Genomic DNA, 56,504 nt, shown 5'->3' on the forward strand with positions numbered 1-56,504 from the left:
CTTCCCACAACCAGGAGACTACAAAAATAACATCCAACTTCGAGCATCACCAACTGCTCTACTGCAACTCTTCAACCTATCCCTACTCTGCTCCCATACATAGTATGATCATAGCCGTCCAAACCACATGAAAACATACAAGGGTAAGCTAGTGAAAAGAATCAACATATATTTTAAATAAGCAACTTTCAACATAACAACAATATCATCATTCTCAACAGGGTCAACATACAACACATGGCAACACACAACTCAATCACAGCTTCACAACACAACAACATATATACAACTCATATCAACATCAATTCAACTCATCAACAACTTATGCGTTGTCACACGTTTACAACTCGGAGATCTCCTACAACATGGGTGAGCAGTCTAAGTGGCTAGGTCTTACCGAACCGACAACACAAAACCTTTTTGGGCTTGCTAGGTAAACAAAAAATTTGGATATCAATCCACAACACGATAATGATTTCTCTGACTTTGCTACTTAAACAATGAAGTATAGTACTCTGTCAGGATAGGACAACTGAGTTTAAGCCTACCACGACATTAGCTAGTTTAACTAAGCCACCCATGGGATTAGCCTACTAACTATCCTTCAAATACTACAACCCTCCTATACTCGGATAGGAACTAAGTTCCCAACTTCGTACTTTACTCAAATTGGTCGCTTGTAATCAATATAACTCGACTTGGCCCATATACCGTGGTCGCTTCATACACATGTGCCTCGACTTTGCCCACACACGGGATCAACTAAGTCCTAGAGGATAACAACACAACGTCCACTCCAAGGGATAACTTCCCAAGGAGGGTTTTTTAACAAATTGGGCTCTCAGAACACCACAACTATCTTAATCCACACAATGGGATGAGCAACTTCAAAAACATCTCCTCTAGTCCTAGTGATCAACAACTCATCATCACAACTCAATCAACTTACAACTCAACAGCACAACTCAACTTGACAACTTAAACAACACACAACTTTTCAACTCATCATCTAAATCAACTTTCAACTTAAACAACGTAGTCAACTTACAACTTTTAACAGCACAACGACTCCTCAACAATGTTTAACAACATGTTTTAGCAACAAAGCAACTCATTCAAATCATGCGTACGACATTTCTACACAAATACACAACTATATCTTCTCATCATACCACAACATTCAACATTTCTTAATCATAGAACCAACACATTCACTCTCGACGCAAGTAAAATCACGCCCAGCCTGAACCCAACCCGAGAGCTCTAAAGCTCTTTCACGCTCGACGCACTTGAAGGCAAAGACTCTCAGGAGTCTCTCATGCCTGGCGCACTCGACTCGCGCCCGACGTAAAATCAGGCAGAGACCTCATAAGGGTCTCACGTCCGGCGCACATTCCCTGCGCCTGGCATCATCCCAGGTAGAGACCCTGAAGGAGTCTCCACGCCCGGCGCACTCAGATCGCGCTCGGCCATATCAATAACCAAAAACCTAAGGCTAACATCTGATATCGCGCCCGACGTGAATTCATCCAGAAACTCTTAGTCTCAATCACGCCCAGCGCAACTACCCTCACGCCTGGCGTGAGTTGAAACTGAGTGCTTTTTGATGAATGCGCGCCTGACGCTAAAAACATGTGCCTGACGCAACTTCAAATAGCCAACCCCAAAACCTTAAAATTTCTTCAAAAAGCTGAAAATCAGAAGATTTCCTCCACATGCAATCCAAGCAATGCAACACATAAACTCCATACAACTCAAAATCAACATGCAACCACACCGTGCATCAAAATCACCAATTTCCCAATTTTTCCGAAACCCCGAAAATGAGAAGTTCTTTAAATCAATCAATGATTTTCAACATTCTTACTCCAAATGAGTTACTAAACTCACATACAACCAATAAGTTTACAACCTAGCTTCCAAAACAAGCTTCTTCGCCTGAATTCAAGAAGAGAAAAAGGAATTAGTGACCTAGGGGAGAAGAAGATTCACATTGAGAAGTTTGAGAGAGAAATGAGCTCACGGACCAAAGTCCTTCTCTCTAAAATCTCACTCTAGGTTTATTTGAGAATGAGCTTATGAAGCTATGTTCTCAGAGAAAGTTTTAAATACTCTTCCCTCTAGCATTCACTAACATTGAACCAACCTATTACGTCATAATATCAAAGTATATTTTAATGTCACTAATTAAGTAATATTTATTTAACAAAAAATTATTTAATATTTTTATATTTTTAATAAATAACTTTTATTTTCTTTATCAATAATTTTAAGATATTCATTAACATTAATTTTTAAAATATATTATTTTTTGAAAACAAATAATTTTCTATCTTTTTTTTATTTAAATGTCAATATATTAAGATATTAATTCATTTTAAATTAAACTACTACTATAATTTTTATTTATATATATATAAAAAAGATGCTCACTTTAAAATAACATTATGTTAACTTAATATTGAATCGATTTACGAGGCTTTTTTTTAAAAGGTGAAATATTTTTTAAGAGGTTTTATGAAAATAAAAAAATTAACTGTAATTATAGAAAAAAAAAAGTTTTTGAAAGTTAGTTAGTTTATTCAATTTTTTTTTAAAAAAATTAAACAAACACATCAAAAGTAATTTATTAAAATAAAATTGATTTTGCATTAAGAAAGATAACTGAACCAAATCATGTATGTATGGTCACATCTGAAAGTCACATATCATCAGACTTGTTTACTTTTCTTGTCTGGGACAGTGGACTTTTCTTGGCCTTGATGTTATAATTAAAACTGATTGAGAATTGTTATAACTATAACCTCGAAGATTTCGAATCATCCTCCGAATAATTAATATATTAATATTTTTAATAAATTTATTATAAAATAATTATTTAATTTAATATTTTATTATTTAAATTATTTTTTTAATAATTTAGAATACGATTCGGTGGATTCAGTCGGAACCTCTAGAATTTTTCAAACTGATTATCCAGATTCCAAAAGAGTGCAAATTTTTTATCGTACAACTATCCATGTGTTTGATATTATAAAGTAAGAAAGAAATAGGTGAAATAAACGTGAAGTGAGATAATTTTTAAGAGTTTTGTAAAGGAAAAATTGTAGAAGAGGTGTGCTGATTTTTTGCGAGTTTCTGATTCCATTTCATTATAAATTAAGGTTTTATAAAATATAAATAAATTATTTTCTCAGAAATATAATATTAGAAATGCTACTTTTTATATTTAGCTTTTATATTTTAAAAAATAACATGATAGAAAATATCATTTTTTGAGGATATGTTTTTAGAATTTTTTATGAAATTATTTTCATTGGGTGAAAAAATAGCATTTCTAAGTTAAAATAAATGTCTTAATGCAACAAAGATATAACATTATTTTTATTTTTTATTTTTTATAGAAAAATGTTGGGTAATATTTATTAATATTCTAAAAAATATTTATAGCTAACTAAGAATCATGAGTAAGGATTTATGACTCTGAATCATTATTTCTGATTGTGAAATTTTTTTTTTCCATACAACAAATATCCCTAAGAGAAAATGAGAAGAAGTGTACAAATAATTATCATAACTCATTATTTTCTCACTTAAAATGTGAGACCCCTTTCTCCTTTTCCTTTTCTACCCCTGACTCTCTTTGCTTACTCACTCTCAATTTTCCCTTCACTCATACTCTCCTTACTCTCTTCTTCTCACTTCACTGATTTTCACTTCCGCTGTTTGGATTCAAGGTGGTGTGGTTGAGTAGGTGAATCGGAGCTCTTCTTCTTCTAATCAGTTGCACAAGTTGACCTTTCTCGTTCAAGCTCCATTCCTTCTCTTTTTCTTCTCCGTTCAAGTTCCCGGAAGCTCGGAAATCTTTGCCCGAGGTAAGGGAAGCTAGGTCTTGCTGATTTTGGTTGTGAACGAGTTCTAGGAACTCAAAAATTGTTGGCTGATGTTACTGATTTTTGGTTGAAGTGCTGAAAATGAACTTTGGGGTTTTTAGGGTTTTTGATGAATTTTGGGTCTCTCACTTGTTTCATGGTTGCATGTGTAAAAAGGAAGTGTTTTTGAACTGTTGGATGAAAATGTGGAGTTTTGAACCGATTGCATGTGTTTGAATGACTTGATTTGTGCAGGTTTGATGAAATTTTTGAACTTGGGGAAGCTGCTGTTGAGCTTCGCGCTAGGCGCTATTCTTCGCGCCGGGCGCGAGACCACCAGGAGACTCCATTTGAGCAATCTCGCCGGGCGCAATGATGTATGCGTCGGGCGTGCTTGGAAATGAGAGTCTCTGGCTGGCCCTCGCTGGGCGTGACTTGAACTGCGCCGGGCGCGATGACAGTTGTGGCATATTTTGGGTTATCTGGTGCTGCGCTGGGCGCGAGTTTTGTCGCACTGGGCGCGGAGACCCCTTGGGGGTCTCTGCCAGAGGGGGCGCCGGGCGTAATTTGAAATTGCGCTGGGCGCGAGACCTTGGTAGGTCTTTGCCTTTCCCATGCTGGGCGCGGGTTAGGCCACGCCGGGCGCATGAGGCCCCTTGAGTCTTTGTCTGGCATGCGCTGGGCGCAATTGGGTATTGCGCCAGGCGCGTGAGAGCCTTGGGCTCTCTGGCTGAGGTATGCCGGGCGCGAGCACGCTTGCACCGGGCGCGCTTGCCCCCTGGTGCCTCTAGATGTGCCACGCCGGGCGCAACCATGGGTGCGCCGGGCGCGCACGAGGATGTTGACTTGATGTGCTTTTAGCTGTTAAACTTTGCTGAAAATTGCTGAGAAAGGTTGTTTTATGCTGAACTAAGCTGAATTTGATGATATGCTGTGCTGATTAGTTGTTGATGCTGAAAATATGATGTTAAGCTGTGATAAATGTTTAATGTTGTGCTGAGCTGGGCTGTTACTGATGATTTTCAATGATGTCTTATATGATATTGTTGTGCTCTAGAATGATGAGCTGAGTTGTGAGTAGTAAGCTGTGTTGAATACTACTTAGCTGTGTTAAATACTACTTAGATGTGTTGTATGCTGATTTGCTGTGCTGTGCTGTATACTGATGTGCTGTGCTATGCTATGAAATGCTAAGTTGTATGCTGTTATAGCCGCTATGTCGATGTTGTTATAGCCACTATTGTGGTGTTGTTATAGCCGCTATGTCGATGTTGTTAGCCACTATTGTGGTGCTGTTATAGACGCTATGTCGGTGCTGTTAGCCACTATTGTGGTGCTGTTATAACCGCTATGTCGGTGCTGTTAGCCACTATTGTGGTGCTGTTATAGCCGCTAAGCGATGCTGATATTGCTGAATTGCTGTGGTGTAGTATAAGTTGTGCGGGTGTGCTGATAGCTGTAGATGTTTCCATTCATATATTTATATGTGTATGTTGATTTCTTTACACTAGCTTACCATTTGTTGTCTCCATGATGTTTGGACTGCAATGATCATACTATGTATGGGAGCAGAGCAGGGATAGGTTGGTGGCTGGTGTAGGGTCTGTAGCTGGCAGACGGAGCTGATCTATTTAGATGTTTTGTTGTTTAGCTACTGGGTGTAGTAGCTTTGATGTATTTTTGTTGTACACTCTAACTCTAGTCGGATTTGGAACCTTGTACATACGTATATTCTAGATCCTATATTATATACTTGTTCTATCTGTTTAGTGTTTCCAGTATGCTGTGCCGTGTGTAGTGACCAGTTAGGTCGTTACATAAAATATTTTTTATTATAAAATAATAGATAAAAGATGATACTCTTATATAAGATTATTAGCATATAAGGTCATTAAAACAAGTGTCTTAGGTCTCCAATTTTCGAAATTCCTGCATTCCAAAAAATAAAATAAAATTAAATGCCTCAACGTAAAATGGTAAAATGCCTCAATTCATTAAAAAAATCCAAAACATCAATAAATTAAATCTAGTCATTCTATTGGTTATTTTGCATTTAACAATTAACATTGAATTGTTACATTTTTTTTTAATTAAGTGGGACTATGTAACATTAATTTTTCAACACTCTGCCTTTTATTGAATGGTGAGAAAATATAGATAAAAAAAAAGTAATTGGTAATAGATTATAGAAACATTACACTACACTACATTAAAAAAAATGCTAAATGAATGTATAATGTATTGTTTATAAAACATTATCAATAATTGCTCTTGTCAAAAAAAGTTTTCTAAAATTAAGATTGTTTAAATTCAATCTAAGATCCACGATTTTATAAGATATATTAAATATATTAACCATCTGAAATGTTAAAATTATTTAATTAACATTGATAATAATTTTACAACTCAAAGAGTTAGAAAGTAATATAAAATTAATAATTAATAAGTTTGTCTAAAATATTTGTTTTAGACCTCAAATTTTTAAATTACCACCCTATTTTCACACCTATTAGATAGAGATTTAATAAGGTATTGGAGATCTTCAAATTAAGCTCCAATATCTATGTGGTGTCTAATTTGACCCATAATTTTCTTGTTAAATTGAGAGTTAGCAAAGATTCATCAAAGAGATTTCATTTCTATCGTCAAAAAATTTTCTCAAATAAATATGTATAATTAACTATTGTTATAATTAAGTATAATCAAAATTAGTTTTTATTTGAATAAGTTTACTAAAAAAATATTTTAAGAATTTTCAATGAATATGACTTTTAAAATTATATTTCTATAGAAATTGTGATAGTTGTTTTAAATGAAAATATTTGTAAAAATTATTTTTCAATGAGAGCATTGTGGACTAATTTTTTTTCTTGACATCTTATCACTTTTAGTTTATTTTTATTTTAAATTTTATATTAAATTATATTTTTAAATATCAAGATTTAAAATAATTTATTATAAGACAAATGGTTTACTATAAATTTAAAATATAATTTATATATTTTAAATATTTTCATTATAAATTTAATATTTAAAAATATATTTTATTATAAAGTATAACTATTTAATTTATCGGCTAAAATAATATTATTAATTCAATTCAACAAATTTATCATACATATTACTTTGTGATTAAATGATAAAATATTTTTTTTTATATTATTAATGTATATACCATCTTATTTTATGGACATAATTTATTTTTTTATACACTATCAATATAAAAAAAAATTATATTGTGAATCAATTAAAAAATATACTTTACTTGTCTCGCAATAATAAACTTTATACATGTAAATTAAAAATCACAATAAATATATATATATTTTATATAATTTTATTAAAGTTGCTTACTTTCTTTATAGATACATTACTTTTAATTATGACGGTCAAATAATTTATAAAGAGATAAATTAAAGAAAAAATTCATATTACATTAAAAAATAAAAACATCATTTGTCTTTAAACATCTTCTAAATATTAAAATTCTAAATGCTAAAATTAAGATTATTGACTTCTAAATATTAAAATTCTAAATGCTAAAATTAAGATTATTGAAGGATGAGGAGTAATAGATATAGTTTTTTTATAATTAATTATTCAAATTTATTGAATTATAATTGGATAACAATATAAACAAAATTACATTATCATGCATAAAGTATTATTTCTTAAGAATGTATTTATTTATATAGTTAATCACCTATACTTTGTAAGTGTAAAATTTTTTTATACTGATAATTAATTATATTTTTTAATTGTGTCATGTCACTGTTAAAAGTAAATGTATTTACATTAACATAATATAATTAAAAGATATAATTAGTTATTAGTATAAAAAAATTTATATATAGATGAATAACTCTTATTTATAAATGAAAATGAACAGAAATGTTATTAAGTGAGGAGAATTGGAGTGGCAACCACTGACCACACATAGGCAACAGAAGAGTGTTAGCATTTAGCAATATAGCAAGGATGGAGGAAGGTAGAAAAGAATGGTTGGGCGGTGCTGGCACATGGGTCCCCACCCCATATACCCACATTCAATGCTGTCCCTTCTCCCTTCACATTCACCTTAACCTTCTGAATCATCCTTTTTCCCTCTTATTCTTCATCGTTTTACTCCCCCATCAATATTCAACTTCAAACCCAATGTTGTAACTTCTCTTCTCTTCTCTTCTCTTCTTTTCTCTTCTCTCTTCACTTATTTTCCCTCACTCTACTAATGGACGCCTCCGCCGCTACTTCTCCGCCGTCCCGTGTTCTCCTCATCTCCGCCGGTGCCAGCCACTCCGTTGCGCTTCTCTGTAAGCACTCTCTCTCTCTCTCTCTCTCACCTTGTTTCAAATTTACAATCTTTTTTCAATTGGGTTTCTGTTTTTTGATCCTCTGCAGCTGGAAATGTTGTGTGCTCGTGGGGTCGCGGAGAGGATGGGCAATTAGGTCACGGTGATACCGATGATAGGCTCTTACCTACGCAGCTCAGTGCATTGGATGCTCAACATATCGATTCCATCGCTTGTGGGGCTGATCATACACTTGCATATTCGGAGTCGCGCAATGAACTCTATAGTTGGGGATGGTCTGCAATTCATCCTTTTTACTAAAAATTGCACTCTTTTGGCACTTGGGTTAGATTAGACAGGGATCAAGCAAGTTTATGGATCCTTTTTTCATACTTATATACCTACCTCTGTCTTTGATGATTTTAAGAATAGGAATGTTTTTAATCTTTTGAAAGAGATGGGTTTTATTTTTAAATTAAATTAAATGTCCATTTTCTTTTTTTAATTATATTTCTGTACTTGTGAGTTGAGTTGGTCTCTCAGTACAAGGGCTGGCACCTGTTTTTACCTTTTTGGTAAGTGGATTATTGAAAGACAATTTTGCTGAAGTTTAAGAAGTATCCTTGTACTCAATAATTTTCCATATGGAAGAGATGGAGATGTATTCAAGTTTGGTTTTGGTTTGGGTGATTGGACATTGTATGAACACTGATCATGCTGGATGGGTTACCAACTCTTGCCGTATGATACTTTGTGTTGTTAATCACCCTTCTATTTCCGAAATTTTTTTGTTCTCATACATGGTAGTGTTTTGGTATATGGTTACCTTTGATATACTTTAATTCTCAAGCGGATCATATTCTGATTTTTCCAGGGGTGATTTTGGAAGGTTGGGTCATGGTAATTCTAGTGATTTGCTCATTCCTCAGCCTATTATAGCATTACAAGGTCTAAGGATAAAGCAAATTGCCTGTGGGGATACCCACTGTTTATCAGTTACCATGGAAGGCGAGGTTCAGAGGTTTGTATTTCTCAACCAAATTTTATCATTCTCTGTTCTGACATTTTTTTAATCCATATACTAAGTACTATTCCTATTCTATACTATTAATAAAGGAGATTGTCCCATTCCTATTCTATACTATTAATATAGGGGATTGTCCCATTTGGTGTCCACATTTTTGGACATTTTACCCTACTCTTTTATAAATTACCAAATTTTTATTTTATTTTTTATTTTTTGTAAATTTCACTCTATAACCTCCAGTATTTTTAATAACTACCTGCTATTATATAATTTTTTAAAAAATAATTCATGGAGGCACGGAGTGTCTTTTGTATGCTAGTGTCAACAATGATCGAGTATATAGAGAGCATTTTTTTAATGCATGCTGATTCTTATGTCTGATATTTTTAACTCCATTCCTTTGTCTTCCCAATTTACTGAAGAAAAGTCGAATAGAATATTTGACACCGAAACAGATAGAATAGAAGTTGATTTTGCATTGGCCCATTTGATTTTGGGAACAATTTCTTATTATATTCTTGTTACTTGAGTAACTGTTAGATGTACACTTCCTATGCAAACACTCCCTGTATCGATTTGGGGCTTGTTTGGTTAAACAACATAATTAAGGAATTATTATATTTGTATTTATATATAAGCTGTTTTTATAACTGAAGAGGGAAGAGGAGAGAGTGTTAAGCTGTTGTCATATAAGTTGTAAGTTGTTTTCATAAATTATCTTGGAAAGCTTACTAACATAAGCTGAAAATAACTTATGGACATATCATAAGCTCTTCCTAATGGATCCTAGATCTGCTACCTTGGACATGGTACACGTATCTGGTCTAGTACTTGTTTGAATTCTCACTTGTTACTACCAATTACACGACACTCACTATTTAATTAACATCCCATTTTAAATGGTATAAATTCATATAGAAATCCTTGTTTTTTTCTGTGAGGCTGAAGGACAGTTATTTGTTTGTTGTTTAGAAACTAAACCCTTGATGGAGGTGCAACCCATCGATTGTCTGATTCATCATAAAATTGGTTGTTTTATTATCACTTCTTCTGACCGTTGTGTTTTTTTCCCTCTTTATCTCTACTTGTTGAAGTTGGGGGAGGAATCAAAATGGTCAACTTGGACTTGGCACCACAGAGGATTCTCTAGTGCCACAAAAGGTTCAAACATTTCAGGTACCCTTTTAAAGGCATCCATCAAGGTTATCTGTGATAAATAAAGCCCTGTGAACCAGTTATCAAGAATAAATACACAATGATAAGTTGCTTTTACCATGTATATAATTGCTTCTCATCTGCCCTCTTTTTGAATCAATTTCAACAAAAGGATGCATAGTCTCTTTGCATTTGATGGGACACAGGACAACAGAAGAAAGAAAAGCCAACGGAAGTGAGGCAACGCAGTTGGATGGAATAATAGAATTAAAAACTGTTAGGTGGTTAGACGGTTGAGAGTGCTGGGAGCAGGGGCATAACTTTTTTGTTTATTTATTTTGTGGGGGGGGGGGGGGGGGTCAAGAATTGTTACTATTTGGGAAACCCTTTGTTGAAGGGGAAACACTTGGAAGGAGAATTCTCTCCTGTTTGTCATTCAACTACCTTCACTACACTATTATTTCTTTCTGTCTATCTCTCAGTTCTCTTTCTTGTTGGTCTGTAACCAACCACCTCTGTTTATTCTATATATTCTCATCATGCCCCCTTTTAAAAACTGGATTTGAAAATACTGGTTCTTGTCATGTTTATTGTTAACATGTGATGGATTCTCTAGTTTCCTTTAATACGTAGGGTTAATAAAAACTGAAGAAAATAGTAATATTTATTTAACAACATATTCCAATCCCCCAGCATTGGCAGAATATGCCTGGAATTACAACTTTGAAGGAGAATTATAAATAAAACTCAAGGACCAAACCACAAAAATAGGTACTGCAGAATGTATATATCAACCCTGTCCAGGCCTTAGGCTGCCCAAAGCATCCTCACAATTCTTCCTTGCTCTTCTCTCCATCACCCCCTCTGTATAACATTTTCTCTCTCTCCCTCAATCGTGTCAGATCATACCCTCAATTCATCATTTGCCAGGTATCCTTCCTGTCATGATCCCTGTTCTCTTCACTAATCAATTCCCAACCGTATCATTTAATGCAAATCCATAATTTTCTTCATCACCCTTTGTGCTTTCTTTGTTGCCATTAAGCCCAACTTTTCTTTGGTCCAAACCCCATCCATTTTTTTTTTCTCTCATCCGAATTCCTTCCATGTGACATGTGTATTTGCCTCAAATAGCTCTGTACATTCAGATTACTTTATTGTTGTTGTCCACATTCCTCCACTGCACTGTAATTCTATAAATGCCCCTTTTCCCCACTCTTTAATGAATACTTTCACATTCAGTAGAAATCCTATTAGCAACATTAGTCTTTGCACAAGATTCCTGACTTTCTGTTGCATTCACCATTTTCCTTATGCCAAGAGTCAAGCACTTGATTTGACTTTTTTACCCAAGAACTCTCCTATTTATGTTGGGTGCCCTCTCACAAGGCTCATTCAGTATAGCCTTCATTACCTTCCAAATCAATGTTGCCTGAGTTGCTTGTCTTTCCTTCCTTCCTGACTGTCTGGGTTCACTAATTATTTCTACATGTGCTAGATCCCTCAAAGAAATCACATTCATAACATCTTAGGGTGAATTGTAGCAGTTTTGATGTTTGCATCTCCCACTTCACTAGCATTGCTTTTGTTCTTTTTCTTTTGGTTATGAATCTTGAAACTGAATGGTAGAGAATTTAACCAATCAATCTTCTGGAAAAGCATCAGGAACAGTTTATCATTTCATAAGCATCCACTACTTAAACAAATGGAAGAGAAAAGTGGCTGAGAACACACACAAAAAAACAGAATTACTATTGTTATGAAATTATTGTAATATTTTATTATTTATTTATTGAACATTGATAAACATAATGCATCAAAGAATTATTTAATTAACTATTGGGCACATGTAATTTTTTATACTGTAGGGAATACCTATCAAAATGGTAGCTGCAGGTGCAGAACACAGTGTAGCTATTACTGAAAATGGAGAACTGTATGGATGGGGTTGGGGCCGATATGGAAATTTGGGGTTGGGAGATAGAAATGATCGTTGGATTCCTGAGAAAGTTTCTTCTGTTGATGTATGTCCTCAAACTGGTATCATCTTACCTTCCTCGTTCTACTCTGATTATATATGGAACATATGTGATTTGATATTGTTTGATTTCTGAAAAAGTTCATCTTGCCGTTTAATAGGAGCAGCATTTCCAATTCCAGGTGTTAAACTTTTGTGATGACTGTCAATTTGTCTAGAAAATATTGTTAAGATTCACGAGTCATTGGTGTACATGCATACTAATGGATGGAAAACTTTTGTTTTACTCCCCTTGCCTAATTCTTGCTTGATTCATGTTGCAGTGTGACAAGATGGTCATGGTTGCTTGTGGTTGGCGGCATACAATTTCTGTTTCATCTTCTGGTGGCTTATACACATATGGATGGAGCAAATATGGCCAACTAGGACATGGAAATTTTGAGGATTCTCTTGTGCCTCGCAAGCTTCAAGCCTTGAGTGATAAGTTAATTTGTGAGGTAGTCCTTTAATTTTAAGCTGAGTTGGTGTCTAGGCAGCAATTTCTCGTATTATTTTTCTTTGCTCTGCTTGTTTAGTAGGTTGTATCTTCCTCCAGTCCCATTTTTTGAATGTTGGATTTTTTCTGATAAGGGAAGAATTGGAAATACTTCTCATGTAATGTAAGGATTCCATCATGTGTTTGTGTGTTGTTAAAGACAAGCAAAAATTGGTCCCAAAAAATCTTGTCCTACCCTATACCCTCGCTCACTGGATGCAATTTATTTGGTGTTGTTTTGTCTGTCTCTCAACTTGACTTGGACTTCTTTCAGGTATCAGGTGGATGGAGGCATAGTATGGCACTCACATCTAGTGGGCTACTATATGGATGGGGTTGGAATAAGGTTAGCAGTCATTTTTTATTCTCCCCATGTTGATGACATTTTGTATCATAACAAGAAATACTGGTAAAAGAATGCACATTCATCTGTGCAGAGAACTAAACATATTACACTTTATAAAAAAACTGGTATAAGACACAAGTCTTTTATTATTGACATGTGTTCGGAAAATTGTCACTTAATTCTCCTTCAATTGCAGTTTGGACAGGTTGGAGTTGGTGACAATGTTGATCGCTTCTCTCCTGTGCAAGTGAAGTTCCCCCATGATCAGGTACTTGAAACTGTAATACTCTTCTTCTCTTTCTATCGTTCATTTGAAGCATTTCAACTTTGTATCTTTAAAGTCAATGTCTATTTTCAAACAATCTAACAACTATTCTATTTTTGTATTTCTGCACAATTTTTGTGTGACTTGGCAGAAAGTAGTTCAGATCTCATGTGGGTGGAGACACACAATTGCTGTAACTGAAAAAGAAAATGTATATTCTTGGGGAAGAGGCACAAATGGGCAACTTGGGCATGGGGATACTATTGACCGGTAATTGCACTTACCACCTTAATAAGTGTGTTTGGACTTTTAGGCATGCTTCTGTCTTTCACTTAATTGTTTTCTCTCCCATTTGTTTGCTGAAGGCACAGATTTTTAAACTCTCTAAATCAATTGGGAGTAGAATCTAATATCATCATGTTGGTAATGACTGCCGTTGATCAATGATCTTGGTCATGAAGTTCTTATGATTGGCATATTGGATGTGTTACGACGTCCATGAAGTGGATGGTTAAATTCTGACTGAGGTTTAGAAAGCAAAATGCTAAAAGCTAGCTTGTATAATGTAGCTGTAAACTAATAGAGTAGATCTTAGTCTTATTACATTCGTTGCACCATCTTGCATCCTATTCATTTATAACAAATTATCTTCAATCATGGGTGTCTAAATATATATTTATGTGTCTTTTATTCACCCTGGAAAGATAAGTTATTTATTTGTGGCAATTATGACCATATTCATTTAAGAATTAAAAAGTTATATCCCAAATCTAATTTATTAACTGGAAACGTAGTTTTGAGTAATGGGTGCATTTCATTACATGTCTTATGTTCATGGTGTGAGTCTGTTATTTGTAGGAATACTCCAAAGATTATCGAGGCATTGAGTGTCGATGGATCTTCTGGGCAGCACATAGAATCCTCAAACACTGAATTAGTGTCAGGTGCTTTGTTCTGCTCATCAGTAATATTGTTCCTTCGTTTCTCAGCCATTACTGATAATACCATTTGCTAGTGTAATTTACATTCATATATTTTATTTTTCATTTAATATTTTATACAATTTGGCATGATGCTAGCTCTTTTGTTTTTCCTTAAACAGGGAAAAGTGGTACCTCCTTATCCGAGAGATATGCAGTGGTTCCGGATGAAACCGTAAGTGTCTCATCTTAGCATACATTATTTGTTAACTCTGGGTTGAGGTGAAAGGTAAATCATATACGTTACAATTATTATGGATCTTAATCATGGTTTAGGAAACCTAGAAAGAAAATTGTAATTTCAACCTGTGAGGACTATGAGAAATATGGGAGCAAACATGGTCCCTTTGACTTGGTATGAGGAGCAATTCTTGCATGAGCATGCGTACATCTAATCAAATGTTGAAATATGTGCAAGATTTATTTTTTTTGTCTTAAGCTTTCTGATTGGTTGTGTCTTTTAGCATTGTGTTCATGTAGGAATTGATTTCGATTTCGAATGAGAGCTTATGCATTTCACGTGAAGATTAGAAAAAGCTTATTATGTCACTAACATGTATGATTTAGCAGGTCTCAGGACAAACTACTAGTTCAAGCAGTGGAGATAGGCTTGATATTAGTGTCCCTGAAAGTGATGTCAAACGTATCCGAGTTTGATATGCCAAATTTCCTTTAGATGAGACTGTTGCATTCTATTCATATCTCTGCCTCATCAGTTCATTGGAAGCTACTCAAATGCCGCTGGTATTTTGGGGCTTTCAACATAGTAATTGTAAATTGTAGTTATATGATAAATATCAGCGACACATTCTTTAGTACACTTTTAACATAATAGGTATCATAAAAAGTATATTAAAAAAATGTGTTGCTAGGATTCCCGGTAGTGAAAGAGATATTATGAGAAACATTGCATATGATCTCCCTATTTTATGTATTATCAATCAACATGGATACATTTAGCATATCCCATTTTTATATTTTTATTTCAAGCTGATTTATGATGCTGTGTTTCTAGATGTTTTGCTTGTTCATTGTAATAAAAACCTGAAAGGAAGGAAATCGTGCATAGTGGAGAAAGTAGCTATCTAAGATGTAACATACTAAGCAGTTGGTGTGTAGTTTGTGGGAGAGACTTCTTGAGATCTTCGACTCAAAATTGACAAGTGAACGGATATGTATAATATAAAGTAGTTTTAGTTACATTTTCTTTCTCTCATTTGTCCTTTTGGATTCCTTTAAGATATTAATTTATTTAGTAATTTTATTGAACTTTCTTTTATAAATTTTGACTAAGACGTTTTATCATTTCAGATTTTTTTTGTTCGATAGTTATCTTTTCTAAAACTTTTAAATAAATTATAATTTAACTGTATTATTTTTAATAAATTGAAAATACAATATGTTATATACAATAATTTAATATTTAAAATACTGTTTTTTTTTTACTTATTTATGAATTTTAAGGTCTTCTGATCTTATTATTACAAGCTTTAAGTAGAAAAATAATATTTAAATATTGATTTAACGTAATGGGTGTATGCTTTGTTGATTATTATTTTTCTTTAATTTCATTTATATTAATAATATTCGTGAGATGTTAATTTTTTTATGTATAAATATAGAATAAAACCAACGAAATTAAATCAAATTGTAAGAACTATAAACTGGAATAGTTAAAAACCAAGTACTTTAGCATCCTATTTAAAAATTCATCGGAACTAATAAATGGACTCTTCTTTGCCCTTAGCTACTGTTTGTGCTACGCGAATAAAAGAAACAGCTTTAGTACATGTTTTTTTACTACTCCAAATTCTATATTTTTTTTGATATTTTAAATGATTAAGTGTAAAACCTAATTTAATCAGAATATATCGATAACGTAAGTACTTTGTAGTTTGTACAGTTATTCAACACAAATTAATAATTTTATGATAATTGTTTAAAAAATCATAATTAACATGGTTTTTATCAATTAATATCATAATTTTGTAGACTGAAAAAAAGTAAATGATTAAATTAGTCCCTAAAATTATACATGATTTTAATGAAATTTTTAAAAATATAATGTGTCACTTATTTAAGGTCTTTCATTTAAAGTTTATATTTTTCTTCTTCTTAAAAGTGGAAATAGGGATGACAAGTAAATCGATATCCGTGAATAATATCTGAAGTCATCCCAACTTTGACGGAAAAAATATTCAATTTGATTTGATATAGATACGGATGATACTTGATTCAATAAATCGAGTACAGGAACAAATATAATACTTGTCCATTATCAGTATCCATATCACTTTAAATATTTAGAAACTTAATTTTTTTTAATAATTTACTTGATATTTACATAATTTTATTTTATTTTAAATTTATTTCAAATGAAACATAATTAATGTAATTTTGTAATTGTTACTCTAAATTAATTTTTCCAATATTTTCTTAAAAAAATATTTAATTAATTTTTAATTAGGTATAGGTTGGGTGCAAATATACCTAATACCTATCGGGAGACAGGAATAGAGATGAAAATTATATAATCGCTAGATATGAGAATGAAGATTGGTATAAGATACGAGAACAAGAATAGGTACGAGGATACCAAAGCTTGTACCCACCTTGTTGCCATCTCTAAATGAAAGTGTCTAAGTACCACGATAATGTTGTGTGGCATGCATGTGATACACATGTTACATGACATATGACTATAAAATACAATATCATTTTAATTTATGAAATCGTGACACTGTCACTTTAGTCCTTAAAATTTTAACTTAATGTTATTTTAATCACCTAATATTATTACAATTCTATTATAATCAAGTAATTATAATTTTAATATTTACACAATAAAATAAATAATTAAGTGTTATAAATACCATGATAAATATATGCATCTTTCAATTGTCAATTTTTATTCAATTTATTTTATAATATATAAATAAAAAAAATTTCTAGTCTATATATAGTAAAATAGAAAAGAATATCAAAGACATAAAAATGTAATTTTGGGAAATGAAAGTAAAGGATAATTTTCGCAATAAAAAATAAAAAATAATTTATGAGAGAATTAATTATGAAGATAAAATATAAATATAAAAAATTAGAAATTATTTTTATTTATGTATTTTAGAAAATAAATGGATAAAAGAGGGAGGAAATTGACAATTAGAAGAAGATATATAGCATATTTAAGATAAAAATACTAGTATTCAGTATTTATAATGCATACGCTAAATGTTTATTATATATAACTAAAATTTAAAAATAAATTATTGATTATGTATATAAATAAATATTGTATTTGAATATATAAATTATATATAAAATTTGTATAAATAATTATTTTTAATTTATAAATTATATTTTAGATTTATGATAAATAATTTATATTGTAGCAAAAAATTATTTTTATTTAACAATAATTTATTTTAAAAGTATTAATATTTAACTAATAAATGTTTAATTAACTCAAATTAAATTAATTAATTTATATTATTTTTATTTTTATTTAACTAATAAATTTCCTTATTTTATAGAATAATTTTGATACTTTTTATTATATTATTTTTAATTTTTATTTCATAATAAATATGTATTAATTATCATATATAAATTAATTAAAAATTAGATTAAAAGTAAATGTATCAGTATAATTGATAATATGATAATTAATGTTCTCTTGAAATTTAAAAACATAAATAAATAAATAATTATTAAAAATACGACCTAGAAAAAGGAATAAATAAAATATGTATATATCATTTTAATTATTTCAAAGATTTTTTTTGTTTTATAACATGTAGATTTCTTTCCTTCATTTTATCAAATACTTAAAAAAATCAATATGAATTATATTGCAATATATTGATTGTAATTTTTATACATTGTATTGCACTTTAAATCCTTAAATAAATTAAGAAAAAAAACAAAAATAACCTATATTGCACATCCATCAATTTAATTATTGTTGATTTTTTTTTACTTTATAAAAAAATATTATTTTTATTTAAATTTATTGGGTATTCAATGACCCAAACGAAATCAATTCAGCCAACATCAAAATAGTTTGGTTTGAGTTAAGTAAAAAAGTTATGAAATTTAAATCAATTAAATTTAATTACTTTAAATTGAATTTTTATTCAAACCTGAACCAACCTAGTTCATGAATAATCATAGTTTCTGCACACCAAAATCAAATCTATGCAAGCCAAAAAATGTCACTTTAACATATTTATTTTATTACTTGGATGTGCATTCCATAAATAAATTCTTACTATTTTATTTTATTTTCTTCCATTTAATATAATTTTAGAAAAATAAATGAATTTTGAAGATAATAAACAATATTTATATTTTTAAAAGTTTAATATTAAAAAAATAAAATAAAAAAATAGAAAAGGATCGTTGTTTATTGTAGTCATCATCTACATGAATGATCATGCTTTGTATTATACCACAATAAATGTAATATAGGTAAAGTACGTGCTAGTGTACAATACTATTTTCTTACACTAATTTAGAGTTTAATTTTTATATGTTGTCGGTGGAATTTTTTTTACATTATCAATTATTTAAAATATATGATAAATATAATTTTTTTTTAAAATAATTACTATAAAAATAAATAAAAAATAATGTATAGACTATCTACTATAAATAGAAATCAAATTCATTAAAATTTGCACTCTTCTCTCATTGTCATACGATATTTTACGATATATATATATATATATATATATATATATATATATATATATATATATATATTAATTTTTTTTTACCAAATTTTAGTCTTAAAAATATTATCAAAATTTCATTTACATTATTATTTTGATATGGATGCAAATGTTACCACATTTTTTTTAAATACACATTTTCCTCTCGTAATAAATTATAAGTATAAAAAATGAATTATATTAATTAAAAAAACTAATCACTATCATTTATTCTACTAATGTTATTTAAAAACATATATTTTTTTTCTTTAAATACCTTTCATTGAAACTTAGTACCAATAATAAAAGCTCTCATATAGAAATTATTTTATTTTAACTTTTCTTCCTATTTTATTTTTCTTTAAGTGATTTTGAAATAATTTAACTAAACAAAATTTATATTAAAAGTGTGTTTAACAATACATTGGACGAACTTATAAGTTAGTATAAACAAAATAAATTTGTTTAATATGTGAAATTTTTCTGATACATTTCAACTTAGTTTCATGGTTACTTCAAAAAATAAATTAACTTACAAGGTACTAATATTTTTTTAGTTCATTAATTATTTGAAATTCTATTTTACTACTAAATATGCCATTTTATGTTATTATTTATTAATTATTTTTATTAAACATTTTCAATTCAATCAATTATATCTTATAAAATTTTAACTTTTAACTTCTTACTTATAGTTTTTGAGCTTCAACTAGCTTATTAGCTTTTATCAACCTATACATTAGTTTTACCAAACACAAGTTTTGAATCTTAATGAGAATTTTTTAGATTTGCCATTTGTTTGGGTTACAGTTTAAATGTACAAACAAATGTTTCAACATTTCCCCCCTAAGTTCTTCGCGGGGAGCTATTCTGTTTCAAATAATATTAAACATTAAAAGTAAAAGTTTCTTCTAATAGAAACTTGAATCGTGATTTTTCTACTATATAGATTAACAGCCTCCACTAAATTCCTTCTTCATTAGCCAATGAAAATCTTGCTACATTCTCTAAGAAAAATAAATTATAAGTAACTAAAACGTAACTAACATATGGTTAATAGTTAGAAGAAAATAATGAGTTTCTTTTTGTATATATAATAATGTATGAGCTTGTTATTACATAGATAATACTAATAAATAATACAGAACAGAATAAACTATAAAGCATAAAAAAGTAGTATATTTTCTTTCAATTAAAAAGATAAAACTTAAAAAAAAAAATAATAAGACAGAGTTTTCTTCCTTTTCTTTATTTATTTTTTTTCAAACATGCAAACCCTACCAACATGCCATTCTAAGATCAACCTAGAAGAGTTAAAATTCTAAAAAATTGACACAAGCAATATAAAAATTGAAATCCGAAGAGAAAGTGCAATTTTTTCCCCACTGACAACCAAATCCTGGAATTTAAAATCCTGGACACGAATCCATAACATGATTCGACCTCAAAATAGGAAGAAACAGAATTTGAAGGCTCTTGACTCAAATTCTTAAACAAGGGACACAGAACAAGAGAATAAGAGAAGAGACGAAGCAACAACGAAGCCTAACCAAACCAAACCAGTACTAACCAATGAGTAGAAGAAAAAAATAAAAAAATAAAAAATAAAAAACCGGTAAAAGAAAGAGTCATAGTGAAGCACAGGTCAGATTGTTCTATTCCTTGTATCCTCTGACGCTCGCGCCTCACCGCACTCTCCCGCGGATCCACCGTACGCGGAGGATACCACCGCACCAGATCTCTCTCTCTCTTTCTCTCGACGCTTCTCAGTTCTCACCATGAACGATTTCGATGGTCTTTTAACCACCGATTTCGGGTTCAAACCCCAAGGCAAATCGGCGCCAATGGCCGCATCAAAAGCCTCATCCAAAACTTCCTCTCTCAACTTCGATTTAGGTTCCCGATCCACTCGCGCCTCCAATTCCTTCGCCGCCGCGGATTCCTTCGACGATCTCTTCGCCGCCCGCGCCAAACCGGACGCCTCCGTCAACTTGGACTCCGTCTTCCGCGACTCCAACGATTTCCGGTCCAAGTCCGTCAGCTCGGCGGCGTACGACAAACCTGTCTACGACGACGACATTTTCGACGGCGTTCCCGGCCTCAAGAGCTCCTCCAGTGTCTCCTACGACAACGTTTTCGCTCCGGGAGGGAGCGCCGCCTCGTTCGACGATCTTCTCGGCGGGTTAGGTAAATCGAAGAAGCCGGAGAAGGAGGAGAAAGGTGTCGCGGATTTTGACGACTTGATCCCTGGATTCGGGAGCCGTAAGGCCTCCACTGATAGGTACGGTTACGTGCGTGCAATCGATGAATTGCGTTTTAGTGTGTGTATCCTTTTATCGTGACATGCATACGAGCTAGTGAATGTTGTGTTTGTGTAGTGAGAGCTGAGGTTTATTGATCTGTGGGAGAAGCTATTTGTGTGTTTAAAGAGTGTGGGGAACTGCGAGATTCTGAGTATGAAATTAGTGAGGAGTGCTAAAAGTTTGTTATGCTCATGTTTGGATTAAGCTTCTATATAAGCATTTAGAAGAGAAGAAAGTAAAAAGGTAAAATGAATTGAACTTCTCTGGTAAGTTAAACTCAACTTATCTGCCTAAGATAGATTAGAGAACTTCTGTAAAGGATAGGTGTATAAATTGATTTTAACTTATGAGAGAAGTTCAATTCATTCTATAAGTGCTTGTGGAAAATTTCTGCCAAACAGAATCTACCTATAAAATAGATGGACCACTCAAATAAAATACCGGAAAAACTACAGGGAGTTTCAATTCTACCTTGTGTGTTCGAGTGTAAATTGCACAAAGTTATATCAGTATGTTCCATTGAAGGGTTTAATAACCTTTTGCAAAATATTGGTTATTAGTTCCATTAGTGTGAATCAAGTCATTGTTGAATAATAGTAATGGTCTGAGGATTGTGTTTAAACTTGCGTGATGAAACCAGATCACTGGCACTGATCTCTCTGAAACTTTGGATTGTCTTTGATGTATCTATGGAATATCATCTATTGTGACTTTTCATCCGCCCTTGTTTAGAATTCTTCTATAATATATGCTCCTTGCCCTTGACTATAGAAGTTCACTGCCCACGATATACTAAATAAATATACTAGGAAGAATTATTTGCTTGCTGGTCATCAACTCATCATCGTAAATAAACAAAGAATCATAATTCACAAGGCTATCAGTATCGTGCATGTTGCTGTCTGGGTGGTTTTTGTGAATGCCTGAAATTGATCTTAGTTGTCAAAACTTGAGGTAGCTATTCTGGAGTATGCCTATATTAGAGGATTGATTTGGAGGGGAACGGGAATTTTTTTGTGAATGTCTGTTTGACAATGAATATTCAAGTGCATTGTTGCTAGGAGCTCACTATTATAGGTTTTGCATTAATTCTCTTTCAGTAACTTATCGTCTTGTGATTATATTTGTTAAAGTAGAGACTTGAATGAAGCTCAAATGAGTTTGGAAAAGGTAGAAGATGCAGCAACGCTTTTATTTACTTTTTTTGATTATTGTACCCAGGTTACTTGGGTTTTGCTACCTACACAAATTTGAAGTAAGCAATGTCTTTAAGAATTTCTTCTTGATTATTAAAGTCAATTTGGTGTGTCCATGAAAAAACTTAAGTTATAAAATGGTAAGAAATATTTTAATCAAGTCATTACTTTTTCTTTTTTTTTTTTTTGCCAAAAAGAGGGCAAAATTCACGAGTCTTCCTGTGTCCAAATACTGCAACAGAATGAAATTGTTGAAAGAAAAATAGCCATCCTCCTTCCAAGATATTCTTTGGATCTCAGGAAGTCACCTTTTATATGGAACAAAATTATTTCACTCAATCTTATCTTTGGGAGGAAAGTCTTGGGGACAACAAGGAAATTCATTTTAAAACACTTGTCCTTCCCATTCTTGAGTTAAATTTGCATCATCTTAAACATAAACCTGAACAAGAAGCATTGAGTCAATGAATTTGACAAGGATGCATCAACCAAAATTGAAAACGATACAAAGTTTGGAATAATTTGGTTTACACCACATGATTAAAGGTCATTCCTGCATTGACATATGTTCAAGAGGCAATCCAACTCCTTTAGATCAGCTAACAAACACCGATTTTCTAATTTTACAATGTAATCTCTCTGATTTCCCAAATGAGATCAAAACTTGGTGATAACCTTTATCTTCCAATTGCATTTAGTAGATGAACCAGAAATTGCACTGAAAAACCACTATCTTCTCTCAAATTATCTCTTGTTTCACAAATTTTCTCCAACCCATAAAACCTTTCTTGCAAAGTGTAACTCTATCTTTATTCCCACTAATATTTTTGATGTATTATCTAATAAAAAATGGAAGCGTGGATAAATAAATGGAGGCATTGGAAAATAACAAAACATGGGAGTTGATTTCTTTGTCAAAAGGAAAGAAGTTAATTGATTGTAAATGGGTATATATAGTAAAATATAAAGCCAATGGATCGATTGAGAGGTACAGTGTTTAGGTGGGTTGTGAAGGGTTTTCATTTAAACCTATGGGATGAATTACTTAGAGACTTTTACTCCAGTTGTAAAGATGAATACAATTCTTGTAATATTATCTCCTGTTGCAAATTATGATTGGGAATTACAAAAAATTAATGTGAAGATGCTTTCTTACATGGGGAGCTTTAGGAGGAAATCTAGATGGAGTTCCTGTTGAGATATGAAGCTGTTGTCAGTTTTGTTGGTAGTTTGAAAAAAGTTGATATGGGTTGAAACAATCTTCCTGAGGATGAGTTGAGAGATTTATCACGGTCATGATAGCCTTAGGATACAAACAAAGCCAAGGAGACAAGACTTATTCATCAGGCACTCGACAACAGTAGATGGACTGTATTGTTAGTGTATTTAGATGAAAATTTTGCTACTGTTGATGATTTGAAGGAACAGATCTTGAGTCAACATCTAGCAAAGGAGTTTGAGGTAAAAACTCTTGGGATGTTGAAATACTTTCTGGGAATTGGAGTGTCCCACTTAAAGAAAAGTATTTCATATCTTCACAAGAATATGTCAAAATTTGCTCAAGGAGGCAGGGCAGGTAAGACAACTTGTAAACTTGAATGTACCCTATGGATTCAACCCTTAAATTGGGTAGCGAAGATGATAGAGCAACAGTGGATAAGGAGATATATCAATATTTGGTTGGAAAACTAATTAACCTATATTACACAAGGCTATATATTGCATTCAATGCAAGTTTGGTTGGACAATTTTGATGCATTGTCCTAGAGAAGTCTTTGCAATAACTTAGAAATATGAATACAATTCTTGTAGCTTACATTGGTGTTGACTAGGGGTGGGTAGACGGACCCGGGTCCGCGGACCGGTCCGTAAGTCTGCGGATTTCGCGGATAACGGACCCGTTTTTTTTCAAATCCGTATGACTATGTCTAATTTTTGAGCCCGGCCCGTGAAGTCCGCGGACTTAGCGGATTTAATCCGCGGGCTCGCGGGCTAGTCTGCGGACTTCACTAATTAATATTTTTAAATATTATGATTTTAATATTAAGTTGTGTATTTAATTTTTTAAATTATTATGACATTAAAATTATGTTTAGTTGGTAGGTATTTGTCATTTGAATTACTTTTATGACATTTTGATGCTTTTATTATTGAAAGTTTGGTACTATTATTTAAGTATTTGTAATTATTTTTATTTTAATATTTAGTATTTTAAACCATTTTAACTATTGATAAATTTTAGTATGATAAAATTTAGCTTATAAATAAAAAATATTTTTTTCTTCTAATTTTATGTATTTTTATTTTTTAAAAATTTATTTTTTTGAACCATTATTTAGGCCCGCGGACCGGTCCGTTATCCGCGGATTTTGGCGGGCCGGATCCAGACTTAAAAAATAAGTCCATTTATTTTACGGACCGGACTTATCCGACCCGTATAAAACGCGGGTTTTACGGACCGGGCCTTAAACGGGCCGGACCGGTCCGTATACCCACCCCTAGTGTTGACTATGCAGGGTCAGTAATTGATAGGAGATCTACTATTATATATTGTTGGAGAAATCTTGATAACTTGGAGAAGTAAAGATCAGAATGTTGTAACCTGATCTAGTGTTGGACTTGAGATTCAAGCTATAGCACAAGGTAGTTTTGGATTACTTGGTTGAAAATTATCTTAGAAGACATGGAGATTAAATGGGATGGACCTATGAAGCCCTACTGTGATAAAAAATCATCAATCAACTTAACTCATGATTTTGTTCTGCATGATTGTACGGAACACATTGAACTGGGTAGGCATTTTGTCAAGAAAATGCTTGATTGTGGTTTTATTTGTACTTCATATGTACCTTCACAAGGTCAACTTGCATATTCTTATAAAAGGATTATGCAGTCCAATTTTTTTAAGGAATTATATGCAAGCTGGGAATGGAAAACATCTATTCTCCAACTTAAGGGGAAGTTTGGAAATAGAAGTGTATAATGATTATTACTCTGCCAAAGTAGCTTAGTTATTGTGTTTAGGTGTGTTCAATGTTTCTCATGAAATACTGATATTTTAATTTTTCTCTTGAAAATAGTAGTTATTTATTATATTTTTAATAATAATAATAATTATTATTATTATTACTATTATTATTATTATAAATAGATCATTAATAAGTTTCCTTTGCTGTGCATTTTTATCTTGGAAGTGAATCCATCATTTTTATCTTGGTTGATGATGGGAGGACCGAGTCTATGCAAGAGTGAAGATAGGTTTTATGACTTTGTTGTTGCCTAACATCTCATTTGGTGAAATAGAACCGAAGAGAATGAAATAATAGAATGGACAATCCAATCCCTTATTTTCACATATACTTGATGCATAGTAATTGTTTTTGCATATTGTTTTATTCACAGGACCATTCCTGATATTGATTTGTCATCAGAACCTACTGTCAATGCTTCTAAAAATGCCTCCAGTGCAGAAGATCCTTTCAAAGTCTTTGAATCAACTTCAGTCCCAATGGATTCATCCTCGAGCTACTTTACAGATCCATTGGAAGAAATGAGTAATTTTACAAGTTCTAGAAGCACAAAAAAAGATAGCATTTCAAATTCTAATGGTGTAGTATATGATGATATTGATCCTTTTGGTGGACTTGGAAATTCAGTTCCTGCATTCTCAGCAGAGAGAAATAGCATGAAGGATAGCAGCTCCCCAACACCAACGTCAAATACAAGGTCAAGCTGGACAAGAGATGAAGAATCAAATGAAAAATCATCTGTGAGGAGTCCTGAGAGACGAACACAAAGCAAGATTCCTGTCGATCATGATCAGGAATTTCAGCAGGCTGCATTTGACATGCCTATATATTCATCTGATTCTTACAAACCAGTTGGCCAAAGGTCTACTTCCCCTTCATATGACAATGATGGTTTTAAACAGGCTAATATTCAGGCAGATATGTCTCCTAAATATGAAGAAAAGTTTGAATCAAATGATGATATATGGCTGATGGTATCGGAGATTCCTCTTTTCACTCAACCAACTGCTGCCCCACCACCTTCAAGACCACCTCCTCCTCGACCAGTACATATCCCAAAGTCGGGAGCGGGTTCATCCGCTTCTGCCAATGTCAGAAAGAAGGATAATGAATTTTCTTCTTTTCCAAGTTCCACTCAATTTTCTCAGGGCCCTAAATCTGCTCCTGCTGCAGCCAAGTTATCTTCTGCATCTCAGTTTGATGAACTTGAAGATTTTGCCACGGGCAGGAATCGTGGTAATGACGATGAACATGGAAATGGTCTTTCTGACGAAGAATTAGAGATGAACTCGGCTGCTGCAGCTATGAAAGAGGCTATGGATAGAGCTGAAGCTAAATTTAGGCATGCAAAGGAAGTTAGGGGGAGAGAGAATACAAAAGCTGCTAAAAGCAAGGAATCTGTGCAGTTGGAAAAGGATGGCAGATCTGTGTCAGAGGATAGAGAAAAACAAGAAAGGTTAGACCATGAACAACAGCAAAAGGAGAGAGAGGAAAAGGAACAAAGAAGACGTGAGAGGGAAAGGGAGGAGAAGGTAAGAGAGCAACAAAGACTTGAGAGAGAAATGGCAAGACATGCTGTAGAAAGAGCTACTAGAGAAGCACGTGAAAGAGCAGCTGCTGAAGCTCGCCAAAGAGCTGAGAGGGCTGCTGTTGAGAAAGCTAATGCAGAAGCTAGAAAGCGTGCTGAAAGGGCTGCAGTTCAGAGGGCACAAGCTGAAGCTCGTGAAAGGGCTGCTGCTGAGGCAAAGGAAAGGGCTGAAAAAGCTGCTGCAGAGGCAAAAGAGAGAGAAGTGCGGGAAAGAGCTGCAGCTGCAAGAGCGGAACCTGAAGCAAGAGTCAAAGCAGAACGTGCTGCAGTAGAAAGGGCTGCTGCAGAGGCCCGAGAAAGAGCTGCAGCACAGGCCCGAGAAAGAGCTGCAGCTGCTGCAAGGATGAACCAGCCACAGAATGACAATGATCTTGAATCATTCTTCAGCACGGGAGCACGAGCTAACAGTGCTCCAAGGCCTCCTAGACCCAGCACTTCAGTGAGTTCCTGTTTGTGTTAAACATTATTTGTACTAATGTATAGTGGCTGACTCTTGGCTTTGGTATTCTGTCTTTTCCCATAACAGGAAATTTATTCTAAAAGTAGGAACTCATATTTAGTAGGTTGCTATTTTGGTCCTTTTCCTTTCTATTGTTAATAAATAAGAAATATAAAAAATTGATGAGTTTTAAAATTATTTTCATGTTGTGAATAAAAACCAAACATCGACTGACATGCATGGTAATGCCAGCATCATACCGTTGTTTTGATTTTTTTTTAATTAATGTACTGGACCTCTCTGCTTTCAGGATTCTCCAAATGTGTCTTCAAGCATGAAGAAAGCATCTTCATCCACTAATATTGTTGATGATCTTTCCTCAATTTTTGGAGGTAGGTTTACGTGTGCAATATAATTTTATTGATGCAAATTTTATTGAAATTTTTGGGTCTCAGAATTTACGAAAGCTCTCTAAACCTTTGTTTCTATGGTTTGAAGCTGCTCCATCATCATCTGGAGATTTTCAGGATGTTGAAGGGGAAAGTGAAGAAAGACGAAGAGCAAGGTTGGAACGCCACCAGAGGGCTCAAGAGCGTGCGGTATGTATTACTGTATTTTCCTCCGTGATTTGATTCCTTCATTTATTATGCTGAAAAAAATAGGTGAATAATGTACTCTTTTCAAACCAACTTGACATTGAATTTATGTGGAAGTATAATAGTATGGTATACTATATACATTCTTAAGAAGAAAAAATTAAATTTTTTGTCTTTGTTACCAATGATCATCATCATTTCACACCAGGCTAAAGCATTGGCTGAGAAGAATCAACGGGACCTACAAAGTCAAAGAGAGCAAGCTGAGAGACATGTAAGTAGTTTTTTTTTCTTTCTTTTTTGTTTCTGGCTGGGAGTTTTCTGTCACAAACTTGCATTGCACTCAGTCACTCACCACATATACACAATATAACCCTTCAACCTTATTGGCTTCTTTATCTCAGTGATGCACAGGACAAGGGTCAATTTATTGTCCAACTTTCTGATTTCCTATTAAGTTGTGTTATCTAGTTTGTCTGTTTCTATTTTATATTAAAACCAGCAGCTTGTTTGGCCTTTTTTTTTTTTTTTTAATCTTCTTTAACAATTAACATATACATATACATCTGTTACTTTTAATTGAAATAGTGCCCTGTTTTCCCCTCTTTACGCACAATAAAGGGGTTCTTTTTATGTTGGATGATGGTGGGTGGTCGGATTTTACTTCTTTGTTAATTTGCCTTGTTTTAATATTTATTATTATCTAATCTTGTCTCTACATTGATTTCAGAGGGTTGCTGAAACATTGGATTTTGAAATTAAACGCTGGGCTGCAGGAAAAGAGGGGAATTTGCGTGCTTTGCTTTCCACCTTACAATATGTATATACTTTGTACATGCACTTCAGATAATCTTGAATTTTTTCTATTCCAGATCTATTTGAACGCCTAGAAGTTTGTTAGCTCATGCTATCCCTTTATTTATTTTAATAATGCTTGAGCCCAAGATTTTATGACATGGCATGCTGGGTCTCGTCTGATCATACCTCCTAGCTTAGTGCATGGGTCTCATCTGACCAAGTTTTTGGTAACAGATTATTTTCAGAAAATATTTTTTTTAAAAACTTAGTCAAAAATTGGAAAAAAAAAGCAATTATTTTTCCACAATAACACGCACTAATTCTATTCTATAGTCTATACTGCAAAACTTATTTTATTGGTTTCATACGAATTGCTCATTTGTCATTACAGGATCACCCACTATTTCAAATTCCTCGTTGAGTATTTATCCATATTAAGATTTTCCAATCAGATCTTACCTAATATTTTAGGCACATTTTTGGCAAAAATGGTTGATTTTGCAAACATTCTAATGACGTACTCGTAATTAATATCTATTAAAGCAAAATCAACTTGTTTCCAAAATTTAATACTTAAGGTTGCTGCTTCTGAATCTTTAACCAGCCAAATGGATCCCTTAATTTGTATATTTTTTTAAAGGTAGCATTGTTTTTCATTTTTTCTTCTATACTTGTGTTTCTTATGTTAACTTGTTTCCTTCATGAATGATGATCAGGTTCTGTGGCCTGAATGTGGTTGGCAGCCAGTTTCTTTGACTGATTTGATTACTGCTGCTGCTGTTAAAAAGGTTTATAGGAAGGCTACATTATGCATTCATCCTGATAAAGTACAACAGAAGGGAGCCAATATTCAACAGAAATATATTGCTGAGAAGGTTTTCGATCTACTAAAGGTATTTCCAGCCTTTTTTTTTATATTATACATACACACTTTCTGATCTATTCAATGCTAAATTGTATAAAATAGAAAAATGATAAGATTAAATTTTTTATTTTATTGAACCACAGTTTTTTCAGTGAGCTTTTTTTGTTTTTTGTTTTTTCTCATCATACTTGCATATGACATCTGTATTGTTGAATGAAGGTTTCGGACGGAGAAATGCTAGTTATATTTTAGCCACTATTTGTTTGCAACACCTTTTGTTATTGGATAAATACTCGAAAGAAATTCACCAAGTATAAAATCTGTAGGAATATTGACCCAGTAATAGAGGGTGTTGAAAGATTGCAATAAAAGCATCACTCATTTGAAAAATGGTATCCAATACACCTTACCACAGGTGTTTACCATACATCTGGTATCATCAAATTTGGCCTCTCTGCATGTTACTGTTAGTCCTGTCAAGGGTGGTAATCATCTTGCAAATTGATTTTGTTCCTACATAGATAACTTCCAAGTAATGTATAGATGCCAATAAACTGTACTAACATATAAGGCCCAAACTAGGGTTTAATTTTGTCACGTGATGTTTCTGATATATATTATTAATAATAGAATTTATGTCAGTCGTACTTTTTTCTAGTTTCAATACTTGAGTGCTTTTTTACATTTAACTAAATAACTACGAGGTTTTTACCTTTGCCTAAAAGTTTTATAATTTAACAGGAAGCATGGAATAAGTTCAATTCAGAGGAGCTTTTCTAATCTCAGAGGAACTTAACTACTTGAAGGTAGTTTTGCGTTGCTCATTCTGTTGAGAGGGAACCACACAGCTGTCTCCCCCATTGCATATATTTGTTTCGATTAAAGTTCTGTTGCATCGATGATAAAAAAAATGATTTCTTGTGTGGAGTCAAGATGCCCAAAGGTTACCCCCTAAGAAGTAATCTTCGGTGTTATCGATGTTATTCCCGGGGGGTGTTGGGTTTATACCAATGCCTAATGAATGCAATGTTTTGTTGTAAAATATCTTTTTTGTGGAGTTGTCAATTCAATTCATTATTTCTGTCGAGTGAGAGCTCATGAGCAGTCTGTTTCTTTGGTCGTTTTTCCAATTTTATTACTTGTGATATAGTATATAGTCTCCTGAATATATGTTATTCCTTATTGTGGATTCAAATCAGAACGTGGGAACATTTCATGGACCTCCTTCGCACGAGCTTCTGTATTTTGTAATAGCAGTTTTGATTTCAAACACCAAATATAAAATTGTTTGCCATTTCTGGTTTTTATTCTACCATGTTCGACAAGTTTAAATGCTTCTGAAATCTAAGTTTGAAGTTTATGACTTTAATTAGTTATGATAAAGTTTCATACAACTTTGTATTTCAATTGATACACATCAGTTCGTACTTATGTTTGCATTAGAGGAAGATTAAGGTGTGCGGAATATGAAAGTGACTCGAGCTATTGCTGAACAGGGATGATAAGTGAATATTTTTCAATTAAGTGCTTGAAGATTGCAATAAGGATGATATTGAAATAGTATTTACTCATATAAGATATAAAAACAACCATCACTGCCCACAGAAGTTTCTAGCACCAACTGGGGGGTTGTGGATGAGGTTTAATAGTCTACGCTGAACGGTTTGTATTTCTTTAAGTCAAGCACGATACTAGCTATTGAGCCAATTGCAGCCGCTAGTGATACAATGAAGGAAACAACACTCAAGGTTTCCATAGCAATCCATTTCCCACTCCACTTTGAGATTCTCTTTTGTTTGATAATCATTTGCACCGGGAAAAAAACAGTTAAAGGCCAAAACGACAGTGCTCCAATAAGTCCCAAAATGTCATTGAAGAATGGAAGCAACATTGCTATAAGAGTGGTTAAGATAACAAACACCGTTCTCCAAACTAATCTAAATGGGCTTAGATTGTATAGAGAAAAACCAAGAATTTGAATTTTGTAGTTAATGTCAACTATGGGCCATCTTTTTTCAGCCCGTTTCTCGACGTCGGCAAAGATGGGCTGGACATACAGCTGGTATGCCCCCACAAGGTGAATTACGATAGCAGCATTAGCAATATCTACAAGCCAATATGGGTTATAAAAACCAAATCCAGTGAGCAGGTTCCCAGGTGCTGTGTCTCCAAAAGCAGCATAACCCATGAAGCCACAAAGCATATAAAATGTTGTGGTTACTCCAACACTTATTTTAGTTGCCTTCTTCATTGTTTTTGCTTCAGATGGTGGACATTTTATGGTGTCCTGTGTTGTTTGAATATTATATATTAATTAGTTTCTGATAAAATTCTCAATTTTTTTTTTTTGTTTAAGCAGAAGAATAAAATGGGGTACCTGAATTTCAAGGAGGATTTGAGAATACGAATAGGCGAAGGCTATGTCACCTAGACCTTGCAAAACCCCCCATACTTTTTGGGCCTCTGTCACAGTTCCAACGGGTACTCCTGTGATACTGCCCTTGAAGGTACCACTTTCTGTTACTTTTAAGCAAGAAATATTAGCCAATATTTTTTTAATTAAAAAAAGTAATTATTAAAAAAATAAAAGGTTAATATAACCTGCAACTTTGGCAATTCCAAGAGCGAGGCCAATTACGGAATAGCCAAAGGACATGACTGCTGCAACTATCGAGAGCCACCATGTTTCATGAAAATCTGGAATTTGAGATAATAAAATTTCGATTATGCCAAAACTGATCATGTAGGGGTTGCTTGAAAAGTGGCATGGATCCTTTCCACCCGAGGAATGGAAACAGTTGGACCTTTTTATCGCCCTGTCAACCAAAACCAGTTAAATTGAGACAAATCCTTCTTCTTAAAAAAAAATAATAATAATTCTTCATTGGAATTGAATTTCATGCACAACAATCAATTGAGCTTGACTCATTGATAAACAAGTCCCTTACTACCGTATTGAACTAGACAGTCCAATTTTTTGCTTGAATAATATTTTTAAATTTTTTTTTTATCCAAATAGCATTTGTTCCAATTTATTGATTACACTAACATTGTTGACTGTTCAAGCTAAGAATTCGGTTTTCGGAAAATCGAATTCTGAGCTTCTCCGTCGCAGGTTGTGGTCATTTTCGCTGTCGGAATTCGATTCCCAGAATAATTAATTTAATAAGTTATAATTAGAACAAAATTTAAATGTAAAAAATAATAATTTTAGGTAGTTATATTTATAATAAATTTTGAATTTAATAAATAATAATTATAATAAGTTATATTTAAATTAATTTAGGGTTATAATAAATAATAATTATAATAAGCTCTATTTATAAAAAATTATAAAATTAATAAAAAAATATTATAATTAGTAATATTTATGTGTTAAATATATTATTTATAGTTTTGAAATGTATTATTTATAACTTATATATATTATTACATTTAAAATTATTTTGAAAATATTATTGAAATTTAATAAATAATTTTTATTTATATTTTTTTTAAAATAGAGATTTAAATTTGTAAACAATTTAATAAATATGTAATTATTAAATAATAAATTATATTTTATAATAAAATACAAATTTTAAAAAGTTAATAAGTTATAATGTTAATACGTAATAAATATTTAATTCTTACATATTTTATAAAATTGTTATTTATTTTAATTTTTTTATTAATATAACCTAAACCAAAAATATAAAAAAAACAAACAAAAACAAAAATAAAAACAAAAACGCCGCTCAAAATTCGGTTCCCCGGGAACTAGGGATGACAAATATACCCGTACCCGCGGGTAATACTCGAACCCGTCCCGACTTTAACGGGGAATACCCGGTTTCACCGGGTACGGGTAAAACTCGATATATTAAATCGGGTATCCCGTACCCGTACCCGTCCCCGTTCTCATTTTTAATTTAATATTCACTTTTAATTTAATTATATTAAAAAAAATTAATATTTTTTATGTGTAATTATTTATTATAATATGAGATAAAGAAATAACCTAATTATAATTATAATATAATAAAAAAATAATTTAAAAATATCATTTTTTTTTACAAAAACTAAAAAAATTAACGGGTACGGGTACGGGTATACCCGATACTCGACGGGGACGGGGATGAGGATGAAAATTTATACCCGAAGGGTATGAGACGGGGACGGGAATGAGTTTAACTCGCGGGGACGGGGACGGGTATCATGAAACCCGTACCCGACCCGCCATGTTGCCATCCCTACCGGGAACCGAATTTCGGCAGCAAAAATGACCACAACTTGCGAAGGAGAAACTCAGAATTCAGTTCTCCGAGAACTGAATTCTGAGCTTGAACAGTGAATAATGCTAGTCTGATAAATAAATTGGAACATATATTATTTGGGTAAATTTAAAAAAAAAAATATTATTCCAGTAAAAAATTCCTAGACAGTCAAACCAGTAAAAATAGTCAAACGAGATAATTCCATAATTATAAATAAATATTGCAGCATCACTATGAATGAGATAATTTTAATAAAAACATGAAACCCTATTCGTATTCTATGTTTTTAAAAGTTCAATTTTTATACATGGTTAAGTATAAATATAAAACAGTTTTACAAGTCATCTAATTAAAAATTATAATTAATATAATTATTATAAAAGTTAATAAATTTATTAAAAATGACAGTTTTATAATTAAATAATATTTTTTATTAGTCATAAAAATTGAATAAAATCTACTAAAATTAATTATTATTTTTTAAATCTATTAAAACTAAAACTTATTTTTCTAGTTTCTAAATATTTTTAACAAATTAAATTAATTTATAAGATCTATAATTTGAAGATAATTTAATTGCGGACTCACATCAGGCTAATAGAACCCGCAATTGTATATCCTATGGCAGTCCCGTAAAGATTTGCGTACTGACATATCCCACAAAAAATATCATAATACCCACCTGCAAAATACATTATATTTATAATTATAATTCATGTTACATTGATTCCATTTCAAAGGGGAAATATTCTTTTAACAACAAAAGTCACAAATGTACAACACAATATCCTCCGTTTGATTTTAATGTGTATTTGCTACATTCATTATAAAAACAAAAAATTAAGATTTTTATATATAATACTCCCTTTCCTTTATAACAAGTGTCATCTTATTGTTTTTCATAAAAGACAAAAAAATTAATAAACAGGAGAATAATAATTCCATGAAATTGACTTTATTATTAGTTTTCTAAAATGATAAACTACAACAACAATTTGCTAAATTACTTTTACACTTTTTTTATATATTTCTCTACATTGATTTTTTTTAGAATTTTTTTTTTATTTTACATTTTTTAATTAAAAAAACTTAAAATTACATTTATTTAAAATAATTCAACAGATTGAACCCCGAAACACTTAAACTCGGTGCAATGAAATGATGTTATCAACTTATGAAATAGCAAAAGTATAAAATAACATAATGTATATATTAATGGGTAGATGTATATTACCAGTACCAAGAATGGACTGAACCGCTCCGATGAAAGTAGGGTTTCTCTTCCCTGAAACTGGGTCATCAGACCGATAGCAATCGGCCAGAAGCTCCGACGTGTACAACGTTATAATACTAAAGAACACCATAACTATAGGCCCAGCAGCCCAACCCAATTGAGCCATGGCCCATGCCAATGACAGCACTCCAGAACCCACCACAGCTGTTATTATGTGGCAGCTTGTAGTCCAAACGCTTCCTTAAGCCATCAAATTTCATAATTCATATAATATCATCAAATAATACCCAAAATTATAGTCAAATAAACAAATACAGAACTAATTTTTTTAGCACAAATAATCCAATACTCATATTCCTTAATCAAAAATCAGAATTTAATCATAGCCTTTGGTATGAAATTAGAAATAGAGATATCACTTTATTTTAAAATGGATCAACTTGTTAGGAGAAAGTTATACTTTCTAGTTAAATACACACATGATGTGAAAAACTGAAATAAAGGGTACCTGTTCGTTTAACATGGCCATCATCATCGTACAATTTGGAGTCAGTTTGTGAAGGATCAGCATCCATGCCAAAAGCTTGATGGCTGCTAATGTTGGTTCTGGAAGCGTTTTGAAGCATCTTTTATGGACACGAGAGAGAAGAGGAAAATGTAATATAATGATCTTGTTCTGACCAAACAATGATGGAGTTGAATTCACATATGAAAAACAATGTTGATGCCCCAAAAGAGAGGTTGGACAAATACTGTTGTTTAATATATATATATATATATATATATATATATATATATGGGAATACTAATATACTCTCACCTATTTTTTAGTGAGAGTATGTTAGCAACCTATACCAAAATTTTAGGACAAAAATATCACTCATTTCTTTTATTTGATTAATTCGTATAAAGGATATTATAATAATTTAATTTAATTTTAAATAAAAATAAAATATTTTCTCTCTCTTATTAATTTCATTTTTCAATTCATTTATTTTTTTATTAATTAATTTTTATTTGTTCAGAAAGAGAGGTGGGAGATGAGAGAGAAATAAGTTAAAGAAGGAATTTAATAGAGAGAGATAAATAAGTTAAAGAAATAATTTAATAGGAAAGAGAAATGAGTTGGAAAAGAAATTTAATAGGAGAGAGAAATGACTTAGAGAATGAAGTTAATAAGAAAGAGAAAATATTTTATTTTCATTTAAAATTAAATTAAATTCTTTCTTTAACTTATTTATCTCTCTCTATTAAGTTAACAAAGGCATAATAATTCTAAAAGGAAAACCCATTTAGATTCTTATTAATCACGGGATCCCCATTTATAAAGATACGCAAACAAATTAAATAGGAAATAAATCAAACGAAGACTTTTTTTTATATTTTTTTTATATATTTTTTTTTAATTATTAAAATAACCTGGGCCCATTTTTATTTACCAAAGTAACTCATTTTTTGAGACCCAGGTGAGAAATCGATTAATATGGGTAACTGATTTCTCAATTAGACATTTTTTTTTTGCTTTTTTTTTTAGAATTGTTATTTTTTTCCTTTTTAATTTTTAAATATTCAGATTTAAAAAATATATAATTAAATTTTAAAAAATATATTTAATATTTAAATTAAATTATTTATAAAGAATACTACTTAATAATAAAATTAATATTATATTTATTTATCAATTATAATATTTTTTATTTTAAGAATTTTAAAAAAATATATAGTTAATTTCAATTTTCAAAATGATATATAAAATTATAAAATTATGTATAATATTTTAAATTTATGTTTAAAATAAATAAAATGTTAAAAATTATTTATTTTAATAAATTTTAGAATTTTAAAAATGATTTTATTATTTAAATTAAATTTATTAAATATATAAAATTAAATAATGTAATATAATAATAAATATATTGATTTTGTATTAATAATTATAGGTAATTAAATTTATTATTAAATAAATGACAATATTATTTTATTAAATATTATTGACTTTATATATTCAGTACACTAATTATAACAGTTACATCATTAAAATGAAAATAACTTTAAAAAAACAATTTAATAAAATTTCAAACATAGTAGATAAATAACATAAACTCTAAACCATATAACATTAGTTGTCTGACTTCATTGTTTGGTCAAGGTATCTTTCAATCACTTCCATCCTATGCAATAATCTAATATACATCGTTGTAGCATACAATTCGAGACTTGTTAGATCGTGCAGTTCTGTGAACAATAAAAATATACACTCCACATCTTCATCATCCCTAAGACGAAACTTTGTATATTTATATATACCATCGATACATGAAACTGAGTATCAGTAGTGGATATCTATGAAAACTTTGTAATGAGGAAGATTAAGGTTATTATTAATAACCTGCTTAAGTTGCTGATAAGTCATCATATTGCTTACTAGTAGGGTTGTAACCTCGTTGCTAACAAACGTATCTCCATGCTCAGTGGAGACAATTTGTCCATCATAATAAACAGTGGCCAGAATAGTGAACGACTCCATTGATTGGATGTTTCAATCTGATGCATTTTAGCCGTTGTTACAAAACATTATATAGAACTAAAGCAACCTAATATGGACAAAGCCATTAATTTTCTAACGCTCTAGGACCAAGACAATGATACTCTACACAAAGCATTGGATTCCTGAGGCTCTGGGACCAAGGCAATGACACTCTGCACAAAGCCATTAATTTTCCTTATGCATTGGGACCAAAACAATGATACTCTGCACAAAGCCATTAATTTTCTGACGCTCTAGGACCAAGGCAACGACTCTCTGCACAAAGCATTGGATTCCTGAGGCTTTAGGACCAAGGCAGTGACACTCTACACAAAGCCATTAATTTTCCTTATGCAATGGGACCAAAGCAATGACACTCTACACAAAGCCATTAATTTTCTGACGCTTTAGGACCAAGGCAATGACACTCTGCACAAAGCATTGGATTTTTTAGGCTTTAGGACCAAGGCAATGATACTCTGCACAAAGCCATTAATTTTTTGACGCTCTAGGACCAAGGCAATGACACTCTGCACAAAGCCATTAGTTTTCCTTATGCATTGGGACCAAAACAATGACACTTTGCACAAAGCCATTAATTTTCTAACGCTCTAGGACCAAGGCAATGACTATGCACAAAGCATTGGATTCCTGAGGCTCTAAGACCAAGGCAGTGACACTCTGCACAAAGCCATTAACTTTCCTTACGCAATGGGACCAAAACAATGACACTCTGCACAAAGCCATTAATTTTCTGACACTCTAGGACCAAGGCAATGACACTCTGCACAAAGCATTGGATTCTTGAGGCTCTAGGACCAAGGTAATGACACTTTGCACAAAGCCATTAATTTTCTGACGCTCTAGGACCAAGGCAATGACACTCTACACAAAGCATTGGATTCTTGAGGCTCTAGGACCAAGGCAATGACACTCTACACAAAGCCATTAATTTTCCTTACGCAATGAGACAAACTAATTCAAATTTTTTCCACTATATATACACTACATATGTTCCAACTCTAAACACACAACAAAAGATCAATTCTCTTCAGCTATTACACTCTTCAATTTCGCTACTATTGTTTTTCAAGAATGTCTTCTTCATCTTTAACTATGTTGTGGAAACAACACCTCCATAGGTCAAATGAAACTCATCTTATGGTAAGTTAATATTTATTGCATAATGTTTACAACTAATATTATTCATTACTAACATTTCAATTCTACCATATTCGCAAACAAGTGATCAAGTGATTCAATCTTACTATCATTCCATGCCTACACCTGACTCAAGAATTGAGCATTTGTTGGAGGTTGCTAGCTTTGGCGAGGTTGCAAAAATTAGATATTTTAAAATCGATGATTGTTTGATAACGTCTTTGGTGGAGAGGTGGGGACATGAGAGACATACTTTTCACCTCCCAGTTGGTGAGTACACAATCACTTTGGAAGATGTGGCACTACAATTGAGTTTAAGGATCGACAGAAAACCAGTCACAAGACCAACTTTCTTTGACTGGGATGAATTGTGTTACAAGTTGTTAGGCTTCGTACCTCCGAAAGGGGAAGCTCTAGTTGGCTCAACCATAAAACTAAAATGGTTAAGAGACCATACAATTGCACTACCAGATGAACCCACTGAACAACAATTGCACCAACATTGTAGGGTATATATCTTAGGATTGATCGGTGGTATCATTATGTCAGACAAGTCAGGTAACAGACTTCACTTAATGTATTTACCACTGTTGGCTGACTTGGAACGTGCAGGACGATATAGTTGGGGTTTTACTTGTTTGGCACATTTGTACAGAGAAATATGTAGGGCAATTTGTCCATCGCCAAAGAAAAAGGGTGGATGTTCTTTGCTTCTACAGTCTTGGGCTTGGTATCACATGCCCTTCATCCAACCAAGAGTCCAACAGGATATTACATTTCTGCTAGCATCGAGGTATGAATTAGTTTTTATACCACTTTAATACATCGAACAACTAAAATTTTTTACCTAAAATTTTATCAATGTACAAATTTTTTAGGTGGTGAAGAAGAGGGCTAAGATTTAAAGGCATGCCCCATGGAGACTTACTTGGCTACAGATTAAGATATGACAACATGAACCATAACGAGGTAATACAATGTCAAATTCTCTCACATATACTCTCTTTTACTTAATTAATTCATACCCTAAACCTTTTTCCTTTTCAGTTTCTATGGATGCCATATAGGGAATTTCAGTCCTCACTGCGAACACGTGCTTATAAGGATTCTAGAATATGGACTTCTTGTACTGCTTTAACTTCATTTGTAGTTGTAGTCTGGCATCAAACTGACAGAGTCCAATTGCAATTTGGCTTATGGCAACCAATCCCCAATGAGGCCCATAATCTTGATAAAATGCACGAAATAGACATGAGAGGACATAACGACACCATCTGGGATGAACAACATGCAGACTGGATTTCTATTTGGAAAGACAGACGCAAACATGTTATTTTTGGGGAACCAATTCAGGGACCTCTCCAACACACTCCTGAGTATTTGCAATAGTTTCATGCTAATTCTAAATTATTTCTTTAAAGCCAATATTCTTCATCTCATGCATCCACTTCTAGTACACAACTCCCAACAACTATAAGAACAACATCCCTAGTGGCTGGAGATAACCACCCACCTTATAGTGTGGAACAACATCCCTAGTGGTTGGATTGTAATTTCGCAGAATGTAATTGTCTTGTTGTTTTTTTTATTTAATCTCCTATTTTATTGTTGTTATTTTGTTTTTATTTAAAGATGTTCATCTTAATTAAAGTTGTTTTTATTTAAAGTTGTGATTTATAATAATATTATCATTTATTTAAAATTGTATTTAATATTAATTTTATTAAATTTTATTATTTAAAAATTATTTTATTTAAATATTAAATAGATTTTTATAAACTAAAAACAAAAACTAAATGAATTTTTTTAAAATTAATAATAATTTTTTTAAAAATCTGAATATTAAAAATTGAAAAAGTAAAAAAAAATAACAAATCTGAAAAAAAAGCCAAAAAAAAAATGAGAAAAAAGCCCAATTGAGCAATCAGTTACTAGGTAGTAACCGATTTCTCAAAGGGATTTTCAAAAAAAAAATTAAAATTTCCTTTGAGAAATCGGTTACCTAGTAACTGATTTTTTACTTGAGCCTAAAAAATGGGTTACTTTGGTAAATAAAAATGGGCCCATGTTATTTTAATAATTAAAAAACATTGTATTAAAAAAAATTCTCAAACGAATATAAATGATAAAACAAAAGTGCACATGAAATGAATCAAAAACTATTTTTTGACTATTAATATATAAAGAAAACATATAGTATTTACAATAATAAAAATAAAAAATAAAGAGATTTCTTTGTGTTTGCTAAGTGACATCAATTATTTCGTAATAGATGTTTAGATAGGTTAAATTATAGTCAACATATGATGTTTAAGCGTTAAGTAAAAAGAGTTGCACCATAACTAACAATTATAGTTTTTGACATAATGGCGAGCGCTTGATCCAAAAATTGTTATCAGAGTCAAGGTCGTGTGCTCGATTCGATTATAGAAATAATTACATCTTAACTAACAATTATGACTTTTGGAAAGGAAATATCCACTTAGTTGAAGAGTAAATTTTGATAGACATATTCCACTCAATAACTTATGTTTTACATCAAATGTTAGTAATTTAACTATTGAATTAAAAGTTCTTAATACATTAATCGAATCTACAAATTTTTAAAAAATATGAAAATTATTTGATATTTTTATTTCATTAATTTAAATTGACGGATAACATAACAATATTTTATACATTAGTTTGAATTTATATAACAAAGTATCATATGATTTTCAATTTTTTTTAAAAAAAATTATAGACTTAAAATATACATTATGAACTTTTAATTAATGATAGGATTGTTGAAATTTGATGTAAACATGAGTTATTGAGTGTTACTCTTAGAGTAAGTAGATTTCATCTAGTGTATACATAAGAAGATTTTTTTATATTATTTATTATATTTATTAATTATAATATGTTTTATGAAAATAAAAAAGAAAATATTTTTTCCTTTTATAATATTAGTTTACTTATTTGGTAAATATTCTATATAACTAAATTTGATAATACCATAAAATATTATATATTTATTAAATGTATATTTTTTATGTTGGACATTAATTACATAATAAGGAGAAGAACTTTAATATTTTACGGATTCACTGCAGGAACATAACATTTGAATAAAAAATAAAAATAAAAATAAATTTTTTAAAAGTTATTAATAGATACATGTAATATTATAAATAGGTGTTATTAAATAATGTGACAAATGAGTATATTTATTTTTTATTCATATAAATTAAACTCATTACCAAGGAGATATACAATAATTCACACGTGCAGCTCAAATAACTGGGTTACAGGGTTAGACTCCTTTATAACAAATAAGTATGTGTGCTCAAATTTTATTAGATAATGAATAAGAAAACACTAAAACATCCAACATTCTCTATTAACTATGTTAGATAATGAATAAGAAAACACTAAAACATACAACATTCTCTATTAACTATGTTACTTTGTTTATTGGTCAGGTAAATTTTTTATCCAAACCTATGTAAGAAATGTTGCATTTTGGAATTTTTTCTAACGCGGAGAAGAATAGATTCAAAATGTATAAGTCTATTATGTTTCACTTGATTAAATGGAGAGAGATTAGGTTAGGATAGAGAGAGTGTGACTCATTTTTGAGAGAAAATAACAACCAAATACAAATAGAAGAGAAAAGAGAAAGTTTCTTTATTTAAGTCGCATATCGACTAGAAAACGTTTGTTGAATTGCAACTGGAGAGTCGTTCATCGTTGGATCAGCTTGATTTTTAGATAGGAAGTTTGTATGACGTAGTGTTTCATATTCAACGGTTAGATTGTTGAGAAAAAAATATCTAGAGTGGAAGAAAAGTGTCTCATAGTAACAACTTTGTTTTGTGACTTTTCATCTTATTTCTCAATTGTAAGTAATTGTGTTTGGTTTTGCTTTAATTGATTGTAAGCAATGTTTGGTGCATTTTTTGGTACATTTTTTTTGGAAACTCTCTTATGCTCTTTGTTGATCATAGTAAATTTATTATTTTTTTTTTTCGTCCCTGAAATATCTACCGCCGATAGCAGTAACTAATCTCCTCGCTACGTTAGAGACACCACTTATAGTAAATTTTTTATTTGATCTGCATGACTCGTGGTTTTTTTATCTTACATTGACAAATTTTTCACATTAAAAATCTTTATGTCTCTTTGCATTTGCATGAGTTATCTCTTTATACTCTATTTTATTAGTGCTCCTAATTGATTCTTGTAAGTAGAGAATTTAATTTTTACTATATTATTGCTCTTTTGTTGAGTTGTTAACTTGTTATTGTATCGTTTTTTCTTACATCAAGAAAGAGGAAAAAAACTTTAAGGGATTGTTTGGTTTAAAGAAAGGAAGGGAAGATATTTTAAGGGAGTGGAGGTGATGGGAAAAAGGTGTTAAAATTTTTTGTTTTGTTAAAAAGGTAGAGGAAAGGGATGTTAATAACAAGGAGAAAAGATAAATTCTTTCTTATTTGAATCACAAGATAAAGAAAGAAATTTTAAAAATTAATTTACTTTTATACTAATTTTGTTGATATTTATTTTTTATTAAGAATTTTGGTTGACTATACTTAATAGATCTTCTTATATAATAGATATCATTTTAATTAATTCATGAATTTTTAGCATTTGATTAATTCATTAATTTTAAACATCTAACTAATTCATTAATAGTGTTAAAAAATCATTTATTAATTATTTTAAAATCAAATTAAATATTAATTATAATTAATTCTATTTTTCTAATTGTGATACTAGGTATTGATGGTAGTTATAAGTGACTACATTAACTATTTTTATAAGAAACAAGAAATAAGTTATAATATTTTTTTGGTAACTATAATATTGATACGAAACATCTATTGTTAAGAGTAGTGATTAATTTTCGTTGGAGACTACGAACGTATATAAGGTGAATATTCTCTTCCTAACATAATTTATTTTATACTTAAGGTCAATATTCGAATCCTAGATAACTTGGTTAAAAACTACAAGTCATTATAACTTGTGCTAACCAATATTGGTAAACAAGTTATAGTATAAAATATGTTGTAACTTGTTTCTTATAATAAAGATAAAGGGCGATATTTGTTAATTCCAAGTAAGCGTTGATGTATCACATGAAAGTTTTTAATCTAAACAAAATTTGAAAATAAAAATCAATTAAACCAAAAAAATAAACATTTTCATTTTTTATTGTTAATGACTTATATTTTATATATTAAATATGAATAAATTAGTGAGTCAAATTTTGAAAACAAGGAGAATATTATAAAAATAGATTATTCAAGTCAAGGTAACTTGTTTTTCTTGATATAGTATTTCAAAGTTTAAAATTAAAAAATTAAAGTTAAATTACAATTGATTGAAATTATAATAGCTTTAAAACTTAGTTTATCTATAAAAAAAATCTTCAATTTAACATACTAAAATAAAAATTAAATTAAATTAAATTAAATCAATTTGAAATCACATTTAAAAGTAATATTTGAAAACAATAGAAAAATAAAAATAAATATTTAATGCAAAAAAATGGAACATGACTCATTGAAGATAAAAATCACTTTTAAATATACTCTTGTTAAAAAAATATGAACTCACGTTTATAGTTGATAATGTAAGAATATGTTAATTTGGTTAATTTAACATATATGTAAATTAGGGGAATGCACTTTAGGTAATTTTAAAAAGAATTATTCATTATAAATTTAAGGTTTGAGTATTATAATCATGTGATTTTAATCTTTTAAATTTTAATTAAATAATTTTAGTCATTTAAGTATCGTAGTTGTACGATTTTAATTCCTCAATTTTTAATTGAGCAATTTTGATCTTCAAGTACTATAATTATGAGATTTTAGTCTCTTCCATTAAAACTCTAATGTTCATATTATGTGTGTGAGTGAATTTATTAATTTATCTATAAATATATAATTTGATACATAAATGAAAATTTTAACATATGTAATATGACACACTCTTCCTTGCATGTTATGATAAATATATTAACATAACACTTTAAAAAGACCAAATTGTATGAATAGAAAATTAACTGAATAGAAACAAATTCTCAATAGGGATATCACATTACAACTAGAACAAAATGCTAATCCAAGATGAGTGTTTGATAAAAGATAAATAACATCTAACATATTAACTACAAAATAAGTCTAACATCATTTTCCAACATAAATAGAATAACAAAAAAAACCATATCCTAACTATGTCCTAATGTTTCATTTTATCAGAGCATAACCCAAAATAAGTCTAAACATTGTCATCAATATCATCAATGTCACGATGACCCTCACCTACAACAAGTACAAGAATACCACAAGGAAAAATAACAATAAGAAACATCTCACTCTAATTCACAACACAAAATATAGTTAGATAGTCAAACACATAAGTATAATAATAACAAAATGCACACACACACATATAAAACAAGGTAGCATAATAAGGACATTCACAATCCACAATAAGATTCATCATACAACAACACTTTAACAAGCATAATGCAATGAACATAGACTTCATTGCGTATATGCATGTGGCACCAATAAAAACACATCAATTTGCCAATTACTCAAAGGCACACAAGAGTAGCTTAAGAGAACATGTTGAGTCACATTCTCATCGCACTCTACACTAGGAAGAGATACACTAGAGTCTTGTCGAGACAACTGTGTCGGACAAGTTTCACCTCATGCACACAAGCGGGTGAAACTGGCAAATTGTCCTCGATATCATGAATCCATTAGCTTTTACATAAGGGAGACCTTATCTAGCAACGTATTTTATATCATTGCCACAAGAATATTTATGCATATGATGCAAGACACACAAGACTTAATGTAATATTATGTTATTACAACACACATTCAACGGTTTGCTAATTTGGCATTGCATGACTCTCATAGAATCTATACACATCAATTTTCCAATACCAATTCACATCCTTTGCATCAATCACGTCTCACGTTATCATAAATACATACTCGACAAATTATACTCAATTATCCATATTAATTAGTACAATAGTCACATGTTTGCAATTCAAATACAACAATTACACAATATCATTTGATACATCTCAAGATAGAGTCAATATGAAATCATGTAATCATATGCAAATACCTCAACCATAGTCACTAAGAGATCAACATCAATTTAAATATTTAAATTAGTAACTTAACTATTCTAGAAACGTTATTGATATCACACTTTAATTACTTAGATATCGTTATCACCAAAACACCTCAAGTCGTTAACAATCAACTCACATCATAACTTATTCACAATTGTTCTCTCTCATGATTTTTCTTTCCTAAGCACTAATATAAGTACCTCAAACTATTCACAAGATTAAACACTTAAAAGGTAAAACCATTCATCATCACCATTCATAAACTACATTTTCATAACTTAATTGTCTATGACCTTGTGGGTTTCAAACATGATATCTAGAGTTACATACATGTTATCAAGTTAATCTTAATTTTTTTCAGAAAGTTAAGACAATTATATATAACATGTTGATCTCAAAAGTTAATTATACCATTTACTATTTTTAAGAACTGCAAAACTGCAACATTTTAGCATAGATCAGACAGCTTGACCGCTATTCACTAATTTGATTATAACTTGAGTTCTAAACTTTCTTTTTAGGTGATTCCAATGACATTAAAAATATAAATCTAGGGATACAATGTTCATGAAGACAACAAAAGCAAATTCGACCATCTACTTGCTTAAGCAAGTAAATTATTTGCTTTAAGTGAGATTAGCTCGCTCAAAGCGAGCTGCTACTAGAACCCGATATTATACTATTCATAAGTTTCTAGCCTTCCATACACCATTACTTAACATCTTCAATCCAAATCCAATTGGTAAGATGTCAAATTAAAGTCTATTATTGTACAATTAAATCATTAATTATTCAAATCCTCATGCTCATACTAATTTTTTCACACAACATTAAAAAATAGTTCCCTTAGGGTTCCCACGAGAACCCGAGTAATCCAAGATTCACAAGATTAATTTTTTTAGTGAAATTAAGCATACATACTTATCGATAACATCAATTAGAGTATTGAAAAACCATATGGAAAGCAACAACACGAGTTAAGTCACGATTAATTTAAGATTTCTCCATCATATGATACATACAACAAAGAAGAAATTAGGGGTCAATCTCACTACCCAAAATTAGAACCATCAAAATTAGAACTATCAAAGTGGGCTTCAGTCCGTGGGCCAACCCGACTCACCTTGAAAATAGGCCGGACCGGGCCAAAAAAATGAAGAAAAAAAATTATGATGGGTCAAAAATTATAACCCGACCCACCCGGGTTGAACCCGTGGTGGGCCAGTCCGTTTAGCCCACCAACCCGTGGTGGGTTGGGCTGGGCTAGAAAATTTTGCATAATAAATTTGGTTGGCCAAGCCGAGTTAACCCATTTAAAAAGTGGGTTGAGATGGGTCGGGCCAAACGGGTCGGGCTGACCCGTTTTGACAACTTTATCCAAAATACATTCCACACATAGAATGAGACTACTTACTCCCTTCCTTACCTTAATGAGCACTCGTAGATAAACATAAATATTTGGAGGCGATCTCTTTCTTGATCTACAGGTAGTTCTTTAGAGGACAGAGAAAAGGCGTAAGAAAGATGGTAAGCTTAAAAAGGAAATTCGACATTAATCCCTTATAAAAAAAACTCTCTTAAAAACTTAACTCTGTTCTCTTTTAATTAAAATAAATATAAAACAAAATAATGCATAATACATAAAACAATAATACCTAAAGTCTTATAACTTAATTCATACTTCTCTAATTAATATATATATATATATATGAGACGACTCAAGTAAAAACACATGCTAATATAACAACAAGAGAACAATTAACAACTCTTATATTAAAATAAATACTTTAGATTAAAAAATTATAAATAAAGTTATCATGTACCACTGTCATTATAATTTCTTTAACCATTATCATTATCATCACCGTTATTATAATTACTACCATCACCAACTCCATTGTCGCTATCACTACCTCTATTACTGTTATTGTCACTATTATTATCACCGTTACCATAATCACTACCAATATAATTTTCTTTATTATTGTTTTCTACATTGTTTAGCTCTAGGGCAAAATTATCATTAGCTTTATTGGACTTATTTCAAAGCATTCTAGAAGAGCTCTACTTGCATAAACTCTTTACTATTTAAAAGTGGTGTTTGGATGATAATTCTTTTAGGCTTTTAGAATCATAAGGTCCCAGTAAAGCTTCAAGTGAACCTCAAATTTCTAGCTTCTCAGATTTTGAACTTTTTGAGAAGTTGTAACATTTTTTCATTGGACAAAAAATTATCCTATCAAAAAATTAAAAATTACAATTGTGTCCCACACATTTTTCACACAACAAAACCTTTAAAAAAAATTATCCTATCAAAAAATTAAAAATTACAATTTGGATGAAGAATTTTACAAATTTAAGGAATTTTAAATTCTTGGTATTTGAATTACTTTGATTTCAATTTCTATCATTCTTAAAATATTTTGTTTGGATGAGTCAATTCAAATTTCTTAAATTTTAAATTGTTAGGTTGAATATGATAATTTGATTCCATCATAGTAAAATTGATTTTAAAAATATATATATATATGTTGAGATATTTAAATTAAATTTTATAAAAATAAATATTAATCCATTTTTAAATATTTAAAATTTTTAAAAATTAATATTAGATAATATTTAATAATTTTAAAAATTAATATAAGATAATATTTAATAATTTTAAAAATATTTTTAAATATCAAATAATCAAAAGAATGAAGAGATAAGATAAAATATATAGGTGAAATAAGAAAAATAAATATGAGGAATTTCAAATTCTCCCATTTTTGAGAGAATTTGAAATTATACTATTTTAAGGAATTTTACAAATACTTGGATTTCAAATTCTTTGTAAATTCCTCATCCAAACAAAGCATTTCACCTCAAAGAATTTGAAATTCTTCAAATAAATGAATTACCCTATATAAATTCCTCATCCAAACACACCATAAACTTTTACTCCTCTTTCCTTCGTGTGTATTCTGTTTTTGTTCGTCCATTTTCTTCGATTTGTTAACATCAAAGGTTAATTAATACTGAATTTCATCTTTAATCTGGATTTTTTTTTATTAATTCCAAGAAAACTTTGGTGTATCGTATGAAAAGTTTTTAAATATAAATAATTAAACAAACACAATATATATATATATATATATATCATTTTATTTTTCATTTTTGATTGTTAATAGCTAATATTTTATATATTAAATATGAAGAAATTAGTGAGTCAAATTTTGAAATTAAGGAGGATATTATAATAAAAAAAAGATTATTAAAAGATACATTGTATTTATTAATATAGTAGTTCGATATTTAAATTTTAAAAATTAAATTCAAATTACAATTGATTGAAATTATAATAATTTTAAAACTTAGTTTAATTAGCTATAAAAGAAACTTCAATTTTTTTTTTTTGGTAAAGATAGGAAAGATTACAAAGATGGTCGCAATGAGGATTGAACCTAGGTCCTCATGCTTCTAACTACCCCCACCCCTCCTCACCCAACTAGTAGGCTAACCCTACTGGTCAAGAAACTTCAATTTAACATACTATAATAAATATTAAATTAAATCAACTTGGAATTACATTTAAAACTAGTATTTAAGAAAAATAAAAATAAAAATAAAAATAAATATTTAATGCAAAAAATGGCACATGACTTATTGAAGATAAAAATCACTTTTAAATATACTGTTTTTAAAATAAAAAACTCACGTTTATAATTTACCGTCTAACAATATGTTAATATGGTTAAGCTAACATGCAAAACAGGGGAATGCACTTTAGGTAATTCAAAAATAAATATATTTATTATAAATTCAAAACTTATTTTTTTTTTGGTTGGTATCATAATTGTGTGGTATTAGTCTTCTAAATTTTAATTAAAATTTTTTAGTCATTCAAGTATCACAGTTATACAGTTTTAGTCTCTCAATTTTTAATTGAACAACAATAATTATGCGATTTTAGTATTTTTTTATTAAAAATCTTTTTTTAATCATACATTGGTATTTCTAATTAATCTTTTTCTAATATATTTATCTTATGAAATATATCCATATTTTTATAAAAATATATAAATATACTAATTTATATATATATATATATATATATATGAAATTATTAGCTTACCTATAAATATAATAATATTATTATATTAATACTAATTTATCAATAATATTAATACTATTAATATATATATATATATATACATATTATATTTAGTAATAATAAATTTATATCATTTGATACATAAATGTAAATTATAATATACGTAATTTTAATAGTCAACAATTATATAAATTTTAAATATTATATAATATAGAGAGAGAGAAAAAATGACTCAAGTGATAACATTTTATAAAAATATGAGAACAACTACTAATAAATTTTATATTAAAATAAACAATTTATATTAAAAGATAATAAATAAAGTTATCATGTACTGTCACGTCGTGATTTTTTTATCATCGTTATTACAACCACTATTACCATTACTACCATTATCGTAATCAATATCAATGTAATTTTTTTTATCATTGTTCTCTAAGGTAAACATCACAAGTTTTATTACATAACTCATTAATTTTGTTAGAACCAATATTTGAAACCAACTTCAAAATCGATATCTTAGGAGACAAATTTCCAATCACTTGTGCCATAGATAAAAAAACATTTCCACCATCACATTTTATAGTCATAACAACAACCATCCCTTATAAGTAGTATAGACTCTCTTTTGTTCACCTGTCCAAATCATTTTCCTTGAGATACAGTCCTATATAACATATAATTTTTTAGTAAACTGAATCATGCAGTTTGATTCATCAATAAGTTGTGGTATTGAAATCAATTTGCATTTCAGGTTAGGCTCATAAAGAACATTTTTTAGTTTTTAAGTATCACTGACACTAAGCACTTTAGTTCCTTTTTTGGTAGCAAAAGTACGCTTTCCATTCAAAAGCTCTATTGGGAATGGTTAAAGTGAGAATACTTATTAATATTATGAGAACATGATAACAACTAATAACAACTAAAGATTAAAATAAATAGTTTATATTAAAAAACGACAAAAAAAGGTTTTTTTTTATCATCAGTATCATAGTTTTCTTTATTATTGTTATCATCATTACTATTGTTATTGCAATTAACGTCACATCAGCATTACTTTCACCACCATTACTACTATTACTACCATCAAGAAAATACGACAACATTGATACATGCTATATAACTTCATTTATAACTAATATTTTAGACTATACAATGCACAAACTAAATAACTATTATATGTATCTAAAATTCATAATAAATTATATATACAAATAAATATTTATTTGAACATATAAATCATATTTTAAATTTGATTAAATAGATACTTTTAAATATATAACTTATATTTTAGATTTACAATAAATAATTTGTATTATAAGATAATATTGTTTAATTTATTGATAATTTATTTAAAATATTAAAATTTATTCATAAATAATTATGATAAATAAAAATTGAATTAAATAAGAAGTTAAAATAATTCCAAAAAAGATTCCCATAGAAGAAAAACTCCTAAAATTCTCTAAAAACGTTCTCGTGAAAAATAGATGTTTGTATTTAATATATTGAAATTTATTTTTTAAATTAAATTATTTATTTTAATCTAAAGAATATTATTAATTGTTTTCATGTGGTCATATTAGCAAGTATTTTCATTTTATAAAAAATTTTGACCATTAATTTTCTATTCAACAATTATAAATTCTCTCTAAAATACATACTTTCATTCTAAAAAAAATGTCAAATCCTCCAATTAAACACATGACAAATAAATTTAAAAAAAGAATCAATCTTTTATAAACTTCTATTTGTTTAAAATATATTTTTGTAACAATATATCAAAAGTTTATGCAATTATTTGTAATCAAATCTTATTTAACAAAACATTTTTTTAATTACAATATTAGTATCAAGAATTTTTCAATTTTATCAATTACTAATCCTTATTAAAAGAATAGTCTCTTTTCTTAATTACGTTTTATTATCTACAAAATTCAAATTGAAAACCTAATTAAAAATTTTGAACTCAAATATGCTGAAATTTATGTCTTTTTGTTTGAGTGTTAATAATACTCTCTTTCATAAACTTTTTAAATATATTTTCTTCCTATTAATTAAAATTTATATTACTATTAAATAAAAAGTAAGAGACAGAAAGTTTTATAATTGAAAATAATTTTTTAAGAATATAAAAAAAGTGTGTTAAAAAAGAGTTGAGTGGATGCCCCATGAGGTTGTCATGCTAGCAAACCAAAGGACCCATAGTCATAGCTTGTGAATTGTGACGTGACCCTAAACTCTATGCATCATCTTATTCACCATTTTAGAATAATGAAAAATACTACATCTTATTCACCATTATTTCTATTTTTATGAAACCCACATGTGCTCCTCACACACAGTTTCCTTTCTTTGTCTCTTTTCCTTCATTTCTCTCTCACCATTCACGTCCTCTCCTTTAAGGTTTTGCATTATAACCGCGCAAATTGCATGTTCTACTATTTTGTTTCTTGCTTGCTCTCAAATATGTTACTCTTATTACTTTGACAAATGGAAGCAACAAGTCTCCAATTCTTTTTTCATGAGACGTATCACAAATATGAGGTTCTCTGTACGGTGGAAACGACCTATATTCTCATTTTCGCGATAAAAGTGCTATTTGGAAACGTCCTATCTTTTGGTTTTCGCAATAAAAGAGATTTTTTTAATTATTATATTGGTACAAAGTATTTATCATTAAAAATAGTCACTAATCTTGAGGGTTGTAATTACATATACAAAGTAAGTATATCTCTTTTAATATAGTTTATTTATATTCAAAATCATGATTCAAAGTTTAAACAATTTGGATAAGAGACACAAGTTACTACTATTAATATTAACCAATATTATAGGTGCCAAACGCTTCAGGATGACTTAATATATAGCCTAACCTACACGTGACAAATGCTATTTTATGTTAGGCGAGCCTAACCTCTAATTTTTTTAGAATGTCATTTTTTGGCCCAACTTGACCCATGTTAAGCCACCAAGCCAAACTGGTCTAATTAAAAAATATATTTAAAATAGTTAATATTTTTTTACAATAAAAAGAAAAACAAAAATTATAACATTATTTATTCATTCTATATTATCATGAAATATCTGGTTATTTTTGTCCGGACATGAAACATCCTATCACTATAAATTAATTACAAAAATTATTCTAAAACTATAATTGTATATAAATTATGTTAATTATGTATGTCATTCTTTTTCTTGAAGTTGAAAGTTCAACATGATTATTTTTTAAATTATATAGTACAGTTCTCAATTTATTGTAAACTATGAGAAATAATAACACATTACAAATCGATGTTAATTTAGATTATTTCAATTTTAGTTTAATGGTTTAGTTCGACTTGAAACCATTTGATTTGTCAGACTTAGCGATTCAGTTACTAGTTATTAGCGAAAACAAAAATATGACTATCTAGAATTGATATACACATAGTACCTAAACATACACATTATAATATATATATATATATATATATATATATATATATATATATATATATATATATATACTTGTTATATGATTTGATCTTATTAAGTATTTATTATTGCATGATTTATAGTAACTAATATTTTAGCCTACATTTAAATGTTTATTGTATATAAATAAAATTTATAATAAAGAATATACACAAGTAAATATTATAATTAAATATATATATATAATTTAAAATTTGTATAGCTAAATATTTTAATTATTGATAATTTATTTTAAATACTAAAATTTAATTTATAAATAAATATAAAACTAAATGAGACAAGAAATTAAAAAAAATTTCTAAAAATTCATTTGTTAAAAAATAATCCTTAAAAATGCTCTTATACAATATAGTCATTCACATTTAATATAGACAAATCAATATGAAAAATGTTTGACCATCTATATGTATCTGATTGGCATTGCACTACTATTTTTTTATTGCACTCTTATATTTATTATTCAATCATTTTTATAAATGCTCAAGGTACTAGACATCTTTTAGCTCAGTATATTTTTTGGTAAATAATGGACAGCACAAATTATAAAATAACATTGAATTTATTATAATGTTCTTTTTATATTTATAATAAATAATATTATAATGACAACAATAATACTAGTGGTGATGATAGGGACAACAATAATGATAGTGATAAGAATATGATTGTAGTGGATGACGACGACAGTGGTGGCCAGCAATAGTGGTGATAGATAGTGGTAACATTGGTGTTGGACGATAATGATAAGGGTCAAGATAGTGTATTATATCTTGTTAGTGAATATTTTTGTACTTGGGATAAAAAGTCTTATAATTTATTGAGTAGCAAAAATTTAAACTTTTGTCCTATCTTCATTTTCTTGGTCCAATTTTATGACCATTTTGTAAATTAAACCCAAAATAACTATATTTATCTTATTTAATACTATAAATTTTAGCAATCATGTAAATTGTCAATATCACAAGTAACGTCATTAACAATGATAAATTAGGTAATTTGAGTTTAATACAATATTTTAACTAATAAAACTCTAATAGAAAGATTTTATGTGAATGATAGATAAGTTTTATTTAACAAGTTTACTAACAACATTTAAATAAAAAAATATTAAAATAATTTTTCTTTTTCTAAATTAAAGTAATTAAAAATTAATTTTAAATTTGAGAGATAAAAATAAATGTAGTTTATATTTTAAAAACTAAAATTATATTTAAATTTTTTTATCACAGATATGATGACCGATGGTTAGAAGCTAATTTTTTTTTTAAATCACACTGATAAGAATATATATATACACCATGTAGACAGAATTATGGAGGTAGTTGTCAGGGATAGGGATTGGACTTTGTCCTTTTCGTTGATCTTCAAAAGGATGTGCTCATTGTTTGCCAATCTCAGCCCTTGTTAATTTGGGACAATCCTTCCATACTCATCTACACTCCCTTCTTCTTATGGATACTCTAGGCTCATTTGTTTTTGTACTGTTTCCAATGAATATATAAAATACTCAAGGGACCAGCTATGTTTATTTGTTGCTGGAAACTGCTGATATCTTCATTAATGAAGGCACTGTAATCTAATAAGGTGGGTAGGGTATTGAGTCCATAGTCACATTAATAATTGAACCAGTAAGTTGTGGTTCAACTTCACCTGTATGAATATGAATTTTATATTAAAAATATGGCTAAAACCTAAATTTCATCTCACATAATATTTTAAAGTTTCAATTTAGTCTCATTTTAATTTTTTGGTTCAATTTAGTCTCACGTGTAAAAAAATACTAACAATGTTTGTCTTCCATCTAAATTTCTCAAACGTCATTTAAGAGTCATGAGAATCACGTCCGTGATTTTCACGGTATGAATCACATAAAAAAATCTGCTAAGTAAGAGTCGTGAGAATTACGCCCTTAATTCTCAATAACTTTCAATCACGCCCGTGATTCTCAATCACATGAACACTCCTAAACGGCATTTGAAAAATTTAGACGGAAGGCAAACATTACTAACATTTTTAATAGATAAGATTAAATTGAACTCAAAAATTAAAGTGAGACTAAATTAAAATTTTAAAATATTATAAAGACCAAATTATAATTTTAGCCTAAAAATATCCTTGCTCTATTACATTTTTTTAATGCTTTTAGCTTTTCGTTTTTTTCTCAGAATAATTTTTTTACCTCTATTTAATACATATACATCCACCAACTACTCACTTGTTTTCACTAGAGAATAGGCTGCACAACCAATGAACACATTAATATTAATGCTACTAATGGAATATCTAATAAGAATTTTTAGTCCAAATTTATACTTATTAAATATATTATTTAATTTATGCACCAACCTTAAACTACTAAAGAAATGGGATGGAAGGAACGCATATAATATATATACTATCTTCAATCTTCGTTGGATCCAACTAATTATTACTTCACAAAGATTAAGAAAAAATAGTTTACTTTTTAAAGATTAATAAATATGTCTTAAATTTGTAATTCTTTCCGAAATTATCTCTTTCTTCATATATATTTTAAAAAATTTGCATTTTAAGAAGAAAAAAGCATTTATATTTTAAGAGATATAAAGTAAATAAATTTTATTTATTTATTTAACTCAAAAAATATA

The 56,504-nt window shown here is 30.1% G+C and overlaps 4 protein-coding genes across 4 annotated transcripts; 3 read left to right on the forward strand and 1 right to left on the reverse strand.

The window, feature by feature from the left end:
- The first annotated feature begins 7,853 nt into the window (after nt 1-7,853).
- On the forward strand, nt 7,854-15,436 carry LOC109814847 (ultraviolet-B receptor UVR8). The gene is made up of 12 exons (XM_020379361.3): nt 7,854-8,182; nt 8,271-8,457; nt 9,036-9,182; nt 10,283-10,364; nt 12,212-12,367; nt 12,645-12,818; nt 13,131-13,202; nt 13,399-13,470; nt 13,619-13,737; nt 14,326-14,411; nt 14,570-14,622; nt 15,018-15,436. The coding sequence occupies exons 1-12, from the start codon at nt 8,101-8,103 to the stop codon at nt 15,102-15,104; spliced, it is 1,317 nt and encodes a 438-aa protein (XP_020234950.1). The 5' UTR covers nt 7,854-8,100; the 3' UTR covers nt 15,105-15,436.
- Nucleotides 15,437-20,552: 5,116 nt separating this feature from the next.
- Nucleotides 20,553-31,285, forward strand: LOC109814860 (auxilin-related protein 2). The gene is made up of 8 exons (XM_020379375.3): nt 20,553-21,440; nt 26,061-27,714; nt 28,025-28,106; nt 28,213-28,313; nt 28,519-28,584; nt 29,041-29,130; nt 29,825-30,001; nt 30,715-31,285. The coding sequence occupies exons 1-8, from the start codon at nt 20,938-20,940 to the stop codon at nt 30,751-30,753; spliced, it is 2,712 nt and encodes a 903-aa protein (XP_020234964.1). The 5' UTR covers nt 20,553-20,937; the 3' UTR covers nt 30,754-31,285.
- A 235-nt stretch (nt 31,286-31,520) lies between these two features.
- LOC109814861 (amino acid permease 3) lies at nt 31,521-36,226 on the reverse strand. Its single transcript, XM_020379377.3, has 6 exons — nt 35,972-36,226; nt 35,464-35,703; nt 34,818-34,911; nt 32,575-32,789; nt 32,351-32,490; nt 31,521-32,260 (listed from the first exon to the last, which is right to left on the reverse strand). The coding sequence occupies exons 1-6, from the start codon at nt 36,087-36,089 to the stop codon at nt 31,616-31,618; spliced, it is 1,452 nt and encodes a 483-aa protein (XP_020234966.1). The 5' UTR covers nt 36,090-36,226; the 3' UTR covers nt 31,521-31,615.
- Nucleotides 36,227-39,267: 3,041 nt separating this feature from the next.
- Nucleotides 39,268-40,540, forward strand: LOC145949416 (serine/threonine-protein phosphatase 7 long form homolog). Its single transcript, XM_083059378.1, has 2 exons — nt 39,268-39,944; nt 40,219-40,540. The coding sequence occupies exons 1-2, from the start codon at nt 39,268-39,270 to the stop codon at nt 40,538-40,540; spliced, it is 999 nt and encodes a 332-aa protein (XP_082915504.1).
- Nucleotides 40,541-56,504: the final 15,964 nt, after the last annotated feature.

Source organism: Cajanus cajan, chromosome 6, assembly GCF_000230855.2.
Source record: "Cajanus cajan strain Asha chromosome 6, NIPB_CcT2T_4, whole genome shotgun sequence".
In the NCBI taxonomy this organism is placed as follows: domain Eukaryota; kingdom Viridiplantae; phylum Streptophyta; class Magnoliopsida; order Fabales; family Fabaceae; genus Cajanus; species Cajanus cajan.

Excerpts from the sequence above, each read along its gene's own strand:
- LOC109814847 (XM_020379361.3), top strand. The coding sequence starts at position 8,101 with ATGGACGCCTCCGCCGCTACTTCTCCGCCGTCCCGTGTTCTCCTCATC. Across the intron at positions 13,471-13,618 it reads TGAAGTTCCCCCATGATCAG|AAAGTAGTTCAGATCTCATG; the intron begins GTACTTGAAACT and ends GTGACTTGGCAG. Across the intron at positions 13,738-14,325 it reads CATGGGGATACTATTGACCG|GAATACTCCAAAGATTATCG; the intron begins GTAATTGCACTT and ends TGTTATTTGTAG.
- LOC109814861 (XM_020379377.3), bottom strand. The coding sequence starts at position 36,089 with ATGCTTCAAAACGCTTCCAGAACCAACATTAGCAGCCATCAAGCTTTT. Across the intron at positions 35,704-35,971 it reads TGGCCATGTTAAACGAACAG|GAAGCGTTTGGACTACAAGC; the intron begins GTACCCTTTATT and ends TGATGGCTTAAG. Across the intron at positions 32,790-34,817 it reads GCGGGTTCTATTAGCCTGAT|GGCGATAAAAAGGTCCAACT; the intron begins GTGAGTCCGCAA and ends TTTGGTTGACAG.
- LOC145949416 (XM_083059378.1), top strand. The coding sequence starts at position 39,268 with ATGCCTACACCTGACTCAAGAATTGAGCATTTGTTGGAGGTTGCTAGC. Across the intron at positions 39,945-40,218 it reads ACATTTCTGCTAGCATCGAG|GGAATTTCAGTCCTCACTGC; the intron begins GTATGAATTAGT and ends GATGCCATATAG.
- LOC109814860 (XM_020379375.3), top strand. The coding sequence starts at position 20,938 with ATGAACGATTTCGATGGTCTTTTAACCACCGATTTCGGGTTCAAACCC. Across the intron at positions 28,107-28,212 it reads TCTTTCCTCAATTTTTGGAG|CTGCTCCATCATCATCTGGA; the intron begins GTAGGTTTACGT and ends TATGGTTTGAAG. Across the intron at positions 28,314-28,518 it reads AGAGGGCTCAAGAGCGTGCG|GCTAAAGCATTGGCTGAGAA; the intron begins GTATGTATTACT and ends ATTTCACACCAG.